This window comes from Tenrec ecaudatus, chromosome 1 (assembly GCF_050624435.1).
Source record: "Tenrec ecaudatus isolate mTenEca1 chromosome 1, mTenEca1.hap1, whole genome shotgun sequence".
In the NCBI taxonomy this organism is placed as follows: Eukaryota; Metazoa; Chordata; class Mammalia; order Afrosoricida; family Tenrecidae; genus Tenrec; species Tenrec ecaudatus.
This window is the reverse complement of record NC_134530.1, coordinates 8,447,832-8,519,920: the sequence shown is the minus strand read 5'-3', so window position 1 is coordinate 8,519,920 and position 72,089 is coordinate 8,447,832. Positions and strand designations below refer to the sequence as shown.

The 72,089-nt window shown below is 41.3% G+C and overlaps 4 protein-coding genes across 4 annotated transcripts; 2 read left to right on the top strand and 2 right to left on the bottom strand.

Annotated features, from left to right (window-relative positions):
* Positions 1-841: 841 nt before the first annotated feature.
* Positions 842-10,458, top strand: LOC142437809 (vomeronasal type-2 receptor 116-like). Its single transcript, XM_075540753.1, has 6 exons — positions 842-1,062; positions 3,453-3,744; positions 5,111-5,917; positions 7,472-7,699; positions 8,998-9,126; positions 9,553-10,458. Exons 1-6 carry the CDS (start codon positions 842-844, stop codon positions 10,456-10,458), a joined length of 2,583 nt encoding a protein of 860 aa, XP_075396868.1.
* Positions 10,459-18,602: 8,144 nt separating this feature from the next.
* On the bottom strand, positions 18,603-19,562 carry LOC142437651 (olfactory receptor 7E178-like). The gene has a single exon (XM_075540747.1). It carries the CDS (start codon positions 19,530-19,532, stop codon positions 18,603-18,605), a length of 930 nt encoding a protein of 309 aa, XP_075396862.1. The 5' UTR covers positions 19,533-19,562.
* Positions 19,563-20,676: 1,114 nt separating this feature from the next.
* Positions 20,677-46,778, top strand: LOC142437544 (vomeronasal type-2 receptor 116-like). Its single transcript, XM_075540686.1, has 8 exons — positions 20,677-20,727; positions 33,135-33,365; positions 37,090-37,271; positions 39,703-39,995; positions 41,302-42,128; positions 43,706-43,933; positions 45,306-45,429; positions 45,865-46,778. The coding sequence occupies exons 1-8, from the start codon at positions 20,677-20,679 to the stop codon at positions 46,776-46,778; spliced, it is 2,850 nt and encodes a 949-aa protein (XP_075396801.1).
* Positions 46,779-70,101: 23,323 nt separating this feature from the next.
* LOC142431064 (olfactory receptor 7E178-like) lies at positions 70,102-71,101 on the bottom strand. The gene has a single exon (XM_075536082.1). It carries the CDS (start codon positions 71,029-71,031, stop codon positions 70,102-70,104), a length of 930 nt encoding a protein of 309 aa, XP_075392197.1. The 5' UTR covers positions 71,032-71,101.
* Between the last annotated feature and the right edge of the window lie 988 nt (positions 71,102-72,089).

The window sequence follows — 72,089 nt, the reverse complement described above, 5'->3', positions numbered from 1 at the left end:
AAGGTGCACACATTTGGCTTTCTTTTGTAACATTATTTTATTTGTGCTTGTTGAGAACACACACCACAAAATACACATGTATTCTTCAGCTTTTTCACATACAAGTCAATGACTGTAATGGATGATACACCAAGAGTTAAGAGACCGTTGTAAACCATTTCCTGATATGATCCTCCCCATTCACAGGAACACACTGTCCCCCAAGTTTCCTGTTAAAAATCCCCAGAGCTGCTCTTCTGAGTTTGGTTCCACAGAGATTCTTCAAAGAGCACCAAGCTCAAGGTCACATGCTTGTCTAATTAACCTGAACTCTTACAAGCATCTTTTCCTTTCTTTCTTTCTTTCTTTTTCACTGTGCTATCCACTTCAGTGCCTGAAGCCCACGGGGGTAAACCACGCAATGGTTTGGGGTGACAATTTGCTTCCGCATGGGACACTGTGAGAGGCCCATGGGATGCGAGCTTGTTTTCAACCCTGTTTTTACATAGTGGCCGGGTCTCAGATGGGGAGCCCCAGGGCAGGATGGGGCCCAGGTGTTGTTTCCCTCAGAAGTGACCATTTGGGACTGGCCCGATGGAGTGAGAGAAAGAGCAGGACACAGCACATGGGGTCACAGTGGCACTGAGGGCAGACGACTATATATCCGGAGCGCTCTGTGTCTACCACTGCCCTCCTGCTGAGCAACTGCAGTCTTGTCTCCGTGGCTGAGGGAGAGAGCATCTCATCAGTGTCCTGCACAGCTACGGCCTTTCCCTGTGGAGGCGGATTGTCCAGTCTCCAGTTCTTCTCCCCGTTCACCGGGGACTCAGGGCTCTGCCTCAGGTGGTGAGTTGTGGCTGGGATGCTCTCTCTGCTCTTTCTGCTTCTGCTCTGCCAGCTTCCTCTTCAGGAAACCACCACGAACACTTACGATACATGCCTTGGATATATTCAGCCCAGTGTCTACAGGGATGGGGATCTGGTGCTCGGGGGCTTTTTCCCTGTCTACACGCTGACACACAACTCAGAAGCACAGTGGAAAATTTTTGTGACCAGTCGAAGACAAAATGTGACATTTGACGTGTAAGTCTCTGTGTGTCTCTGTGTGAATGGGGAACGTGAAAGCTGCATTGAGATTCTCCCCGAGTTTTGATTCGGAAGTTCTTCCCTTTCCTTGCTTGGGTGACTTTGAGTCTGCTCCGGGGCACCTGCACCACATGCTTGGTCCTGGGTAGGTTCCTGTCCTTTGCTGCAGCCACTGTCTCTCCCTTTTTTTTTATTCCCCTTCTCCTTTACTTTTCTTTCCTTTATTCCTTCAGAGTAGAAAATATGACCCCCGGTACCAAACTCAAACTTGCTCTTGTGGAAACAGGACTGACTTCTGGAAGCTCGTGTGCTGCAGAGTAGAATCCGCTCCTTGGTGGCATTTTCCACAGAAGCACCACCCCAGGCATTCCTTCCACGGCTCTGCTTGGTCGATTTGAACCTCACACTCTGCTTAGCCATCAAATGTGGACGTCTGAGTCCATCATGGAGTTAACATCCCCACAACAGTGACCCATATATCCTGTCCTATTCCTGACTTGGGATGTGGGAGGTGTGACACTTTGGGTTTAAAAAATTTAAAGTCTGGGCTGGAGTTTGGTGCTAAAGGAAAATCATTAAAATACAGGTTTCAAATTGGGGGAGGCCATCAAGGTGCCCTCTCAGGGAGATCTCTGTGCCTGTCTCATCAGCAAGGTCCTCATGTCCTCTATAGAGCTGTCAGAAAGAGTCAAAGGACAGGGGATGGAGAGCACCGGTTGGCAGGTTTCTCTGTGTGTTTCAGGCTGCTTTTCTCCGCATGGCCAGGGACAGAGTCCCCGATAAGCCAGGCAAACCTAGGCTTCCTGATTCTTGCTTCCTATTCTCTACTGAACAAATAAATGCAAATTTGCTCACATATGCAAAAGCAAGTGTCAGTGTGCACTGTAGACTAGGAAGGAAACATAAGGAAGCCTGTGTTTCCCTGCTTACTTGGCAATGTGTCCCAGTCAGGGATGGTAAATTTGAAGAGACTTTGAATCTGTAGGAGGATTCTGTGGGATTGGGAAGAAAACAGATGCCAGCTAAATGTAGAAGCAGAATCTTTGCTATGGTGAAAAACGTGAAATGCTTTCTTTCTTGTTTTGCCTAAGACGATGTTATGTCTTCTGAGGAAATTTCTCTGCTTCCAGTGATCTGTCCTATAAGATTATGAAGCAGACTGTAGCAGAAGTGTATTTATCAGAAATTCTGAAGTTGCTCTCTGGAGCCATGGAGTTGGGGTGAACCCCTCAAACTATTGCCTTGAGAAAATCTTTACCTTTAAATCTTAAACCTAACTCTGCTCTGAATCATCTTTGAATGCAAGAAAAACAAATGAAACGGTTCATCTTTATAATAAAGAAGGTCTGTTTGGAGGCATATTCTCTTGTCAAGAACTATGTGTGTGCAATCTGAGTGATAATGGCAACTCGAGCGGTTAATTTAGAAGCTTAGGGGGCACCGGGTAGAAGTCAAGAATGGTGGAACAATCTGGAGGATAAGCAGAGTGTTTGCAAAAAGGGTAGGACATCATCAGAATCAAAGCGTTGTTCATGTAGGGCTTGTTCAAATGCTGTCTGGCTGTGGACATCTTCACCAAAAACAACCTGATGATTCCATTCTATCCTGAAGCTGTTCTTCCTCCAAGCTTTCTCTACTGGCTTCCCTGTCCTGCCTGGCATCATTGTGTGAATCACAAACATTTGCCTCATCAAGTGCTTTACTGTCCATGTTCCTAACCCACTGCCTATTGGGATAACTCCAAAATCAATGTCTGACATGTAAACACAAATACAATGGAAATACTTCCTTTGTCATCCCTTCTCCCCAATGAACTCATGTGTTTTTAATATGAACTCTTTTTAGGAAATCTTTCTCTCTGCTCCCAGACTCAGTTTTTAGGTCTGAACCTGCCGGTGCTTTAGGAACAGCATGCACATAAACTGAGTTCCCAAAGCTAGAAACACAACATTTTCTGTGCACTGACATCTCTGTGCAAACCTCTCAATACCTCCTCTTGGTTTGGGACAATCATGCCTTATAGACATGGTGGATTCTGAATCAAAACACCTCAGTACAGCAGCTCACACTATTTTTTTTTCCTTTTAGCTCTCCCATGCAAAACCAATTTGTGTTGATGCTAGACTGTAGCCTACTGGAATGCGATGCCACTAGGACCAGGTTAGAATGTGGTGAGACTGACAGCAAAGTGGCATAGAGACACACAGGGAGCAAACTCTTGGTAAACCTTCTTGTTGGACCTGATCAATGGAGACTTGCTACAAACCTTCAATTTTGAAAAAAAAAATCGCAGAATATCTGTGTAGTATAATAAATAGAAGCCTGTATAGGATTTGAAGTCTATCTGTTTTACTTCTAAAGTGCATTTACTTTTTGGCATTGTCCAGGTTGAACTTAGAAAATTATGGTTACGCTCTGATATTTCTTTTTGCCATTGAGGAGATTAACCGGAGTCCGCTCCTGCTCCCCAACATTTCCCTGGGTTTCCGGCTCTACAATGCCTTTCCTAGTGTTGTCAGAACCCTGGAGAGTGTCCTCGGATGGCTGTCAGAAACGGAGCCCCCCATCCCTAATTACATCTGCCAGACGTACACAAAGAACATGGCGGTCATTTCAGGAATCCCCTCTGAGTTCTTGGAGCAAGCCGGGGCACTGCTGGAGCTCTACAGGACCCCACAGGTACGGGCGCTTGGGGAGTGGACCTTTCCTTCCTCAGTTCGGTTCTCCTGCTGCTTAAGTGGAAGAGAAGAGGGACACAGGTAGTGGCCATTGCTTCTCAATGTGTTGGAATAATATTCTGGGTTGAAAATTGGGACAGGAACAAATGTTCAGAGACTGCTGCTGCAGCACAGCCAGGCCAAAGTGACTTCTAGAAATTATGCTGCTCAGATGCTCTCGGACCTGCAAACTAGCTATGTGGAACAGGCCGAATGGCATGCACACGCAAATGGAAGGATTCATTCCATGATCTCATCATTAAGTTATTTATTTCCTCTTGCATTGAAAATAATGACATCGAACCACGTGCTGTGGTGGATGGGCATTGCCTTCGTTAGTGCTGTGTGAACAAATACCGCCAAGGAGGGATTTTATAAATAGATGTTTATTTCTCACACTAGAGGCTCGAATCTGGATAAAGGGCCCTGAACCACGAATGAGGTTCTCCCTCTGTCAACCCTGGGAGGTGATTCTCGTCTCTCTTCACTTTCAGATCCCTCATTCCTGGGATATCGTCCCATGGGATCATTTCTCCACATTTGTGTTTGGGCATCTGTGTCTGTGCTGGTCTTTACAGCACTGAGCAGTGACAGGCTTAGGACGAGGCCTGCAGATTTGGACTAATTAACATAACAGACAACCTGATTTCTAAAACGGATTGGGTCCACAGGTGTAAGTGTCAGGACACCCACACATATTATGAGAGAATACTATTTTATCCGTAGCACACTTTAAAATTATTTTCATATACTATCACACTCAGCACCAATAATAAGGAAATGACAAGGTATGATGGTTAGGTTAGCTATTAGAAATCTGCACACTGTGATGCTCAATAGTTATTGAACTTGTCTGAGGTTATTCAACTACACACAATAGAGTCAGAATCAGAACCCAGTAAATCTGATTCTGAATATTGCTTCACACCCACAGGGCTCTGTTCACAGTGTAAGGCTGGCTAAAGGAGCCCTGTTCATGCAGCTGCTAAGGGCTAAGCTGCTAACTGAAAGGTCAGCAGTTTCACCTCCCTAGCTGCTCCATGGGAGAGAGACGTTGTCTTCTGTTCCCACAGAGATCCAGCCTAGAAAACCCTGTGCAGCCGTCCTACTCTATGTTACTCCAAGTCTAAGTTCACTTCCCCACTCACACATCACCGATGGAGTCCCTGACACTCTGCTTCCGATGGTCACAGTGATGAAAAGTCAGTGGAGCACAGCTCTGCTTTGAACACATGAAATCACTATGAGTCAGCATCGTGTTTAACTACAGTTCTGCTTTAACTCTGCTTCTGAGAACTCACATGGACTGTTTCTCTCTTTTGATCCAGATATCCTACGGCACTTTTGATCCTTTGTTGAAAACTAAGGACCGGTTTTCCTCTCTCTATCAAATTTCCCTCAATCACAGTTGTCTGGCCTCGGGCCTGGTCTCCTTATTGATGCATTTTGGATGGACATGGGTTGGTATCTTTGTCCCAGATGACCTCAAAGGAGAACAGTTCACTAGGGACCTTCGTAAAGAGATGGCCATCAAAGGTATCTGTGTGGCACTCGTTGAAAAAATTCCTGTGACCAAGATAATATATAGCTCAAGAGATGTGACCTACCTCCCCAGAGTCCTGGACTCATCTGCAAATACATTCATCATTTATGGTGAGATCAGAACATTACTAACTATGGCTTTTATTGATGACTATAATTTTATGACCCAAAAGTTATGGATCATTACATCCCAGTGGAATTTTGTTTTCACACCAACTCTTTATTTATTAGATACTTTCCATGGGACTCTTTTCTTTTCACACCAGGACGCTGAGATACCTGGCTTCAAACATTTTCTCAGGACAGTGAATCCTTCCAAGTACCCAGAAGACTTTTTCCTTACCAAATACTGGCTCTTAGCTTTTAATTGCTCAATTGCGGGAACTGTTTGTGGGGAAATTTATGAGTGCCCACCCAATGCCTCCTTGAAGTCCGGGACTGAGGATAAAATAGACACGACCCTCCTGAAATCCACCAATGATCTCTATAATGCTGTCCACCTGGTGGCCCGTGCCCTGCATGACATGATTTTCATGGGTGAGGAGAGTAGGTACCAGATGGAAGCAGAACACCCTGCGTTTCTCCCCTGGCAGGTAAAATTTCCTGTGCAAGTGATTTGTATTAAGGGCTTGTTAATATCTGAGAATTAATTTATTGAGTTAAAATTTTATGATTCGACTTTGGTGGCATAGTGGTTCCCATTAGGTCATGAACCACAGGGTTAGCAGTTTGAATCCACCAGCAGGATAAAGACTGAGTTTTCTCCTCCTGTAAACCGTATAGTCATTAAGATTTAGCCGTGACATGATGGCTGTGAGTTTGATTTTCATAATCTATGTAATCTTCAAGATTAAGGGATGATTGATATTTCCTCATTTGAAATCATGCGAGAGAAGTATGCAAATTAGAGCATGGGGGGGTCAAATCCCCCAGTCCCTCCATAGAAGGAATGTGAAGGTCATGTTCTTATACAGAGTTGCCACCCCACAAACCCTATATAGGATTGCCATGGATATGAACAGGAACCCCGAGGTATAGTGGGTTATGTGTTTCCCTCCTAAGTACAAGGTCAGCAATAGAAACCACTAGGTTCTCTGATGGAGAAAGATGAGCTTTAGCCTCAAACCTTCATAGGGGCAATTCTCTGCTGATCTCCAAGGTCCTTATGAGTCAGAATTGACTTGACACCACTGAATTTTATGAGAATGCACTTGAATCACTGGCTGTCAGTGAGTTTCTTTCCTGGTGGGTGGGAGAAAGACTGCTCGTACAAAAATCCACATAGAGGTGAATGGGATGGAAGCCAACAGTTATGATAATAGATACATCTCACACTCACACCATTGAGTCAATTCTCACTCAAGTGACCCTCTGCAGTTTTATGAAACTGTAACTGTTTATGGAAGTAGAAAGCTCAGTCTTTCTCCCTCAGAGCTGCTGGTGGTTTTGAACTGCCGACCATGTGGATAGCAGCCTGATGCTTGACTATCAGAGTACCCGGGGACCAGAATAGTTATAGAGACCAATGGAATTAAAACTCCAGGAAGGAATCCATGCATCTACGGTCAACTGTTTATTGACAAGGATTCTTTGGGACTGCTTGCATTTGATGAATCTCTTCAGGAGCCCTAAGAAAACCAATGATTGGGGATGATGCTCTTGATTCCTTATAGAATCACCAGAAGTGAAATTTTCTGGAAAGGTATAGAAATTACGCCAGGTCAAAGGTTGCAAAAATTATTTTATTTTCTCTAGACTGTTAGCCTAAATGTTGGCGATTCCAACTTACTCAGCCTCATGAATAGAACAACAACAAAATAAACCAAATAGTCTGGCAAGTATGAACAAAATAAACAGATGTAGCAGTTCAAGTTACTTAACACACAGTGTTGTTGTGGGTCACAATTGCTTAATTGTTATGAGTTGAAGTTTTTATTGATCTGGGGCAGGGTATAGTGCTCTTCCTGGAACACGCAGAACAGTCAGAGAACATCTTGAAATGACACCGGTTCAGAAAGGGACATAGACACACAGATGAGGAAAACCTGTGTCACTGCTTGGCAGATACCATCACCTGTAGTTCACACCTGAGGTTTGGTCTCTAATGTCCATGTTCATTTCCTTTCTTAATGCTTTCTCTTCTTTAGCTCCACCCCTTCTTAAAAAACGCTCATCTGGAAAGCAGTGCTGGAGAGCACGTCTCCCTGAATGAGAACAGAAACTGTGTGTCACGATATGACATTATGAACTTTCTGAATTTTCCTGGTGGTCTTTGCCTTCCCGTGAAAGTCGGAGAGTTCATCCCTCAGGGTCTACGTGGGCAAGGTTTGATGATCCAGGAGGAGCTGATAGAATGGGCTTTTGGATTCACAGAGGTTTGGATGAATTCTTCATTTAGATTCCAAAGCAGAAACAAGACATGAGAATAATTCTGTGGCCACTTAACTTAATACAAAACCTGTGTTGATTAATAGTGTCTAATTTTTTTGGTCTGCTCTCTAAGGGATATGAGGGAACACTTGAATTAAGGCAACCCCAGGTGTTACAGTGTAGAATTGCTCCTTAGGATTTCTGGGCTGTGATGTGAACAGAGGCAGGTGGTCCAGCTTTCCTCTCTGCCATCAGAGGTTGTGTTTGTATTGAGTGCATGTGCCCCACTTGTCAGAATAAAATTCAGGGATATTTTTATTCTATGTAATATTTAGAATTTATAATACAAATAAGGTAGCAATGTTTTATTTATCACACTCTCACAGTGATACTAATGATTCAGCAATATGAACTGATTTAAAAATCCTATCTAACCAGACAAATTGAGACAGTTCACCAACCTCAATTATACAAACACCAAACCTCAAACCACTGCTCTCCAGTTAATTCTGAGTCATATCTATTCTTCTGAATCCCATAGAGATTTCTTAACACATGTAGATCTGCTGCTTTCTGGGAGGTTTCTAGGTGGCTTTCAGTAAGTAGTTGACTAAAAATACTCTGTGTGCCAAGGGCCTAGTTGTCATTGACAGGGACTGTTGAGTTGGTTCCACCCATAGCAACCACTTGTACAATAGAAGGAAACCCTGCTCTCTCAGTCCTGCTGCATCCTCACAATTGTTTCTATGCTTGAGCCCATTGTTGTAGGGCCTTACGTGGACCTGACTAGGACAGAATATATCCTGGTGACCTCCACTTATGATATCATGCATGCAAACATCAAATCAAACTTCCTTTTCTCTTGGAGATGTAAATTTTATGATTTTTAACTTGCATCCCAAGGATGGATTGTAATTTACCTTGCCCTCACTGTATGCACCCAGCAGGTTCAAAGTTTAACAGAATCTCAAAAAGAAGTTTTTCTACCTTATCATGCTGGTGGTGCAACAGATCACATCTTGGATGCTAGCTGAAAGGGTGGTGATAGGAACCTACATTGGCTCCAACACAGGAAGCCCTGCTGATCTGCTTCCCTAAAGAATACAGACTTGGATCTGGATGGGGCAGTTCTACTGTGTGTTATAGGAGTGGTGTCATTGTGATTCAGGATCAATTGGGCCCTTATTCATCAGGGTCATTAAATAAAATCAAAACATTGTTATGCACTATGATCACATTCTAAGGTAATATGATCAATTCATACAAGACTACTGAACTATTATCATTGATTTCCTTCTTACAGACTCCTCACTCTGTGTGTAGCAATAGCTGTGACCCGGGATTCATGAAAGTCACTCAGAAAGGGAGGCCTTTTTGCTGTTTTGATTGCATTTTATGTCCAGCTGGAGGAATATCTAATAAAACAGGTAGGAATACAGCAGTCAGCTTCTCTCACGTCTTCCTGGCCTCCTGGAGTCCCTGGGCGGCACAAAGAGGTAAGCACCAGAGGTCATTCTGACTCTTCCCAAAAGGTAGCTCAGAAGACAGAATTGCAATCTTTGTCCATGAGATCAAAGTTACAGAAAACCACCAGGAATCCAGTTTTGTTCTGCCCTCATGGGGACAACAATGAGTGGACTCCACATAAAGGCCATTAATGAGGACTATTTTAAAATATCACATAATTCTGCATCGATTATTGATATGTGGTTTATACAAAGAAATAGGGAGTTGCCAGTTAAGGTGAAGATGAAAATTTTAAAACACAATCCCTTCTACTCAGCACATCCTACGCTTTGAATCATGTCATTTCTTTCTTTCTTTAAACTCCATCTCACTTTTCTCACCAGATAGTGACACATGTATGGAGTGTCCTCACAGTCAGTATCCCAACATGGAGAGGAACCGCTGTCTGCCCAAAATGGCGATCTTCCTGGCTTATGACGATCCCTTGGGGATGGCTCTGGCCTGTACAGCTCTGGGCTTCTCTGTCATCACTGCAGTGGTCTTGTGGGTCTTTGTGAAGCATCGAGACTCCGCCATAGTCAAGGCCAACAACCGGACCCTCAGCTATGTCCTGCTCCTCTCCCTCCTCCTCTGCTTCCTCTGCTCCTTACTCTTCATTGGCCGTCCAAACACAGCCACCTGCATCCTCCGGCAAATCACCTTCGGAGTTGTGTTCACTGTGGCTGTTTCTGCTGTGTTGGCCAAAACCATCACTGTGATCCTCGCATTTAAGGCCTTAACACCCGGAAGAACCATGAGGTGGTTGCTGCTGTCTGGGGCTTCTAATGCTGTGGTTCCCATCTGCTCCATGATCCAACTGATTATCTGTGGGGTCTGGCTGGGAACCTCTCCCCCTTTTGTGGACATAGACACGCACTCAGAGCCCAGACACATCATCATTGTGTGCAACGTGAATTCAGTCACTACTTTCTACTGTGTCCTGGGAGTCCTGGGCTTCTTGGCCATGGGGACATTTTTCTTGGCTTACCAGGCCAGGAACCTGCCTGACACCTTCAATGAGGCCAAGTTCCTGACCTTCAGCATGCTGGTGTTCTGCAGTGTCTGGGTGACCTTCCTCCCTGTCTACCACAGCACCCAGGGCAAGGTCATGGTGGCTGTGGAGATCTTCTCCATCTTAGCCTCCAGTGTGGGGCTTCTAGGCTGCATCTTTGCCCCAAAGTGCTATGTCATCTTCCTACATCCAGATAGGAACACATCCAAAGGGTTAAGGAATAAAACATGTTATGAGGAAAAGTGACCAAATATTACTTGTTTGTAGTTACTTTCTGTGCAGTTGGTTCCTAGTCATAGCGACCCTTGGTTCAACAGAACAGACCACTGCTCTGTCCTACACCATCCTCACAACTGTAGCAGCCACTGATTCATCTCATTCTGGGTCTCACTCTATGTTGCAGACCTTTTGCTTTACGGAACATGTCGTCCTCCTCTAGAGACTGGTATTTCTTGTTAGCAACTCCAAAGTGTATGAGATAAAGGCTTTCCATCCTCACTTCTGAAGACCATTCTGGCCGTACTTCTTCGAAATAATTTTCTCCTCTCTATGGCTGTCCTTTGTTTATTTGCTATTCCTCACCAACACCATAGTTCACCAACACCACAAATCTCATGTCTCAGTTATTTTCTATTCTGTTTGATTCCTTCTCCAGTTGTTACATGTATATGAGTTATTGAAAACACCACGGGTCCCATGAAGCACACCTTAGTCCTCAGAATGACACTTTTTCTCTTTCACAATTTAAAGAGACCTTTTGGCAAATGTGCTCTGTGCAATAGTGTTGCTATGAGTCTATGTCTACTGGATGGCAGAGCACTTTATATTTCTATATTTTCAAATTTCCCCCATGCAATATGTCTTTTTGTTTCTTTTTCTGGAAATGAACCTGTTTGTCACTAAAGACCCCAAGATCAATTATTTTTCCTTTCCTTTTATTTTACATTTTCCCCACTCAGACTATTATTTGTTTAAAGGCTACGTATATGGTTGCTTATTCACAAATTAACTAATTATATTTTGTTTTTAAAAATAGCACATTGTGTGTATTTATTCAGCCCATGTCAAGAAATGAAATCAACAGTAATGTTCTGTTAGCCCTCTCTCTATTTGCTTCTTTCCCCCCTCCACCCCCCTCCCCGCCACCCTGCTTTCTTCATCAGTAACCCATTCCTCCCCTCTTCCTGCTCTTCCCCGGCCATCTCGTAGCCAGCCACGCCTAGTCTTTTCCTGTGGAAGTCACATTTCTTTGTTTTTCCTTAAATGGTGTTATTGGAGATTTACCTGTGTAAAATTGTCCAAGTGAGCTCAGCCTCATACTTTCTAGCTGTGTCATTTTATTGCAGCGTAGACGAGAGTTTTTCAGTTTTTTCTTTTTAAGCTTAATATTCTATTGTACATTTGTAACCTTGTTTGTTCATCCATTCATCTATAATTGAGTGTTTTGGTTGTTTTGAGACTGGCATTTTGGAAACTGCTGAAGTAAACAGAAACATAGATGTGCACATGCTTGTTCCTGTTGTATTCTTTATGTCTTGCAGGCATATATCCAGTAGAGTGATTTCGGGGTCAAAAGATAGTTGTGTTTTCATTTTTTTAAAACAGCGCCATACTGATTTCCTTAGTGGTGGTGCATTTCTACTGTCCTACCAGCAATGTGATCGCATGTTGATCTCCCCAAATCCTCTCCACCACTTATTCATTCTTTCATTGACTTTTGCTAAAAGTGTGCTTTTAATTTGTATTTATCTTATTGGTAATGAACGTGAATGTTTCTTCATGTGGTTGTTGGCCACGTGGATGTCAAATTGGGCAAATTGTCTATTTATGTCATGTGTCCATTTTTGACTGTCTTATTTATATTTTTGTTGTTAAGATGTTGTAGTTTCCTGCACATTTCAGAGATTATTCCTTTATCTGTTGTAGTATCACTGAGTATTTTTATCCAATCTAGGATTTCTCTGTTGACTGTTTTCATGAAATCTTTTGAGGTGCAAACATAAGGCATTTCAGTGGGTCCCAATTATTTTATTTTCAACTTACATGTATTATAATTTTTGGTTGATTTCTAAATTTATGGCATTGTGATCTGATATGATGGTTTGTCATATATCAACATTTTAAAATTTTACGGATGCTTCTTTTAGCTCTAAAATATGATCTGTTGTAGAAAAGGCATCATAAATGCTGGAGAAGAAAATGAAAGGGATTTTTACTGGTGGGGTGTGAGATATACACACACATATACACACATATATATATGATCAAGTTGACTATTTATTTCTGAATATTTGTTGGTTTTCTTTAGAGTTGATCAATCTTTAGTTGAAAGTGTTGTAATGAAGTCTCTCATTAATGTATAATGTTATGTATTTTTCCTCTTCATTTCAGGAAGAATTTGATTTATTTGTTTTGATGCTTTTTCATTTGGTGCATTTATGAAAATGAAAGTTATGGTTTCTTGATCAGTTAAGGGCTTCATCAATATAGAGTGACCTTCTTTGTCATTTATTATAGCATTAATCCAGATGTCTATTTTGTCTGAGATTAATATTTCTACTACATCGCTCTTGTGATTACTGAAAGCTTGGTATATTTTCCCCATCCTTTGATTTTGAGTCTGTATTTATCTATATTTCCAAGGAGTGTTTTTGCTAAGTGGCATATTAACGCCTCTTGTTTTTTTAATCCGTTATCTTTGTCTTTGCCTTTTATTGATGATATTAGTCTATTTATATTCAGAGTTGGTATTCATAAATATGAATTTGTTGGGGTCTTTTTATTTTATTTTTTATTGTATTATGGGTTTCAGCTTTCATGGTTATTTTTTGTGCTTTGTGCCTTTTGTTTCTTGGTTGTCTTGTGGATATTCTAATTTATGTTTTTTTATTGTTTGTCTTCCTTATACGGTTTTCATCTTGTTTGTTTTGTTAAAGGTTAAAAATTTTCTTCGAAAATTGTTTGTTATATGGGGTTTTCTTTTCAATTTCAAAAGTTTCTTTATTTTCCTTGAATTTTCTCAATTTTTTGCTTTTGTATTTTTTTATTTTTCTGATTCCTTTCTTACACATTCCACACTCAGTGTGTAGCACAATCTTTGACTCAGGATTCATCTGAATCTGTCCAAAAGGGAAGCACATTTGTTGCTTTGATTGTTCTTTGTTCCCAGAGAGGAAGATATTTAATCAAAGAGATATAAACTTGAAAAAGGCAAAAATGAGTTCTCTCACTTCTTAATAGAGTCCCAGGGTCCCTGCGTGGCTCAACTATGTCCTGGTGCTGCCCCTCCTCCTCTGTATCCTCTACTCATTACTCTTCATTGGCTGTCTCAACAAAGCCAACTGCATCCTCATACAAATCACCTCCATTGTTGTGTTCACTGTGGCTGTTTGCACTGTTTTGGACATAACCATGACTGTGATGTTGTTAGACAGGTTCTCCAGAGAAACAAAACTTGGAAGTATATATCAAAGGAATATAACAGCGGTAAACAAGCAGCCATGTAGCTCAGAAGCAACAAAGCACACATGGAAGAAGCATACCAGCCTGTGTGATCATGAGGTGTTGAAGGGATCAGGTATCAGGCATCAAAGAACAAAAATCATATCATTGTGAATGAGGACAAGTATGGAGTGGAGACACAAAGCCCATCTGTAGGCAACTGGACATCCCCTTGAGGAATGGTCGCAGGGAAGAGACGGACCAGTTAGGATGCAGTGTAGCATCGTTGAAACATACAACTTTCCTTTGTTGCCTAAATGCTCCCCCATTCCCACCCCCCACCCCACTACCATGATCCCAATTCTACCTTAAAAATCTGGCTAGACCAGAGGATGTAACTCATACAGATAGGACCTGGAAATAGAGGGCATCCAGAATAGATGATCCCTTCAGGACCAGTGGTGAGAGTGGCGATACCAGGAGGCTGGGATGGAAAGGGGGAACCGATTACAGGGATCTACATATAACCTCCTCCCTGGGGAATAGACAGTATAAAGATGGGTGAAGTGAGATGTCAGACAGTATAAGGCATGACATAATAATAATTTCTAAATTATCAAGGGTTCATGAGGGAGTGGTGAGTTGGGAGGGAGAAGAAACATGAGGAGCTGATGCCAGGGCCTAAAGTAGAGAGCAAATATTTTGATAATGATTATGGCAACGAATGTACAGATGTGTTTTACACAACTGATGTTTGTATGGATTGTGATAAGAGTTGTATGAGTCCCCAATAAAATGATTTTAAAAAATAAGAACTGGAAACACAGGAAATCCAGGAAGAATAAACCACTCAGGACTGATATTGGGAGAAGTGATACCAGGAGGGTAATGGGAAGGTGGGGGAGAAATGGGAAACTTATAACCCCTCCCAGGGGGATGGATAACAGAAAAGTGGGTGAAGGGAGACAATGGTCAGTGTAAGACATGAAAACATAATAATAATTTATAAATTATCAAAGTTTCATGAGAGAAGGAGGTTGGGTGAGGGAGGAAGGTAAAAATGAGAAGCTGATACCAAGGGCTCTAGTAGAATGAAAATGATTTTAGAATGAGGACAGCATCAAATGTACAAATGTGCTTGACACAATGGATGGATGTGTGGATTGTGACAAGGGTTGCATGATCCCCTAATAAAATGATTTTTAAAAAGAGAATATAACAGCTAATTAGTCCACACAGTACTATAGAGAGCTCAGTTCAAGTCACTTCCATGGGACATTTAATATACTGGAAGTCCTTCAACTCAGGAGGGCTTCTGTTTCCAAGGTCAAGGAAGCAGACAATTGTGTCTTCCGTAGAGCAATGCAGGTAGTACAGCCATAGACAGCAAACAAGAAGGCAGACAGATCAACAACAGTCAATCTCAAGTGGTGGATACACAAATAGAAAGATGAAGCATTTCTTAGAGGAACCTCAAGCTCTAGTTACACGATCTAGGGGGTGGGTGTTCCACACATAGTGTAGCTCACAAGTTGAGGCAGTGAACAGGCTAAGGCAGAATACCATAACCAGAAAGCAAGAGAGATGGAGGAGACTTGCTGAGCCATTTACATCTTTTCCCTCCATTCAAACTTTGACCTTATTAATCCCACATGTTCTTACTAGCCAGGTTGGCACAATAAACCTACCTATCATGGGATACTCACATTCAAGGCCTTGAAACCTGGAAGAACCGTGATAGCTAATGTCTGGGGCTTCTAACTCTTTGTTTCCCACCTGCCCCCTCATCCAAGTGATTATCTGTGCGTTCTGGCTGGGAACTTTGTTGCCCTTTTGTGAACATAGACATGCATTCAGAGTCCAGGAAATTCATCATTGTGTGCTAAAAAGGGTTCCATCTCTACCTTCTACAGTGTCCTGCAATTCCTGGGCTTCTTGGCCATGTGGATCTTTCCTCAGCTTACCTGGCCAAGAACCTACCTGACACCTTTATTGAGGCCAAGTCCCTGATAGTCAGCATGCTGGTTTTCTCAAATGTCTTGGCCACCTTCCTCCCAGGGAAGGTCATGGTTGTTGTGGAGATCTTCTCTATCTTGGCCACCAGTGTGGGGCATCTAGGCTGCATCTTTGCTCAAAAGGCTATATTACATTCCTAAGGCCAAATAGAAACACATCAAATGGGTCAAGGGATAAAATATGCTTGGGAAGAAAGTGTTCAACAGCTCATGTGTGCTTTTCTCATAGATTTCACACACATGCAAACATAACCATTAACCTAAATATAAACCACTACCTTCTTCAGTCAGTTTTTATGTAATGGATGCATCAGCTTACATCTCGCAGGGTTTCTTTTTCAGTTCTGGGGAGTGAGTTCCAACTCATAGGAACTTCACATACAAAAGAACAAAACCCTAGCCGGTCCTGTGCATTCTCACACTTTTTGGTATCATTGATTATTGCATCCATTTTGCCAGTCCTCTCACTGAGGCTCTTTCTCTTTCTGGTTGATTTTTGTTCTATACCCAATCTGTCATCCTTTGCCAAAAACTGGTCCCTCTCATTAACAAGTCCAAAGTAAATGACATGAATCCTCACTATGCTCTCTTCTAAAGTGCATTCTGGGCTTGCTTCTTTCAAAACAGATTCGCTTGTTCTATTGACATTGAATATACTTCATCACTGTTCTTCATTAAATGCCTTTGGATACACTCAGGGTTTCTGTTTGTTTTTTCTTTGTTCCATGTTGGTTAAGAAATAGGGAATCTCTCTATATTGCCTCACACAGCACTTATCTGTTCCCTGGAAATATCTGGGTGACAAAAATCATCAACACCCTTGGCTGGCAACTTTACGTCTTGGGTTTTTAATACACAAAGGCAGTTTCTAAGGAAGAACTGGCCATCTATTTCTGAAGTATCACACAGCCACACGAAAACCAGTGGAGCCCCAATCTGCTCCTACACACATGGAGGCACCAGGGTGGAAGTCACCTTAATGAATGCTACATTTGTGATCATTTCTTTTTCTATGTTACTCCGTAAATTTCTACAAATTTGAATTCTGTTCTTAATAAAGACGATGCCTCTTGGGAGATTCTTTTACACAGAGTGAACCACAACAGAGGAGCAAAGAGTTTCCTTGTATCCCAAAGGAAAAGGACTCCTAAGAATTGTGTAATTTCCATTGTGCAAAAATTTTCCTGTTATTTTATTGAGAGCTCTCACAGATATCATAACACTACATAGTTCAATTATAGAATTATGTAGGGTAAAATACACTGTATTGGAAAATTGTTACCACAATCAGTTTCAAAATACTTTCTTTCTTCTGGAACTCCTTGACAGTGGCTCCGCTTTGTCCCCTTCCTCTCCATTCTATGCCCCAGGAACATGATGTATTTATTGCCATATCTTATACCATCCTGTTTATCGATTCACATACAATTCTATTATTCCCTCCCCTAGAGTGGGGTTATACAATCATCAATACTATCAGCTCCTTTTCTCCCATTCCCACCCTCCTTTCCCTTACACTCAGGGAACCATTTCTCTTGTGTCTATATCTAAAGGGTTATACATGTTGGCTTTCATGTGTCTAACGATCTTAGTTATACAAAGGGACATACACAAATCAAACATGCAGGAAAACAGTCAGTCTATGAAGTCACTCATTGCTCTCAGTGTCACAATTTGTAGTGGCTTGATAAAAGGTGGTCAAGTATATTTCTGATCTTAATTTTCTGAAGCATTTGTTTTATCATCAGCATATTCAGTTGAAAAATTAAATTCTAGGAAAAGTTACAAAACAATTTCTGAGACCCGGAAACTTTTCAAGTTAAGCCGCAACTGTTGGGTAATTGCTGGTCTGCTAAGCACAACATCAGCAGTTACTCTGTACCCACAGATCTGCTCAAGCAAGATGAGACACTTTGTTCTCCTATATATTTAGTCTAGGAAATCCTTCATATTATCGTTATGAGTAAGAATTCCCTTGAAGATGGTGGATTTGTTTTTCTTGGCTTGTTAAAGGGTTCCAGTTCAAAAGCCAGATCTCTACACAGAATTTATGCCTTCAGTTTCCTACACAGGCAATGATGGGATATAATTCAGGTAAAATGCAAAAGACAGAAATATAGCTATAATAGCATGAGCAAAGAACATCCCATTATCATGCCCAAAACAGGAAGAAAAACATCTATATTTTAAATCTATTTATATAGTTTCATTCATAAAATGTGTATGAAAATGAAACCTACATTGTAGTCAGTGTTTAAAAATATTGTATTGAACAATACACATATTCAGTTGAACAAGCGATCAAAACCCTCAGATGCTAGCACACAAATGGAGATTCAAAGCCACTCAAAGCACTGTTGAATGAAAATTTACTTCCAATAAACTGGAAACTCAAATCCCTATTGAAGAGAGTTCTACTCTGACACACACAGAGTTATCTTCAATTATGTACCAATTATTACTGCTCTGTGTGTTTGTAGTAATTCCCAGTCTTGTTTGATATCAGAGCTACTATGGAGCTCTTATCATATGATTCCCTAGTCACAGGCTGGAATCAGAGCCAAAGAAGACATCGGTAATCCAAATGCACAAGTGTGAATCACTGTTTGGGAATTATAGGAAAGGGTGAAGATTCTGAGCACATAAAACAAAATTCTGCATTTCTCCAGGAAGTCACATCATAAATGAAAAGTGAGAGAAGGGTAGAAGGGTCCATAAATATGTAATTTGATCATGCAGAGAGACACTACCCAAAATACTCTTACTGCTCAGAGATGTGCCAAAGGAAGCGAAGTACAGATATTATAAATCAAGAACGAAGTCTATGAGAGTTACAAAATTTATGCAACTAAACAAGCAAATTTCTACTTATAGGTATTAGATTTTGAAATCATTTCCATCCCACATATCATAAAGGGTGTCATAATATTAAGATTATTTCCTTCCACTAAGGAACCTCCACGAGGCTCTCTTGATGTCCTTATTCCTCAAGCTATAAATGAAGGGGTTCAGCATGGGAGTGAATACAGCATAGATCATTGAAACCACTGCACCATTCTTTGTAGAAGATGAGACAGATGAACTGAGGTACACTCCAATACCTGTTCCATAAAATAAGCAAACCACTGTCAGGTGAGAGCCACAGGTGGAAAAGACTTTATACTTCCCACCTGAAGATGCGAGTCTCAGAATGGAGGAAATAATTCGAGTGTAAGAGAAAAGTATCCCTGAGGCTGGAATGCCACCAAAGATGACACTGATGAAATATACTAGTATGGTGTGTTTGGAGGTGTCAGAGCAGGCAAGGTTGAGGAGGTGCAGAGGGTCACAGAAGAAACTAGGCACTTCCACATCTGCACAAAAGGTAAGTTGTGAGACCATTAAAGTATGCATCAGGGAGTCCAGAAGACTAATGAAGAAAGATATCAAAACAAGCAAGCCACAGAGGCGGGAGTTCATGATAGCAGTGTAGTGCAGGGGGTGACAGATGGCTATGAACCTGTCATAAGCCATCACGCTGAGTAACATACTGTCCAGGCACACAAAGAGATAAAAGAAGGACACTTGTGTCAGGCAGCCCACATAGGTGATGGATTTGATCTGTGTCTGAGTGTTCACCAGCATCTTGGGGACAGTAGTGGAGATGAACCCAGTGTCAGCCAAGGACAGACTGGAGAGGAAGAAGTACATGGGTGTGTGGAGATGCGGGTCTGAGCTGATCACCAGGGTGATGAGAAGATTCCCAGCCACCGTGATCAGGTATATGCACAGGAAAAGGCCAAAGAGGAGGTTCTGAAGTTTTGGATCCTCAGAAAGGCCCAGGAGAAGGAATTCTTGGATGCCTGTTAGATTCTTCAAGTCCATGATTTCCAGAAGGCTTTTGAAAAAGAAAAGAGGATTGTTAAAGGTAATAGGTTTACAGACACACAGTGTTCACAAATAAATCATGGAAATTTGTAAGCGTTCATACTTGAGGACCTCTGACTCCAGTAACGTCAGCAGATGACTTCCTTGTAGCTCTCCAAACTGCATGTGCAAGTCAGATTTGGATAAGGAAGGCTCTAGAAGAATCCATTCATCTGAATGTGATGCAGGAGATTATTGAAAACACCACGGCATGCTAAAAGGACTAACCCACCTGTATGGGAAGAAGGAAGGCCAGAGTGCGCCTTAGGATGGCAAGACTTCATCTTACAGACTTTGGACATATTGTCAGGAGAGACCAGTCCCTAAAGAGGGACATCCTGTTTGGTAACTGATATAAAAAGATGGAAATGGGTTGGCAGTGCTTTAGAGCATTATTATGAGATCTTTTGACCAGAATGAATTCCTGTTAAAGCTTTTTCTTATTGGAATTTAATTAAAGATTTGATAGATATAAAGGAGAGTTGTCTGCAAATAATGGCAGCCATCGCCCAGATGGAAGAAATACTAAAAGTCCATTCTAAAACAGATATCAGAGAGTCTCCACCAGAGAAGGAGATTGACATTATTTGCCTAGAAAGTGATGATAGGGGGCCAATGGTCCTCCTATAATAGAGGATCTTAAAGGATAAATTAGTCAGCTTAAAGAACACATAAAACTAAAAGAGTTACATCTTTCTGATTACCGGGCTGCAGACTTTGAGATCAGGGAGTCAAAGGGTGTCAGAACCAGAATAAGGGATGGAAATGGGCCACCCAATTCAACAGCTTAGGCAACATCTCCCTACAAAGAAAATGCCTGCAGAAAGAGAGGAGGACGATTTCTCTCCTGTACATGCTTTCCCAGTTACCAAGACCGTAGATGAGCAGGGGGATCCTGTCGAAAATTATGTTGGGCTCAAATTCACCCTCATAAAGGAATTAAAAAAGGCTGTTTCTCAATATGGGGCTACCTCTCCATACAGCTTAGCCCTTTTAGATTCTTTAGCTCAACGGGTTTTTACCCTATCTCTGACCACTTTGGGACCTCTGGGTTACCCTATTACTCTTGCTCTCACTGGGACCTGTGGTGGTTAACAAGCTCATGGCATTTATCAAGCAACAGATTGAGGCCATCCAGGCAAAGCCTATACAGGTAGGTCCATTACCACCGCCTTGAGATGTGCAAACAGGGTGATCATATGAAAAGGTATGATAAGACATACCTGTCCTTGTGTGCTGAACTGACAGTCAATGATGGGAAAGATCAGCACAAGACATACCAACCTAAGACAGACATTGGTTTGCTCTTATTTTATGAAAGCATTCCATTGATCAATGACAGGTAAGGATGACTCTTGATGCCTGCCAACCCAAGACAGATGCAGTTCCCGAAGGGATCTCTCTTGGCTTTACAAAATAAAAAAGGGGGACCTGTCCGGAGCCATGAGGCCCGGCCATTGTCTTGATCTTTATTGCCTGAGCTCTGTAACGTTCCAGAGGAACTGTTTGTTCTGCAGTCATTGTTCTCAGGGAAACACCTGCTGCTTGCTTTCCTCATCTATTGTTCTCAGGGAAACACCTGCGGCTTGTTTCCCTTTCCCTGGCCTTAAAAGCTGTAGCCTTTTACTCAATAATGGAGACGTGATCAGGATACTGTCTTGTCTCCATTCTCCGTGCCTCTTGTCTCCCCAATTCCCACTCTCTCCTCCAGGATCCACTTTGAAGTTCCCGCGGGTTGGGACATTTTGTATTCACGGCCATGCTACTCAGTGGTGTCTGTCATGGGATCCTCTGTTTTCAATCACAACTTTTAACCTTTACTCCTCATGTCTTTAAAGCCTCTTTCAATTGTTTCACATAAATCTGATCCTTGCTTAATTCTTGTCCCATTTTCAGGCTCTTTTACTCACCTTCAGTCTCGGTGTGGCAGGCTTCTGCATGGCCGAAGGAATTTTCTTTCACTTTTACTCTCTGGCCTCTTTTTGTTCCTTCTTCCTCATGGCATCCCTCATATTGGGCCCCTGTTGGGCGCCAAAATGTCTCGTCCCGCGGGAACTTCAACGTGGATCCTGGAGGAGAGAGTGGGAATTGGGGAGACAAGAGGCATGGAGAATGGAGACAAAACCGTATCCTGATCAAGTCTCCATTATTAAGTAAAAGGCTACAGCTTATATAGGCCAGGGATAGGGAAACAAGCCGCAGGTGTTTCCCTGAGAACAATAAATGGGGGAAGCAAGCCACAGGTGTTTCCCTGAGATCAATGACCGTAGAACAAACAGTTCCTGTGGAACATTACAGAGCTCAGGCTATAAAGATCAAGACAATGTCTGGGTCTCATGGCTCCGGATAGGCAAGGTTATGGTCGGGCCTCATGGCTCTTGACAGGTAATGTGGAAGCATGGAGAAGAAGAGGAAGGCCCTCAGGGAGATGGATGAACACAGTGGCTGCATCAATGGACTCAGGAGGAGGAAGGACTGTGCGGAGGGTGCAGGACTACAGTGTTTGTTCTCTTGTGCACAGCGCTGTGAGGAATTGGAGCCAACTCTGATGGGACCTATAACAGCACCCCAAACAGTAATTCTAGAAGATTTTCTCATTGGTGCTTATGCTGTTCACCTATTTCTATGCCAAACCGCTTTAGAGACACAGGAAAATGCATTTTAATGAAAATATATTTAAAATCGCATGTGCATTTTAAGATAACAAATTTGCAGAGAGGTGATATAATAGTACTCTCTATGGAAAATAATATCCAAATGAAAACCTCCTTCTTTCAAAAAAGAAAAATAATTCAGTTAAAGTAGCCTAAGATGGCAATGACAAAGAAATTGAAGAATACTATCAACGTCAGCAGTGTGAAATCAATCATACATGCACACCTCGAAGATAATTATTCCTAATTGAAATGTAAACGTTGGGGACAAAAAGCAAAGAGCAGTAGTTGGAAAATGTGAACTAGGTGATAGAAATGAAGCTGGATATTTCCAGACAGACATTTGCAAGACCAGTAATGTCTTCATTGTAAATACCATTTTTCTGTCAACAATCTAATGACTTTAATTTTTTTTTTCTTTTCTTCTTTTACATTTTATTAGGGACTCATACAACTCTTACCACAATCCATACATATACATACATCAATTGTATAAAGCACATCCATACATTCCCTGCCCCAATCATTCTCAAGGCATTTGCTCTCCACTTAAGCCCCTTGCATCAGGTCCTCTTTTTTTCCCCCTCCTCCCTCCCCATTCCCCCCTCCCTCATATGCCCTTGGTAATTTATACATCGTTGTTTTGTCATATCTTGCCCTATCCGGAGTCTCCCTTCCCCCCTTCTCTGCTGTCCCTCTCCCAGGGAAGAGGTCACATGTGGATCCTTGTAATCAGTTCCCCCTTTCCAACCCACTCACCCTCCACTCTCCCAGCATCGTCCCTCACACCCTTGGTCCTGAAGGTATCATCCACCCTGGATTCCCTGTACCTCCAACCCTCATATGCACCAGTGTACAGCCTCTGTCCTATCCAGCCCTGCAAGGTAGAATTCAGATCATGGTAGTTGGGGGGAGGAAGCATCCAGGATCTGGGGGAAAGCTGTGTTCTTCATCGATACTACCTCACACCCTAATTAACCCATCTCCTCTCCTAAACCCCTCTATGAGGGGATCTCCATTGGTCGACACTTGGGCCTTGGGTCTCCACTCTGCACTTCCCCCTTCATTTAATATGATATATATACATACATATATACATATACACATATATACACATACATACACACTTATATCTTTTTTTTTTTTTGCATGATGCCTTATACCTGGTCCCTTGGGCACCTCGTGATCGCACTGGCCGGTGTGCTTCTTCCATGTGGGCTTATTTGCTTCTGAGCTAGATGGCCGCTTGTTCACCTTCAAGCCTTTAAGACCCCAGACACTATCTCTTTTGATAGCCGGGCACCATCAGCTTAAAAAAATTTCAAAAGGGCGATATTAATAAGAGAAGCTGGAGTGCATGAAGGTGATTGTATCAAGGTTGGAGAAAGGCTCATTAGCAACCTGCAGAGAGTAAAGAGGAACTGGAGCACTCACTGATGAAGATCAAAGCTTGCATCCTTCAGTAGGGATTGCAATTCCATCTAAGGAAAACAAAGTCCTCACAACCGAATCAATAGAGAGATAACATCATGATAAATAAAGGAAACATGGAAGTTGTCAGGGATTTCATATTACTCATATTCACAATCAAGGGTCCTAGAAGCAATGATCAAGAAATGAAAGGACATATTTCATTGGACATCTCTGGTGCACCGGTCTCTTTAAAGCTGTTATGTGGAGGATCCAAGTACACCTGGCCCAAACCATGGTATTTTCAATCCCTTAAGTGCATGTGCAAGCTCGGCAATGATTGAAACAGACTAGAAATTAATTAATGTATTTAAAATTTCATGTTGGCAAAAAGTATTTAAAATATCATGGAGTGTCAGAGGACAAAATATCTTCCTTGAAGGACGTACAGCCAGGATGCTCCTTAGAATCAAGGATCATAGATGTCATCTTACATACTTTGGACATATTAGCCCGAGAGATAAGTCCCTTGAAAAGAAGTTCCTGTTTGGTAAAGTTAAGTGTCATCAAAAGAAAAGAAAAAAAAAAGGAGAAGAACAAGCCTTCCAACAACAAAGCGGGCTTGACTTAGTAGATAAACAATATATAAAAACACTTAAAAATTGTTAGGATGACATAGACAAGCCAGTGTTTCACTTTGCTGTTCATATTCGCTATGGATTGAAACCACTTCTTGGGTGCCTAACAAGATAAAAACAAGAGCTGTGGTTGTACAGTGGGTTAAGAATTAGGTTGTTTAACTATCAATAGACCCACAGGGCTGTACCTGCCATCAAGATTGCAGGAACCCAAGTGAAAGACGAATTTTGAGAATGGCGAGGGCAACAAATGTATAAGGGTGTTTTACTCAATTGATGTATGTATGGACTGTGATAAGAGTTATATGAGCCGATATAAAATGATTTACTAATAAAATAAATAAATAAAATATTTTGTGCAAAAAAATGTAAAGTCTTGGAAATAGGCAAGGGCAGCTCTACTTATTCCTAGAAGTTAGTTATGAGTCAGAATCAGTGCAATATCCTGGGCACCTGCTTCCTAAAGAGCAGTCATCGAAAACCACATGGAGCAGAGTTCGACTCTGACACACCTGGTGTCTCCATGAGTCAGAATCTACTCAATCACCACTTGTTCTTTTTTTTTAGAAGCAATCAAATAGATTTTATCTTATAAAAGTATCTTTCCATAAATTTCTTTGACTTGGAATATTCATAAAACAACCAAAAAGGGATTGAGCCAACTTTTTAACAGGGTATGAAGTTAATTTGACTCACAGTGACACCATATTTTAAAGAATTGAACATTTCCATGAGGAAGAGATAGCCTGTTTTAACACATGGTGCGAACAAATTGGGATATCCATTTCCAGCTGAAGGAAACGTCTCATACCTTATACAAACCAAATTCTTGATGGATCAAAGACATAAATGGAAAACTAGAAGTATAAATATATCAATAAAATTGCAGACAAAATTAAGTGTGCTAACACGAGGCATAAACACACTGTGAAACATCATGTATACTATACCAACAACAGAAGGCAAACTAGATGACTGAGTTCCAAAAAATTGGACACAGAGTGCATCACAAGGTTTCACTGAGAGTAAAATGAGAACCCACAGACAGAGAAATAATTGTACTGATGACAACTGACAAGAGACTAATCTCTAAAATTTGTAGAAAACTCCAACAGCTCAATTAGAAAAAAGAAGATAATCCAGTGTTCAAAATGAGCAGCAGATATGAATAGATACTTCAGCAAAGAAGAATATCAGACATCCGTCAGACATATGAAGAAATGCTCATATTTATTATGTACTTAAGAGATGCAAATTAAAACAATGATGAGCTATCACCACACCCAGAATTGAAACAAGTATGGTCTCCTCTTCTACTATTCACCTAAACAAAGATATAACTTTTAAACAGTGCATTACTGTATTTGTAAAGCCATACAATCTAGAAGCTTCACGGTATAACGGTCCCTTTAAGTGATTGGGTCTATATATTTAATTCAAAGATAAACTCACCAATTTGTAAGAGGAGAAATCAGCGGTTCTATCTCCATTTGTTCACTTGCAAAGAGACTAAATCATTCCATTCTAGTTGAGGGGACAACACTGGAACAGAAATGAGAAGAACAAAATTCATATAAACCAGACCCAGTGCCTTCAATTAAATGTAGGTTCATGGTGACCTTGTGGGCAGGGTAGGGGTTCCCCATGAGTTTACAAACTATAACAGTTTACGGGAGTCAAATGCCTCATCCTTCTTCTGAGAAGCCCCTGGTATTTTCAAAGTACTGACCTTTCATATTGCTTCCCAACACATAAGTACTACACCGTGAGTACTCCCTCTATGTCACACTTACATGGAGTGCATGTAAATCTTTAAACCTCTTTTAATGGAAATGAGGAGAGAAGATAATTCCCATCACGAGAACACAGATAGCAGCTAATAAAGATTTGGTAATTAATTGACACTTAGATATTGACTTTTAATCAGAATCTGACTCAATATGAAATTGTTTTAATTATAATTGAAATAGAGTCCCAACATTACACTTAAAAATGGAAAAGGCAGAAATCTTATCATTCTCAATAAATCAAAAGATTGTATTATGGAAATCTTAAAATAAGCCTAAGCGCATACAAAACTATTTACTTTCTTGTCTTCTTTTTTGTTTTGCATTTTTATGAATAATGTATATATTTTAAAGGTGATTGTTGGGCATGTGATTAACTGAACACCATAGAAATCACTTAATGGAGACATATTAGAGTTGTGTGTTATCTGATCTCTAGTCCTGTGGGATATCATTGGATATTATAAAATCACTCAGTGTGGGTGCCACAGCCTAAATTTCAATCCTTCAAAGGAAGGAAGAGTCCATTATATATTTAACAATAATAGGGGGCATCATTATGGTTGCACTCTATCGGTATAATGAACAGAATATATTCTGGGGAATCATAAGCAATGAAAGTGACTGTTGCCTTCTAATAATTCAATACCTGTGTGTATAAGAATAAAAATATTATACTACTCTTGGCAGCCACACAAAGCATTCAGATCACAGGACATTTTAATAAGAAACATTTCCTAACTTAAATGAATAATGTGTAAATATATTAAAATAATAAGGTATAAAGTTAATGTACCTTCACTATATGTATCCACCACAGTTTATGTCATGTATGGAATGTCCCCCACATGTTCAATCATTACAGTAAAGCAGATCTCTCTACCATCTCTTGGTAAACAAAGATGGTGACACAGATGCTGAGAGAAACTAAGAAAATGCCCTGTAGCACAGAGATACTAAGTACAGCATAAGGGTTCACTATTAAATTGTATGTACCTCTACACTTAATCAGAGATCCATCTAAATTTCATCTTTTAAATGATTCTGATACCCTGATGAGGAATAAAATCCTAAACCTAGGTCTTCGTTTGAGATCCAAATGGTCTAAATTCCAAGAAGACAGCTGACACATAATCCAGAAGAAGGACAAGAGCAATCTGCTGATTTATCAACTTCCTGATCCCAACGTGCTCCCATCCTGTTTTCTTAACTGTCACCTGGTAGTGGAGGCAAGCACGGCTGTGCTCTGGGTCTAGGAGATACTCCACACAACAGAGCGCAGTGAGCAAGGGGCCACGGCCTGGGGATACCGGGAAAGTGAAATGGCATGTTGGGTGGACATAGGAGAATATGCTCACGTGTCTTGTGTCGGGATGGTTCACATTCAAAAGGGCTTCAACTTTTTCTAGTCCATGAGCTGATAGAATTTACAAAATGATTTCACTCCCTTTCGCTTCTGTGAAAAGGCAAGCATGCCTTTCACTCTTTTCTTTCCATGGTTGTTCAATGTAAATGAGACAAGTTTCATGGAAGTGTTAGTGCAGATTGTGCCCATGGGCAGCCTTCAATAAGCCTTCACAATGCTACATTTATGTCCACAGCAACACGTTTCCATCATCTCACCAGCTACAGATCACTTTGTTGTGTTTAAGGAACAAATGAAAGGGAGGAAGTACATATCATAAGACCTACTCCCAATATATATTAAATTAAAACACTAAAAGATTATGGTATTCTCACACCTAGACCAGAGCCAGGAACAAACATTTAAAAGGCTTTTAGAGTCAAATCATGCCGTTTCAGAGTTTGCCATAAGTTCATCCTGCATATGTTGGTTCTCCTGGTGAGGAGATAAGAAAGGTCCCACTCTCTAAGTGGACTGTCCCACAACACTCACTGGATTGTGCTGGTTCTCGGCTGAGATATGACCAAGCGGTGTGAGTCCTTCCCTGCTCTCCTACCTGGAGGGATAGGACGACTCTTTCCTCAGGACCGGATGAAATGCACATTCAAGAAAGAGTATGGAGCTCCATGGACTAGGTTAGAAATTCTGGAGCCCATGGTGGGTTATTTACAGTTTATGGCTTTGTAAGCGAAATGCCCAGTGCTCACAATTAGCCAGATCAGTGCATGTTATTCCACTCTCTGGAGACTTGTTAGTGTTAATAAAACAAGAGAAGCAGAAAGTGAATGTCACTGGAGACTGGACCCTCTACTGCTTCCAAAGAGGAAGCTCACTGCTTCCTTACTACAAACTTCCAAATGTAGGGGTTAGATTTTGAAGGTTATAATCTTTTTGAAAATGTATATGCAGATGTTTCTTTCAGATTAAGTCAACTATGGATACCCTAGGATAGGAAGGAGCCGGAAATGACAAAAATCAAAGGGGAAAAACATGCTCAACATATTTGAAACTGAAAGAAATCTCCAAAAGAACTCAAGCCTTATGTTGCAGTTGTGAATTCAAGCCTTATGTTGCAACTGCAGGAAAAATAACTGCGCTCTCTACCAAAAAAGTAGCATTCAACATTTCACTATTCCTGGAGCTAGCATATGAACAAGAACCAAAAGTGCTGAAGGAAGAAGTTCAAGAAGTACTAAAAGCATCAGCCAAGAACAAGGCATCAGGAATTCATGGAATACAAATTGAAGTGCTTCAACAGCTGATGAAGCACTGGATTACTCATTTCTCTATGTCAGTTAATTTGGAATGCAGCTACTTGGCCAAGTGAATGATAGAGACCCATATTTGTGCCCATTACAGAGAAAGGTGACTCAACATATGCTCAATGTATAGATCAATATCATTAATATCACAAGTACAATTTTTCTGAAGATCATCCAACAGTTTTTGCAGCAGTACATCAACAGGGAGCTTCCAGTGGGTGAGCCTGGTTTCATAAAGTCAATGGAATAAGGGATAACATTGCCGATGTTAGATGTTTATTGGTTGAAAGCAGAGCATAGCAGAAAGAGCTTTCCTTGTGTTTTATGGACTATGCCGTTACAATTGACTGTGTGGAGCATAACATATTATGGATAACTGCGAGAGTAATTGGAATTCTAGAACATTTCAATGTGCACATTTGGAACTTTTACATGGATTAAGTGTCAATTGTGTGAACAGAACAAGGGAATCATGCATGGTTTAAAATCAGGAATGATTTACGACAGGGTTGTACACTCTCCCACTATTCTTTTCAATCAATACACTCGACAAAGAATGAGAGAATCTGGCTTATATGAAGAAGAATGTAGCCTTAGGAATAAAGGAGGCTTATTAACAACTGAGATATGCAAATGACACAATCTTACTTTTTTAAAGCAAGGAGAACTTCAAGCACTTGATGGAAAAGATTAAGGATTGCAGGCTTCAACATGCATTATGACTCAAGGTAAAGAAAACCAAAATTGTCACCAGAGTAGAATTGCTCCTTATGTTTTCTGAAGCATGATTGGGAGCAGAGAAGCTGGCTGGTTGGACCTCCTGATCTTGTAGTTCACAGCCAGAATGTAACCCACCACACCACCTGGGCTCCCATAGGAAATTGTTAGGTGTCTTTGAGTTGCTTCTGTCACATAGAAACTCTATGTTCAGCAAAATGAATTATTGTCTAGTCTTGAACATCCTCACAATTGCTATGTTTGAACAACTGTTGTAGCCTTGTAGCCAATCCATCTCATTATCTTCCCATTTGACAATGAGTTTAAACGTTTTTAAGTAGGATGTCCTTTCTTAGAGATCAGTACCTCCTGAGACTATGTCCAAATTACATGAGACAAAATCTTCTCATCCATACTTCTAAAGAGTTATCCAACTGTAATTTTTTCCAAGAAAGGTGTGCTTGTTTTCTGGAAGTCCTTGGTATGTTTAATATTCCATTCTGACATCATTCAAATGTGTCATATCTTCTGCACTCTTCCGTATTCATTGTCCAGCTTCCACACACATATGAGATGATTGAAAAAGACTTGGCTTGGACCAGGCACACATTAGTCGTGAAAGTGATAACTTTGCTCCTAATAGTTAGGAGAGGATATTTGCATAAAATTTGCTCAATATAATAATATATTTTCAATATCAAGAATGCTGATTCATGGGCATTGATTGTGGCTCCAAGTAAAACGATATCTTTGCCAATTTAAATATTTTCTCTATTGATCCTGCTATTGCTTATTGATTCATTTGTGAAGATTTTTGTTTTCTTTATGTTGACATTTGATATTTACTGGATTTTGTAGTTTTTTATCTTTGTCAGTAAATTCTTCCAATTTTATTCTTCCAATCATGAGGCCGTGCCATCTGTATATTGCAGGTTGTTGATGAACCATCCTCCAATATTGATTCCTCATGCTTCATATTATTTGGCCTCTTGCATTATTTTTTCCAGATACATATATTGTGAAATGATACCACCTGACAAACATCTCTCCGGATTTTAAATCCTCATTCTTTTCCATCAAGTGCCTCTTAGCCTAACTATGGGTTCTCCATGAGCACCATGATGTGTCCTGGAATTTCCTTTCTTGGCAATGTTATCCACAGTTTGTTATAGTCCACACAGTCAAATGATTTTGCATTGTCAATAAAAACAAACAAACAAAGAAACACAAACATCCCTCTGGTATTCTCTGCATTCAACCAAGAGCTATCTGACATCAGCAAGGATATTCTTCCTTGCACATCCCTGCATGAATTCTGCTTGAAATTTCAGCAGCTTTCTACTGATATACTACTGCTATGGTTTTTGAAATATCCTCAGCAAAATTTTACTTCTGGGTGATATCTATGATAGTGTCTTATTATTCCTGAATTTCTGTTGGATCACAGTTCATTGGAAAGGGAAAAAATATGGATGCCTTCCAGTCAGTTGATCAGGTTGCTGCTGTCCTGTCAGGATAACCCAGCCCCTGACAATATCACTGGTCCATAGGAGCATGGGCTTTTGCAAGTTTGGTTAGGTAGAGTCCCCTGCTGTGTGGTTTAAAAACACTTTTGCTGGGTTAAGCTGAAACTTTGTCTTCTGTGCTCTTCCAGGTGGGGCCTGGATCAAGCGTCATTCTCAATTTCCCTCCTGGGAACAATTTGCTAATGAAAACCTCTTGCTTTTGGATTTTGAGCTACATTGACTCACCCAACGAGTTCCCTTCCTACAGGTTCTTTTAAACCTCATCTTGGTGGTCCTGGCCCATAGTCTGGTCCAGGCCACAGTTCACTTTTTGCAACCAGGATGATTGGCCTGCACTCTGTGAAATTGACCTATCTTCCCACAACTAAAGCATTTTCATTTAGGACTTGGTGTAATTTTCTAAGTCAATTGCTGTAAGGTTGGCCCTGTATTCAAGTGTTCCTACATTCCTGCATATTTTGAGATAATCTAAAAGTGAGCCCTGTTCCCTGTAGAGTCATAAGGCATTTTTACAGTCTTCATTAGAAAAATCCTAAAATAGTTAGTGAACTAGAACTTCCACTAACTGTGCATTTCTGACACGTTTAATCACCACTTCTGCTAATCTGGACACAAAGTTTATGTAGGACTCATTCTTCTGTTGCCCTATAGCAGTGTAACTCAGTCTTTTCTATCCTGATGGTATACTCCCCTCCCCCTCCCCACCAAACCCTTAGGCAAACCTCAAGTACTTGCGTGAACACCAGTTCAGTAAACTATAGTTGTGACTCAACTATGATATACTGTATATACTGGAATATAAGCTGAGTCGAGTATAAGCCGAGGTACCTAATTATTACCTGGGAAACCAGAAAATCTGATTGACTCGAGTATAAGCCTAAGGTGGAAAATTCAGAAGCTATTCGTGAGTTTTGATAATCAAAACAAATGAAAATAAAATAAATAAAACCTTAGACAGGTGGGGCAATATATTTAAATATTTATTTTAAATAAAAACATAAGTAAAAGGACAGCAAGTCATTTAACATTAGTAAATCAGCACAGTAAGTGGAAAATAGGTTCAACAAAAACAAGAAGTTATCAGTAATAATACCTTAAGAGTACTATTCCCTGAGCTCAATCAGCAACCAAGCTAAAATTAAAGAGTTAAAATCCTTCAAAACTGAATTCCTCATCATCATCTGTATCCCAATGCAGAGCTTCAGCTGGTGTGAGGTTATCATAGATGCTGTCCTCACTGAGATTGCCGTCATCACCATCACTGCTGTCATTTTCATACAAAGTGCAGTCTTCACTGCCATCCATAGCATTACTACATTTCTGGAAGGAACATCGCACCATGTCTTCTGGAATGTCTTCCCATGCATCTCGAACCCACTTTGCTATTAACTCTATGTCAGGCTTCATGATATTTCCTCCTTTTGTTAGTCGGACTTGACCAGATTACATCCATTCATGCCACATCCTTCGCACACGGTCTTTAAAAGACTTATTCAAAGATACATCCAGAGGCTGCAGTACAGATATAAGCCCACCTGGAATAATGGCTAAAGTAACTTTACTAGATTTTGCCAGTTTTTTTAAATGTCATCAGATTCGTGGATTCTGAACATATGCTTAACAAGTAATGATGGCTTTTTCCTTAAGGCTGCTCCTGATTTTCAGTTCTAAATTTCTTCCAGCCATTTTTTTGTTCCATCTTCATCCATCCAGACTTTAACATGTGCACACATAGTAATTCTTGGTGTGAAATTGATCTTTTTAGGCAAAGTCTTTCCTTTAAAAAATAATGACAGGATGCAGCTTAGTTCCATTAGCCAAACATGATAGATCAAATGTAAAGTGTTTTTTTATTTCATTTCCTGTGGTTTTCAGAAAAAATATTTTTTTCTCCACAGTTCTGTTGCTTGGAAGATCAAAAGCCATGGCAGTTTAATCCATATTCCCAATATCTACCAGGTAATAATTATAAATCCTTCTTTGTTTTATAATAAATGACCGGAATGACATATTTTTTTCTTCAAGGTCTTGTGGCAATTACTGGGAAATCTTTGTTCTTCGTCTCAAACATAGTAGGCCAAACTTATTCATGAAGTGGGTACACCATCCTGCTGATGCAAAAAATTTTCAATGCCTGGTGCTTTATGTTTTTCATCCTTAGCCATTTGTAGAGCACATATGCGGATTCCCCATGCTCATCTCCTTTCCTAATGATGTCTCTCCTTTATTGCCACCTGTTCTAACAAAAGGCTCAACTGGAGAACATTACTCTCTGAATGAGAACAGAAATGGTGTGCCAGGATTTGAGATTCTGAACTATCAGGAATATCCTGTTTTTCTTGACCTTCACATGAAAGTGGAGAGTCCATCCCCAAAGGTCTTTGTGGTCAAGGTTTGATGATCCACAAGGACCTGACAGAACGGGCTTTTGGTTTCAAAAAGTAGAAGAAATTATTCAAATAGCCCAAAGCATAAATATGATATGAGAATAATAGTGTAACCACTGAACCTATTACAGAATCTGTATTGATTAACCTATTCTAATTTTTCTTATCTACTGTCCACATGATGTTAAGATACACTTTTAATAAGGTGGTTCTGTGTGTTACACAGTAGCAAAGGTCCATAGATTTTATTGGATGCAATCTCTACAGTAGGAGGCTGTCAGGATTTCTTTTCTGGTATCAGCAACTGTGATTGGGTTGATAGGGTTGTGATAGGTAGCAACTGTGATTAGATGAGCATACGGGGTCACCATTCTTCAGAATCAACTTGAAACACTTGTATTCATGAGACTAGCCACTAACTGCATATCACACCAACAAAGTGAGAGAAAAGATTCAGTAGTGTGAACTGATTTTAAAGTTCAATTTAGTTATTGCTCATATATGTTGAGAGCATGTTCATTACATAGGCTTGAAAATTTATAATTTGATGTGCACCATATCCAATCCCAATCAAAACCACACCAAACCCAAACCCATTGCTGCCAATACATTGTGATTTATGTCAATTCTATGGGGTTCCATAGTGTTTCCTTGGCTGAAATATATATATATATGATTTATTAGTACTTAACCACACATCAAACAATTCAGTAAATCATTCATATCTAGAAAGTTTGTAAAATCATTACAACTATCAATTTTAAAACTTTTTTCTTCCTTGTATACTTTGTTAATCATATAATTCTAATATTTAATTGTGGCAAAAATACACACGTTCTCCACCCAAAAATAACATTCCCCAATTCAACAACTTCATTAAGAATAATTCAACGCCATTGATTATATTCTTTGTGTTGTAGCACCATTACTGATATCCTTTTTAAATTACTCCTTGGCCATTAACACAAGCTCAATTTCCTCCAATCAGAAACTTGCTCCTTCATCCATGGTAACACTGTACAAGTTTGGTTTATTTTCTTTTAAAAATGTAATTTCTCGATATAATATTTGTATATTATAATCTTGCATAGTTAAATTACTTTTAAAAAGAGTTATATATACATCATCAGTCAGGTCTAATGCTTGCTCATCCCTGCTGTGTTCAATACTCCTCCCCATATCCCCTCACTCTCCCCACACCACAGCCCCACCACGATAAACCATAGCTTCAGTTCTTGTCGCTGTGAAACCACATCTGTTCATCACAGATAAAAATTAAATAAAGAATAAGAAAGAAGAGACCACCAACAGTATTTAAAGATCTAGAGAAGAACTATCTATCATGGGTAGAGGTATAAATATTTGAGCTTAGAGCAAATTCAGGTTAGGTCAAAGGCAGATCAACTGACTAAGGATAGTGTTATGCACTGGTTTGATCCACCATAATGGAAGGTACATCTGTCTCTGTCTGACAGTAAAACTGTGTGAGTCCCTCAGCTGTCTGTGGGTTGCCAGAGGCTCCATCTGACTAGAAAGTCTGCTGATGGATTTGGGATTCCCATTGTCCTCCATAGCCTTCTACAAATTGGGTGTTCACAATTTCATCTCTGATACTTTTCCCTCCATCATATTTGGATTTTGTTCTTGTCAGTTTTGGATGTTACCATATGGACAGATAGAGACACACCATATGGACTTAGTCGATGCCTCACTTAGATAACTCTTTGTTTGATTACTCCCCTATTTCGTGGGCCCCAGCACTGCACACATGCACCGTGACTCCACCCGTCTTCCCCCAGCCCATCATTTCTTGCAAGTGCATATCCTTGCATCACAAATTAAAATCTGTCATTCAGAGTGAACCTATAGAACATGGTAGACTTGACACAAAGACTTCTAAGGCTTTAATCTTAATAGAAGTAGAAGCCATGTCTTTCCCTGGAGAGCAGTGTGTGGTTTTCAATTACAAAGCTTTTGGTCAGCAGCTGTGTTCTTAGACGCCAAGCCACCAGGATCCCTTCCTTCAGGACTAGGGTCGCTCTACTGCCCCAGTGTGAGGCAATCTGCAATTCCAACTCCACAGGGCCCCCTACTGGAAACAGGGTTTGTGTGGGCTGTTGACTGAGTCCTTGTCCTTCCATACCTGCAGCTCTGGAGCAAGGATCTGTGGGAGATGATAACTGAGAGGTGTAGCTGGACCTGAGAGCAACTGGGAGAGTGCAGGTGGGAAGGAGGAGGCCCTGACCCCTCATCATGCTGCCTGAATGGCTGGTTAAGGTCTAATGATCAGAGTCTGGTTAGCTTTTGGTGTCAGTTGGAAAGTGATTACTTCTGATGGTTACTCTCTGAATTTTGGCAGCTAAAGACAACTGTGTTTCTTCTTGTTCAAAGTCATCTGACACCATGGATATTAAATGTTTGTGCCCTATAGGCTTCTCAGTGGCAGATCTTTTCTAGAAAGAGTTTTCTAGGCATTCTTTGGAGGCACCTCTGAGTGTATTTGAACTGCATCCCAGCTGATTAGAGGCTGAGCACTTAAGCATTTGTACTACCTAGAGACTCCAAGAAATATGCCCTAGAAATAGATCCATTTGGATGTAGATGATTATATTTTTGACTTGCCAAGCTGATAGGAAGTAAAATACTGAATGTTCATTTCTTGTGTTGGTTACAAAGTCCTTGCTTCAAACAATGGTCAAGAGAGTGGATGGCAGATCTGAAAAACGGTGCACAGTATTCTTGAGGGCCACTGAAGGCATCACCAGCGACTTCCTTGGCTTCTGCAGGACCCTGTTCCTTGAGCACTAGGGGAAATCATGAGGGGACCATGTGACTGACTGCCATGTGGACTCTCCTGATACCACAACTCTCAGCTCCTTGCAAGAAACGCCATTATAACTAGGGTGGATGAACCCACAACCTGCATGAAGTGCTTCCCAGAAACTCGCTCTTCATCGTGCCTGATGGGATTCCTGGAGCCATTACGAACAAGGTGCCCAAATGTGCCTTACTTTTGTAACATTATTTTATTTGTGGTTGTTGAAAACACAAAGCAAAACACATGTGAATTCAGCAGCTTCTGTGCACACAAATCAGTGAGCCTGGTGGATGATACACTTTGAGTTGAGAGACTGTCCTAAACCATTTCCCAATATGATCCTCCCCTATTCACATGAACGCACGGTTCCTCAAGTTTCCTGTCAAAAAATCCCCAGAGCTGCCTTTCTGAGTTTGGTTCCACAGAGATTCTTCAAAAAATACTGCGCTGAAGGCCACATGCTTGTCTAATTAACCTGAACTGTTGTGAGCTTGTTTTTCAACCGTGTTTTTACACCGTGGCCAGGTCTCAGATGTGGAGCCCCAGGGCAGGATGGGGCCCAGGTGTTGTTTCCCTGAGAAATGACCATTTGGGACTGTCCAGAGGGAGTGAGAGAAAGAGCAGGACACAGCACCTGGGGTCACAGTGGCACTGAGGGCAGACGAGTATATATCTGGAGCTCTCTGCGTCCAGCACTGCCCTCCTGCTGAGCAACTGCCAGTCTTGTCTCCGTGGCTGAGGGAGAGAGCATCTCATCAGTGTCCTGCACAGCTACGGCCTTTCCCTGTGGAAGGCGGACTTGTCCAGTCTCCAGTTCTTCTCCCCGTTCACCGGGGACTCAGGGCTCTGCCTCAGGCTGGTGAGTTATGGCTGGGATGCTCTCCCTGCTCTTTTTGATTCTGCTCTGCCAGCTTCCTGCTCAGGAACCCACCATGAGCTTTTATGATTGCTTTGAATACATTCAGCCCAGTGTCTACAGGGATGGGGATCTGGTTCTTGGGGGCTTTTTCCCTCTCTACATGCTGACACAGAACTCAGGAGAACAGTGGAGATTTTTTGTGACCAGTCCAAGACAAAATTTGACATTTCACCAGTAAGTCTCTGTGTGTCTGTGTGTGAATGAAGATATGAAAGCTGCATAAAGATTCTCCCCGAGCTTTGATTCATAAGTTCTTGCTTTCCTTGCTTGGATGACTTTGAGTCTCCTCTGGCTTCTAGTGATTGTATGAGCAGCAGAATGAAATCGGGGGGACCTGCACCACATGCTTGGTCCTGGGTAGGTTTCTGCCCTTTTTTTTCAGCCACTGTCTCTCCCTGTCTCCTAGAGGATGGCCCTTGTTTTCATTGACGCCCCATTGCACCAATCCTGATGTTCCCTTTTTATTCTTGTACACATTTTCCAAGTTTTTCCCGCTTTTTGTTTCTGGCATATCTTTCTTCAGAGTAGAAAATATGACCTCCTGCACAAAACCCAAACTTTCTGCAGTTGAAACTATTCTGACTTCTGGAAGCCCGTGTGGTACAGTGTAGAATCCATTCCTTGGTGGCATTTTCCACAGAAGCCCATCACCAGGCATTCCTTCCATGGCTCTTCTTGGTCTATTGAACCTCACACTCAGCTTAACCCTCAAACAGAAACCTCTGTGTCCATCAATGACTTAACATCCCCACAACAGCGTCCCACATACCCTGTTCTATTTCCAACTGGATTTAAATATAATAAAATCTGGGCTGGAGTTTAGTGCTAAAGGAGACTCATTAAAATCTAGTTTTCAAATTAGGGGAAAGCCATTGAGCTGCTCTTTCAGGGTGATCACTGTGCCTGCCTCAGCAGCAAGGTCTTCATGACCTCTACAGAGCTGTCAGAAAGAGTCAAAGGACAAGGGATGAAAGGCCCTGATTAGCAGGGTTCTCTGTGTTTTCAGACTGCTTTTCTCCACACGGCCAGGGACAGAGTCCCTGTCCAGCAAGGCAAATGTAGACTTCCTCATGATTATTTACTGAGCAGTAGTGAACAAATGCATGCAAGTACCCTGGCATATGTAAAACCAAGTGTCAGTGTGCACCACCGATCAGGATGGAAGCATAAGGAAGCCTGTGTTTCACGGTTTATTTGGCAACATGTTCCTGTCAGGGATGCAAACATGGAGAGACTTTGTATCTGTAGGAGGATTCTGTGGGGCTGGGAAGGAAACAGATGCCAGCTAAATGAAGAAGCACAATCTTTGCTATGGTGAAAACACGTGAACTGCTTTCTTGCTTATTGTGTCATCAGCACTGCCCAAGACTAAAGTATGTCTTCTAGTGAAATTTCTCTGCTTGTGGTGATCTGTCCTCTAAGATTATGAAACACACTATAACAGAAGTGTGTTTTTTAAAAATTGGGAGGATACTCTTTGGAGCCGTGGAAGTGGGGTGAACCCCTCAAACTATTGCTTTGAGATAATCTTTACCTTTAAGTCTTAAACCAAACTGTCCACTGAATCATCATTGAATGCAATAAAAGACAATGAAAAGGTTCATCTTTATAATTAAAGAAAGTCTGCTTTGAGCAATGAGCTCTTGTTAAGAATTATGTATGTAAAATCATATTGAAAATGGCAACATGATCGGTTAGTTGAGAGGTGTAGGGGGCAATGAGTTTATGTTAAGAATGAGGGAACAATCTGGAGGACAAGCAGTGTTTTCACAAGGGAAGGAGATCATCAGAAGCAAGGTGTTGTTTATGTCGAGCGTGTTCAAATGCTGTCTGACTGTGCACATCTTCACCAAAGAAATTCTAATGATTCCATTGTATCCTGAAGCTATTCTTCCTCCAAGCATTCTCTGTTGGCTATCCTGTCCTGCCTGGCTTCATTGTGTGGATCACACACATCGAGTTCTTTACTCCCATGTTCCAAACCCACTATTTGTTGGGGACACTCCAATAATCAATGTCTGACATGGAAACACAAATACACCTGAAATACTTCCTTTGTAATCCTTTCTCTCCAATGAAATCATGTGATTTAATATTAACTCATTTTAGGATATGCTTCTCTCTTCTCCCAGGCTGGAATTTTAGGTCTGAACATGCCGGTGTTTAGGAACATGTACATAAACTGAGTTTCCAAAGCTATAAACACAATATTTTCTGTGCACGAATAGCTCAGTCCAAAACTCTCAATATCTCCTCTTGGTTTGGGACAATCATGCCTTGTAGATATTGCAGATTCTGGATCAAAACACTTCAATACAACGAGTCACACTCTTTTTATTTTCCTTTTTGCTTCCCAGTGCATAACCAATTTGTGTTGTCACTAGACTGTAGACTACCGAGAATGTGATGCCACTAGGAAAAGGCTAGAATGTGGAGAGAATCACAACAGTGTGGCACAGAGACATGCAGGGAGCACACACTATTGGAAAACCTTACTGTTGGACCTGATCAAATATCAGTATAGAGTAACAAATAGAGACCTTTATAGGAGTTGAAGTATATACCTTGTATTTCTAAAGAGTGTTTATTTTTTTGGCCTTCCCAGGTTGGACTTCCAAAACTATGGTTATATTCTGATATTTCTTTTTGCCATTGAGGAGATTAACAGGAGTCCCCTCGTGCTCCCCAACATATCCCTGGGCTTCCGGCTCTACAATGCCTTTCCTAGTGTTAGAACCCTGGAGAGTGTCCTTGGATGGTTATCAGAAAGAGAGCCCCCCATCCCTAATTACAAGTGCCAAACACACACAAAGAACATGGCAGTCATTGCAGGAATCCCCTCTGAATTCCGGGTGGAAGCCGGGGCACTGCTGGACCTCTACAGGATGCCACAGGTACGGGGACTGGGCAGTGGACCTTTCCTTCCTCAGTTTGATTCTCCTCCGACTTAAGGGGAAGAGAAGAGGAGCATCCGTACTGCCCATTGCTTCTAAATGGTCAAAAACTGTGACAGGAACAAATCTGCCAGAGACTGCTGTTGCTTCTGGACCAAGCCAAAGTGACTTCTAGACATTCTTTAGTCCAGATCCTCTCAGACCTGCAAACAAGCTATCTGGAATAGACTGATTGGCATCAACAGTCAGATGGAAGAATAATTTCATGATCTCTTCATTAAGTTATCTATTTCATTATCCACTTAAAATAGCTATATCTAAACAGGTGCTGTGGTATATGGGCATTGCCTGCATTACGCAGTCCTGTGGTAACATATACTGTGAATAGAGATTTATTTCTCACACTAGAGGCTCGAATCTGAATTCAGGGCCCTGAACCTAGAGTGAGGTTCTCGCTCTGTCAACTCTTGGGGGGTGAAAGTTGTCTCTTTTCAGTGTTTGTTCCTTGCTTCCTTGCCTATCATCACATAAGATCATTTCCCCACATTTGTGTTTGTGTATCAGTGTCTGTGCTGGTCTTTATAACACTGAAAAGTGACAGTCTTAGGACTAGGCCTGCAGATTTGGGCTAATCAATCTAACAAAACCTGATGTCTAAAACAGATTGGGTCCCCAGGTGAAACTGTCAGGGCACCCACACATATTGTGAGAGGATACAAATTTATCCTTAGCACACTCTAAAATTCTTTTCAAATACAAACACACCTAGTCCCAATAAAAAGGTAATGTCCCAATAACAAGGTGGGATGATTAGATTAGCTATTAGAAATGAGCAAACTATGATGCACAGATATTATTGAATTTGTCTTAGGTCATTCAGCTACACACAATAGAGTCAGAATTTGAACCCCGTAAATCTAATTCTGAATGTAGCTTCATACCCACAGGGTCTGTTCACAGTGTAAGGTTGGCTAACGGAGCCCTGTTCATGCAGCTGCTGAAGACTAGGCTGCTCCCTGAAACGTCAGCAGTTTCACCTCACACGCGGCTCCCTCGGAGAAAGACGTTGGGATCAGTTCCCACAAAGATCCAGCCTAGAAATCCCTGTGGGGCAGTCCTGCTCTGTGTTACTCCGAGTCTAAGTTCAGTCCCCGACTCACACACCACCTATGGAGTCCCTAAACACTCTGCTTCCGATGGTCACAGTGATGCACAGTCAGTGGACTGCAGCTCTGCTGTGTGCACGTGAATCAGCATCATGTTTAACTACAGTTCTGTTTTAAGTTTGCTTCTGAGAACTCACCTGGACTATTTCTCTCTTTTGATTCAGATATCCTACGGTACTTTTGATCCTTTGTTGAAAACTAAGGACCAGTTTTCCTCTCTCTATCAAATTTCCCTCAATCACAGTTGTCTGGTCTTGGGCCTGGTCTCCTTATTGATCCATTTTGGATGGACATGGGTTGGCATCTTAGTGCCAGATGACGCAAAAGGGGAACAGTTCATTTGGGAACTTCGAAAAGAGATGACCATCAAAGGTGTCTGTGTAGCACTCATAGAAAAAATTCCTGTGACCAAGATCGTATACAGCCCAAGAGATGTGACCTACCTCCCCAGAGTCCTGGACTCATCTGCAAATGCATTCATCACTAATGGTGATATCAGTACACTACTACCTATGCATTTTATAGATGAATATAATTTAATAACCCACAAGATATGGATCATTACATCCCAGTGGAATTTTTCTTTGTTGCCATCTTCAGATTTTTTAGATATTTTCCATGGGACTCTTTTCTTTTCCCACCAGAAAGCTGAGATACCTGGTTTCCAACACTTTCTCAGGACAGTGCATCCTTCCAAGTACCCAGAAGACTTTTTGCTTACCAAATACTGGCTCTACGCTTTTAATTGCTCACTTTCAGGAACAGTCTGTGGGGAAATTTATGAGTGCCCACCCAATGCCTCCTTGGAGTCAGTGACTAAGGAAAAAATAGACGTGACCACAATGACATCCATCAATGATCTCTATAATGCTGTCCACCTGGTGGCCCGTGCCCTCCATGACATGATTTTCATGGGCAAGGAAACTAGGAAACAGCTGGAAGCAGAACACCCGGTGCTTCTGCCTTGGCAGGTAAAACTTTCTTTGCAAGTGATTCATCTTAAGGGCTTGTTAGTATCTGAGATTTAATTTGCTGAGTTAAAATTTTATGATTCGAACTTCATGTGCTAGAGGTTACCATTGGGCTATGAACCACATTGTGAGCAGTTTGAAACCACCTGCAGGATAACCACTGAGCTTTCTTCTCCTGTAAACCATACAGTCATTTTGATTTAGCCGTGACACAGTGAAGCTTGATTTTGGTAATTTCATGTAGTCTTCAAGATTAAGGGATGATTAATATTTCTGAATTTCAAATCATGCTAAAGAGGTATGGAAATTAAAGCATGGGTGGTTCAAATCCACCAGTTGTTCCATAGATGGAATTCAAAGATATATGTTCTTATACAGATTTATCACCTCACAAACCCTATATAGGATTGCCATGGATATGAACAGGAACCCCGAGGCATAGTGGGTTATGGGTTTCCCTCCTAAATACAAGGTCAGCAATAGAAACCACTATGTTCTCTGATGGAGAAAGATGAGCTTTAGACTTCTGTAACTGTTATAGCTTCAAAAACTCAGAGAGGCAATTCTCCGCTGATCTCTAGGGTCATTGTGAGTCAGATTCAACTTGACAACACTGAATTTTCTGCGAATGCACTTGAATCACTGGCTGGCAGTGAGTTTCTTTTCTGGTGGTTGGGAGAAAGTCTGCTAGACCAATAATCCACATAGAGGTGAATGGGATGGAAGCCAACAAATATGATAATAGATACATCTTACACTCACTACCATGGTGTCAATGATGACTCAAGTGACCCTCTGTGGGTTTATGAAACTGAAGCTACTTATGGAAGTAGAAAGCCCAGTCTTTCTCCCTCAGAGCTGCTGGTGGTTTTGAACTACCAATCATGTGGATAGCAGCCTGATGCTGAGCCATCACAGCCCCCTGGGGACCATAATGGACATATAAATCAATGGAATTAAAACTCCAGAAAGGAATCCATACATGGACGGTCAACTGTTTATGGACAAGGAACCTTTATCTCTTCCTGCATTTGATGAGTCTCTTCAGGAGCCCTAAGAAAACCCATGACTGTGGTTGATGCTCTTGATTCCTAGTAGAGTCAATGGACGTGAAATCTTCTGGAAATGTATAGAAATTACTCCTCAGACACAGGTAGTCCCAATTATTTCATTTTCTCCAGACTCCTAGCATATATACTGGTTATTCCACCTTACTCAGCCTCACAATGGAAAAGAATAAAAAAAAAAACACTCCAAATTGTCTGGCAAGCATGAACAAGAAAACCAGATATAGCAGTGCAGTCTCTTAACACACAGTGTTGTTGTGGGTCACAATTGCTTAATTGTTATGGGTTGAAGTTTTTATTTATCTGGAGCAGGGTAGAGTGCTCTTCCTGGAACACGCAGAACAGTCAGTGAACATCCTGAAATGATACCTGTTTGGAAAGGGACATAGACACACGGATGAGGAAACCTGTGTCACTGCTTGGCAACTCCACGTCCCTTTAGTTCACACTTGAGTGTTTTGTCTCTAACGTCCATGTTCATCTCCTTTCTTAATGATTTCTCTCCTTTAGCTCCACCCGTTCCTAAAAAACGCTCAGTTGGAAAACAGGGCTGGAGAGCACGTCTCCCTGAATGAGAACAGAAACTGTGTGTCACGATATGAGATTGTGAATTTTCTGAATTTTCCTGCTGGTCTTCGCCTTCCCATGAAAGTCGGAGAGTTCATCCCCCAGGGTCTACGTGGGCCAGGTTTGATGATCCAGGAGGAGCTGATAGAATGGGCTTTTGGGTTCACAGAGGTTTGGATGAATTCTTCATTTAGATTCCAAAGCAGAAGCAATGCATGGGAATAATTCTGTGGCCACTTAACTCATTATGAAATCTCTATTTATTAATATAGTCAAATATTTTTGGTCTGGTCTCTAAGGGATATGAGGGACAGTTTGCATTAAGGCAACCCCATGTGTTAAAGTGTAGAATTGCTCACTAGGTTCTAGGCTGTAATGTGTACAGAGGCAGGTGGTCAAACTTTCTTCTTTGCTACCAGTTGTTGTATTCGTTTTGAGTGCTTGTGTCACCACTTGTCAGAATAAAATTGAGGGGATATATATTCCATATAATATAGAGACTATGTAATATATAAATGTGTTTTTATGTCACACCAACACAGCGAGGCTAATGATTCAGCAATATGAACTGATTTAAAAATCCTATTTAATTACTCCTCAGATAAGTTGAGAGAGTATTCATCTCTTTTGTTTGAGTTTATTGCTTCACAGCCATGACCTCCAACTCCAATTATAAACAAAACAAACCTCAAACCCATTGCTGCCCAGTTAATTCTGAGTCATGTCTATTCTTCTGAATCTCACAGAGTTTCTTTGGCTCTAATCATTATGGAAATATATCTTCTGCTTTGTGGGTTGATTCTAGATGTCTTCAGACAGCCAACCTTCCAGTTAGTAGTTGACTAAAAATACTCTGTGTCCACAGGGCCTAGTTGTCATTGACAGGTACCATTGAGTCACTTCCAACCCACAGCAACCACGTGTACAATAGAAGGAAACCCTGCTCTCTCAGTCCTGCTGCATCCTCACAGTTGTTTCTATGCTTGTGCCCATTGTTGTAGGGCCTTTCGTGGACCTCACTAGGACAGAATATATTATATTGACCTCAACTTATCATATCCTGCATACAAAAATCAAATCAAATGTCCTCAATTCCCTTTTTCTTGGAAATATAAGTTTTATTCTATTTAATTTGCATCCCAAGGATGGATCATGCTTTTGCCTCGCCTCACTGTATGCACCCAGCAGAGTTAAAGTTTGCAGAGTGTCTGAATAATATATTTTTATGTATTATAACACTGGTGGTGCAACAGTTAAATGTTGGATACTAGCTGAAAGGGTGGTGATAGGAACCTACGTTGGCTCCAACACAGGAAGCCCTGTTGATCTGCTTCCTTAAAGAATACAGACTTGGATGCTGAAGGGGCTGTTCTACTGTGTGTTATAGGAGCAGTGTCATTGTGGTTCAGGATCATTCAGGCCCTTATGCATCAGGATCATGAAATAAAACAAAATCTTGTTATGCACTGAGATCACATTCTAAGGTAATATGATCAATTCATACAAGACTACTGAACTATTGTCATTGATTTCCTTCTTCCAGACTCCTCACTCCATGTGTAGCAATAGCTGTGTCCCAGGATTCATGAAAATCACTCAGAAAGGAAAGCCTATTTGCTGTTTTGATTGTATTGCATGTCCAGAGGGAGAAATGTCTAATCAAACAGGTAGGAATTGCAAAATACAACATTCACCTTCTCTCACTTCTAGCCAGCCTCCTGGAGTTCTGGGTGGCACAAAGAGGGAAGCACCAAACTCCACTCTGCGCTTTCCCAACAGGTAGCTCAGAAGACAGATTTGTCCCTGAGATCAAAGTTGCAGAAAACCACCTGGAGTCTGGTTTTGTTCTGTCCTTATGGGGGCACCAGGAGTGGAGTCCACTCAAAGGGCAGTAACAAGTGATACCTAAAAATGTCACATAATGTTAGATAGGTGATATTTGGTTTATTCAAGAAGTAGGGAGTTGCCAGATAAGGTAAAAATGAAAAGTTTAAAACACAATCCCTTCTACCCAGCTCATTCCAAACTTTGAAACATGTTGTTTCTTTCTTTCTTTCTTTCTTTCTTTCTTTCTTTAAACTCCATTTCACTTTTCTCCCCAGATAGTGATACATGTATGGAGTGTTCTCAAAGTGAGTATCCCAACATGGAGAGGAACCGCTGTCTGCCCAAAATGGCGATCTTCTTGGCTTATGACGATCCCTTGGGGATGTCTCTGGCCTGTACAGCCCTGGGCTTCTCTGTCATCACTGCAGTGGTCTTGTGGGTCTTTGTGAAGCATCGAGACTCCGCCATAGTCAAGGCCAACAACCGGACCCTCAGCTATGTCCTGCTCCTCTCCCTCCTCCTCTGTTTCCTCTGCTCCTTACTCTTCATCGGCCGTCCCAACACAGCCACCTGCATCCTCCGGCAAATCACCTTCGGAGTTGTGTTCACTGTGGCTGTTTCTGCTGTGTTGGCCAAAACCATCACTGTGATCCTGGCATTCAAGGCCTTAACACCTGGAAGAACCATGAGGCGTTTGCTGCTGTCTGGGGCTTCTAATGCTGTGGTTCCCATCTGCTCCTTGATCCAACTGATTATCTGTGGGGTCTGGCTGGGAACCTCTCCCCCTTTTGTGGACAGAGACACACACTCAGAGCCCAGACACATCATCATCGTGTGTAACAAGGGGTCAGTCCCTGCTTTCTACTGTGTCCTGGGAGTCCTGGGCTTCTTGGCCATGGGGACATTTTTCTTGGCTTACCAGGCCAGGAACCTGCCTGACACCTTCAATGAGGCCAAGTTCCTGACCTTCAGCATGCTGGTGTTCTGCAGTGTCTGGGTGACCTTCCTCCCTGTCTACCACAGCACCCAGGGCAAGGTCATGGTGACTGTGGAGATCTTCTCCATCTTAGCCTCCAGTGTGGGGCTTCTAGGCTGCATCTTTGCCCCAAAGTGCTATGCCATCTTCCTACATCCAGATAGGAACACATCCAAAGGGTTAAGGAATAAAACATGTTATGAGGAAAAGTGACCAAATATTACTTGTTTGTAGTTACTTTCTGTGCAGTTGGTTCCTAGTCATAGCGACCCTTGGTTCAACAGAACAGACCACTGCTCTGTCCTGCACCATCCTCACAACTGTAGCAGCCACTGATTCATCTCATTCTGGGTCTCCCTCTAGGTTGCAGACCTTTTGCTTTACGGAACATGTCGTCCTCCTCTAGAGACTGGTACTTCTTGTTAGCAAGTCTAAAGTAAATGCAATAAAGGGTTTCCCTCCTCTCTTCTGAAGAGCATTCTGGTTGTACTTCTTCAAAATAATTTCCTCTTTTCTATGGCTGTCCTTTGTTTATTTGCCATTCTTCACCAACACCATAGTTCACATGTATCAATTATTTTCTATCCTGTTTGATTCCTTCTCCAATTATTACATACATATGAAGTGATTGAAAATGCCACGACTCCCATCACGTGCACCTTAGTCCTCAGGATGAAACATTTCCTCTTTCCCATTTTATAGAGACCTTTTGGCAAATTTACTCTTTCCCATCGTGTTGTTATGGGTCTTTATCCACTGGCAGAGCACTATATTTACTTCTATATTTCGCAACATGTCTATTGGTTTCTTTCTCTGGAAATGAACCTGTTTGTTGCTAAAGACTCCAAGTCCCTTTCAGTTTCCCTTTCCCTTTGATTTTTCTCACACTCAGACTATTATTGCTGTTTAAGCGATCAGGAATCTGGTTTGATTTTTACAAATTATTTAATTATGTTTTGTTCTTCAAGCAGCACACGGTATGTATTTACACAGCCCATCTCAGGAAATGAAACCAACAGTAATACTCTGTTAGCCCTCTATATGTTTCCTTCTTTCCCCTCTCCGGTCACCCCCTTCCCTTCCTCTTCAGTACCCTGTTGCTTCCCTCTTCCATCTCTTTCTAGCCCCTTGTCCCTGGCCGTCTCATAGCCATCAAAGCCTTGTCTTTTCTTGTGTAATTCACATTTCTTTGTTATTCTCTTACAAAATGGTGTTATTAGAGATTTACCTGTGTAAGATTGGCCAAGTTAGTTCAACATAATTTTCTCTAGCTTTGTCCTTGTCTTGCAGCATATAGAGAATTTTTGGTTTGTTTGGTTAAGCTTAATATTCCGTTGTACCTATGTAACCCACTTTGTGCATTCATTCCTGTATAATAGGGGCTTTTGGTGGTTTTGAGACTTGGACATTGCTGCAATAAACATAGGTGTGCACACGCCTGTTCATGTTGTATTCTTTATTTCTTTAAGGCATATATCCAGTAGAGAGATGGCTGGGTCACAAGATATTTGTCCTTGCATTTGTTTGAAGAAGTGCCATACTGATTTCCTTAGTGGTGGTACAGTTCTACAATCCCGCCAGTAATGTGATCACATTTTGATCTCTCCACGTCCTCTGCAGCATTTATTATTCCTTCCTTCATTGACTTTTGCTAAAGTGTGCTTTTCATTTGTATTTCTCTTATTGTTAGGAATGTGAATGTTTCATCATAGGGTCGTTGGCCACCTGGATGTCACATTTGGTAAAGTGTCTATTCATGTCATGTGTGCATTTTTAACTGTCTTATTTATATTTTTGTTGTTAAGATGTTGTAGTTTTCTGTAGATTTTGGAGATTATCCCTTTATCTGATTAATTATCACTGAGTATTTTTTCCCAATCTAGAGGTTCTCTGTTGCTTGTTTCCTTGAAATCTTTTGAGGTGCATACATAATGCATGCTCAGTAGGTCCAAGTTTTTATTTTCCATTCCATCTATTATAATTTTGGGGTTATAAGCTATGGATGATTTCTAATTTTATGGCATTGTGATCTGCCATGATGGTTTTTGTACAGCAGTGCTTTTTAATTCACAGATGCTTCTTTCATGATCTAAAATATGACCTGTTGTAGAATAGCTACCATAAATGCTAGAAAAGAAAGGGAAAAGAATTGTGTGTATATATATATATATATATATATATATATATATATATATATATATATATATATATATATATATATACATATATATGTATGATCAAATTTACTATTTTTTTCTGTATCTCTGCTGGTTTTCTTTAGAGTTGATCAATCTTTATTTGAAAGCGATATATTGAAGTTTCCCAATATTGTATAATTGGTCTATTTTTCTCTTCATTTCGGTAAGAATTTGATTGATATGCTTTGATGCTTTTGCATTTGGTGCATTCATATTAATGAAAGTTATGGTTTCTTGATCAGTTAAGGCTTCCATAATTATATAGTGCCTTCTTTGTCATTGATTATATCATTAATCTAGTTTTATATTTTGTCTGAGATTAATATTTCTACTCCATCTCTCTTGTGATTACTGAATCCATGGTATATTTTCCCCATCTTTTGATTTTTAGTCTATGTTTAAACTTATTTCTAAGGCATGTCTCTGTTAAGCAGCATATTAAAGTCTCTTGTTTTTTAATTCATTTTATTAGTCTTTTCTTTTTAACAATATTAGTCCATTTATATTCAGAGATATTGATAAGTATGATTTAGTTAGTGTCATTTTATTATATGTTTTTTATTGTGTTATGGGGTTCAGCTTTCTTGGCTATATTTTGCGCTTTGTTTCTTGGTTGTCTTGTGGATACCTTACTTTTTTTGTTTTTATTTTCTTATGTTTCCCTTGCTTATATGTTTTTTATCTTGTTTATTTTGTTGGAGGTTTAAATTTTTCTTTGAAAAAGTTTTGGTATATGTGGTTTTCTTTTTAATTCCAAAACAGTTTCTTGATTTTGTGAATCATTCAAATGTTCTCTGTTTGACTATTTATTGCCTATTCTATTCCCTCTGCTTCTGTTTGTTTACTTGCCTATTTATATTTTTATAGCAGAATGTTGCTTCTGATTACTTGTTTCAATTTTATTTCCACTTCACCTTTAGTATTGCGTCTACAGAATGCTTTTCTGTAACACTCTTTTGCTCATGTTTTTATAGGTTGCTCTCTATTGTTTTTACAGATTTATCTGCCTATCTAATTTCTTTTAATATATTTTGTAAAAGTGATGCTATTTCCATAAAGTCCTTTAGTTTTTCCGTATCTGTGAATACTTTTGGCTGTCATAATTTTGCTAAATATAGCATTCTTGGTTGATTAATTTTTTTCTTCCAAGATTTTGAAAATATCATTCCATTGCCATCTTGCCTGAATGACCTAAGTGGAAAAATCTGCCCTTATCTGATAGCATGGCCTTTCTATGTCATTGTTCTTATTTAATTGGGTTGCTCTCAGGATTGTTTCCTTTTCTTTAACGTTGGAAAGTTTGATTATTATATTTCAACATGATTTCCTTCAGGACCAATCCTGTTTGGAGTTCTATGGACTTTCTGCTTAGTTATTTTATGATGTTAGGGAAGTGCTGGTTTCTTAGTAGCTCAGTATTTATTATTTCTTCTTTCTTTTCTGGGACATTTATCAGGAGTATATTTTTCCTTTTGATAGTGTCTCATAGTGTTTGTGGTAGATATATAATTGTCAAATTGAAGATTAAGAGTGCAGAGGTGGGGTCTAGCTTGTCAAGCAGATCACAGCCAATGAAGCCCCTGTGTTGGCATGGCCTTCTCCTAAGAATTCTGGGTAATCCAGTACTTCCTTTTTGGAGGTGGGAGACTCTCTGCTTACGCCGTGGGAGATATAGCAGCTGACACGACACATGGACCCACCCTGATACAAAGACCCCTGCCAGCGCTAGGATGTTTCCAATGACACTGGATCCAAAGACCTTCTACCCACCGGCCTGTGATCTTCTACATTCAGCGCCATTGCATTGTGTTTCATGAGTCTGACGAAGAGTTTATAGATTGGTATAGGACGTATGGGCTAATATTAGACTTATGGACTTGATCTGGACTGTGCTGGGATGTCTTCCCAATGTTCAATTGCTATTGTATGTTAATCTCTTTCTTATACACATATGTATGTGTATGGATTTGTTTCTCTAGTCTACTCAGACTAACACAGTGTTCTTAAGTTATATATAGTTGTCATTTTTATAATTTGGGTTTTAATTTTGATCTAGAGTGCTTTATCTTCCAGATCACTAATTCTTCTTTCCAATGTTTCTATCCTACCGTTTTGTGCTTCACAATATTGTTGAGTTACACTATTTTAGCATTTGCCTATTGTATTGTATTTCTGTTAGAAGGTACAATATGATTTCTAAATTTTCATTCATTTTATCAGAATGTTCCTTTAAGGCATTCCTGAGTTGCTGAATTATGGCTTTTGTTTCTTTCTTCTTTCTCTCTATTCACTTAAAGTAACTGGAGATCAAACCTGTCATCTCCCTTGTGGGTAGCTCTGGAGTCCCTTTCTCCTTCAGGAGCCCTTCCAGGCCCACATCTCTGCGTGCTGTAGATATTTCTCTGTGTGTTGTAGATATTTCTCCTTTTTCTCCAGTGTGCAGAGATGGACTGCTGCTTCCAAGACACGGTACTATTGTTTGCTCATTTGATTTATATGTTTGTCTCTTAATACAGAGATATCACACACACCAGTTTTAGACCCTTTGCAATCAAGGATGGCAGGAAATTCTGTGCTAGCCCAACCACAGCAGGGGCCAAACTCAGTCAACAATTCAACATGGGTTCCAACAGAGGCATGGTTTTGATGCTGACTCCCAAGTCTCCAGTGGGTCTCTGATAATGATCGATCAAATCAGCATTTTGAGGGAGATAAGCAAACTAACTAGAATTGGGTTCACCAAAGCAATTTCCTGCAGGGCCTGGGTGCTGGCGTTGGGCCAAGTTCCTGTTTGGGCATAGGCTTATGAGCAGGCAAGTGTTATCACTTGAATTCTGGGCCCATGGAGAAATGCTCACCCACTACTGAGTCACCATCTCCCCTAATAGGTGTCCTCTTGATGCTGCACGTGCTTGGAGACTGTCAGTCCCCCCGGTGCTCTGGTGAAACTGCCACAATCCAAACACCAAGAGGTCCAGCCAGACATCAGGAGCCCATCTACTGCAGACTTGAGTTTCCCAAATCTGGCTGGCTTGCAGTGAGCTGGTTGTTAGGACTCTTCTGGTCTTGGAACTCATAAGCCCATGTATCCTCCTGGCCATGCTCCCATTCAACCTCTTGCAGTCATGCTGGGGTTGTGGAGGTGACCAGTGGTGGGAGAGGAGGAGGGGGCTATCCACTTCCCCCTTTGGTCTGGAGCAGCTGGTTTCTCAGAGGCATCCTGCCCACCCAGATCGTGATTCACTGCCTTTTCTGTCCTTTGTTGAGGATTCTGATTGTCAGTTTCTCCTCTTCTCACTTTCTGGCAATTACTTGTTTTCTTCAGAGGGCAGTCTGGAAGTCAGCCTTCTACATTGTTTTCCCACAATTTTTTCGTCAGAGAGGGCTCTGTCCGCTCTGTCATGTTTTGTTCAGTAAGTCTGTGTTGTTTTATCTCGGGACTGTTGTTTCCAAGAAACAGCAAGATTGATTGTGGATCCAAGCAAGATAAAATCCTGGGCAACTTCAATATTTCCCCCATAGGCCTGTTGAAACCAGCGTAACTCTGCTTCTCCACTTTGCAGGGCACACTCACCCATCAGCTTCCTACAAGTTTCCCAAAAGGAAAACTTATCCACCAGCTTCCTACATTGTCACAGCCTGGATTATGCTCTCGGTCACATAGGATGGTCCCCTGCAGCCTCTCAGGATACCGAGCTTTAAGAGGATGTGGAATGCCACCCAGAGTGGAACACTGAGAGGAGGAGGAGCAGAGATCTCTCTCATGAACCAAACGTGAGCCAGTCACCTCAAGTCAACTGAGACCTAGGACAACCCCTGATGTGTCAAAGCAGGACTGTGTTACACAGGGTGTTCAGTGGACGCTTTTAAATATAGATTGCCATGCCTTCCTTCCCTCATAGCTGAGTGGAACTGAACCTCCTAAACCATGGCTAGGACCTGAGTGCTTGACCACATGCACCTCACAGAGTCTCCTGGACACCATAGTGGTCAGCAGGGATGTCGGCTCAATGACATCATCAGGGCTGGCTCTAGGTGGTCTGCATCCGAAGCCACAGGATGGGCAGAGGTAAAAACTACACTAGTTTGGTGAGTTTTTTCCAAATCTCCAGCTGGTCTGCCTCCTCACCACTTCTGCTTAATCCCACCTTCCACTTAGACCCATTCAAACCCTTTGTCTCCCCAGTACAGGTAGTTCCCGTTCCCCTCTGCATCACAATGCAGACAGCTCACATCTTGAAAGGAGATCCAATTACTGCTGAAATTGAAGCTTACAGTATGAACACTGTTTCCCACCTTCAAACAAACAAACAACTAAATATGCTGCCACCTAGTCAATATGAACTCAACACTGACTGTGTTTTACAGATGAAAACTGATGTCTGTAGAGTTTTCTTGGCTGTCATCTTGGGGAAAGCAGAATTTGTTGTTGCTGGGTTCACAAGTGTTGGTTCTGAATGATAGTTACGCAGCACATCACAAAATCAATAGATCAAGATCATATGTCATTTTCACAATTGTTATATTTGAGTGAATGGTTGGAGCCATTATGCCAGTACATCTTGTGTGGGTTTCCCTCTTCTCCACTGTCCCTGTGCTTTACCAAGCATGATGATTTCTTTGTCCCCTCCCCCCACCCAACCAGGAACTGGTCTCCGCTGATGACATATCCAGAGTAGGTGAGACAACATTTTACCAATGTTTCATTGCTTCTTAGAAAGATTCTAGCTGCACTTCTTCCAAGACAGGTATGTTCATTATTTTGGCAGGTGTGTTAGGTTGGGCTGTCTATGGAAACAAACCAGTGACCTCCATCAATGTAAAGAAAGAACGTATATCAATAAGCAACTTTATATCTAAAAGGTACCTCCTGCTTGTTCAATTCTAGTCCATGGGTCCAATGCTAGCCAAGGCCATTTTCACACTCAGGAAGCTGTAGGACGGTGGTGCTAAATGTGAAGCAGGAAGCACAGAGCTCCCAGGCCAGTGTGTTCAGAGCCAGAGGATCCAAAGTGTGTGGAAGCTCACCAGGATGCGGACAGATCTGAGTCAGGTGGGCCACATGGGCCTGCCCTTGGAGGCAACACAGAGTCTCAGTGAGGAGGAAGATGGAGTGCAGAAAGGAATCATCTCTGTTAGAACTTATTCTCATAAAAAGAATAGAAGTCAAAGAGGGTCATCAAGCCATCACTCAATTGAAAGGTTGAACTCAATATATCCAAGAGTGTCTGGTTGATATCGTGCACAGTAGTCCATGATACTTTCCATATTCTTCCTCAGAATAATACTTCAAATACATAAATTCTTTTTTGGTCTTCTTTATTCGGTTTCAAACTTTCACATGCATGTAAGACAATCAAAAACACATATGGCTTGGATCAAGTGCCACTTAGTCCACAACATAGACTCCTTGGTTTGCAACTTTAATTAGGTCTTGTATGTCAGATATACTTATGCAATGCAATTTGATCTCTTGACTGCTGCTTCCATGAGCCTTGGCTGTGGATCCAAGCAAAAGAAATCCTTGACAACTCTAACCTTTTCCTTATTTATCAGGATGCTGCCTATTGGTTCAGTTGTGAGGATTTTGGTCTACTTTAAATTGATCCACAGTGAAGGCTGCAATCCTTGTTCTTCTTCAGTTCTTCCAGTGTCAGGGAGTAAGGTAGTGTCATCTGTATATCCTAGGTTGTTAATAAGCCTTTTCTAAACCTGATGCCACATTCTTCTTAATATTGTCCAGGATGTCTGATTATTTTTTGTGTCGGGTACAGATCACATTAATATAGTGAAATGATATAACCCTGGTGGGGACATCTTCCCTACTTTTAAATCAGGCAGTATATCCTTGCTCTCCTCCAACACCTGACTCTTAATCCATGGACAGGTTCTGCATGTGTACCGGTGAAGTGTTCTCAAATTCCTTTTATTCTCAATGCTGTTCATAATGGTCTGTATCTGCTTTAATCTGGGTTGACTAGAGAAACAAATGCAGTGACACTCATGTATGTATAAGAAAGAACTTTATATCGAGAAGTAATTATATATCAAGAAAGCTACCCAGCCTGGACTAACTCAAATTCATAAGTCTAATACACAGCCACATGCAATGATGCAGAATACAGGCAGATCACAGGTCCATTCCATGGGTGCACAGTCCTGTAGATTTGAGGTTGGTGGAAACATGGCAAGGCACTGAGAGTTCTCAGGTTCAGTGTCCCAGTTCCAGCAGGCAGGAATGTGGAGACAGAGAAAAGGAGGAGGTTCTCTGGGCCCTCCTTATGAGAAAGCCACACCTCCAAGGAGCTGCCATCAGGCTGTGACCTGACTGACAGGTTAGATGCCACCCCTACACTTTGATACATCTTCAAGTACCCACGCACAGTATCCACACACGTGAATGCCTTTTCACAATAGCAACAAATGCAAGTAAACATACTTCTGGTATTCTCTGCTCTCAGCTAATTTTCATAGAAAGACAGCAATGTTATCCATTGCTCCATATCCTCTTCTGGATCTGAACTAACTTTCTGGTAGCACCCTATTGATGCACTGCTGCAACCATTGTCGAGTAGTCTTCAGCAAACCTTATTTGTATGTGATATTAATGACCCTGTTTCATAATTGATGCTTTTGTGGAATCCCCTTTCTTTGGAATAGGTGCAAAAGCGGATTTCTACAAGTCTCTTATCCACATGGCTTTCAACCACAGTTCTTGTCATAGACTAGTCTGGACTGTCAGTTTGTTGTACTCTTGTGGCTTTCACGTGGTTACGGTGATAGAAGTTATATAACTGGTCTTTCAAATACCAGCACAATCACTCAAGGGGACAAGGTTCCAGCAGTGCTTCCGGAATGAGAACAGACTACAAAGAAGGAATTGCCTGTCCTCTTCTGAGGAATTAACTACTGAAAATCTAAAGAATAGCAGCAAGAAAGCAGTCATGCCCCACACCTTTCCCCGTGCCCAACCCCCTCTTTTCAAAGTCTCTAGATAGGCTTTAGGCTCCAGTAAATGTAAACTTCTTGCGCCACAGAGGGTGCTCCCTGAAGTCTTCCTCATTTAGGAATATGAGGGTGGCATGCACCTCCCCAAGCAGAAGCCTGCACCTCAACCAAAGGTCCCCACCCCCAAAGAGCACTCCCTGGAATGAAAATGTGCAAACTCTCTAATAATCTGAAACCACAAGAGAGTATGGGTCAGGTGGGGATTTTTACCATGGTTTCAGATGAAAATAAATATAAAATAAGGTCTTCCAGTCCCTCCAAAACCAATAAAAATAAGATCTTTTAATCTTTAAAAAACAAACCCAAAGTGTATTCTGTATTCTTTTTTAACATGACAATAGTTGTGGTAGTAACAGGATCTTCTGTCAACTGGAGGTTAGTAAGAGTCAAGGGGTGGAGTTTAGCCTGTCTACCAGCCACAGCTTCATGCCCTCATTTGGAGACGCATCAGATATAAATGGATCACTGGAGGTCAGACCCATTTTCTCTGTGCTACACATTCCTGTTGATGAGCCACACTGATGGCAATCAGAGCCCTTGAGATGCATCCACCACCATTGGATCTACAGGATTTCCCACCCACCAGTGTTTGGTCTTCATGTATTCCGCATTCTTGCCTGTGCCACATAAGGCTGAGGAGGGGTTTATGTACTAGCATCAGACATATGGGCTAATGGCAGACTTATAGATTTGATCTGGACTGGGCTAGGAAGTTTTCTTAATATACAATTACTTATTGATATAAAAGTTATTTTTGCCTTTAAAGATGGACTAAAATGTGTACTCAGACTGCAGAGAATCACTTTTAGATTCTAATAGTCCACTTATAACCTCATAGAAACTCTTGTATATTATTGAGACATAGTGGCTATCATTTATTTGTACATATGTTGCCATCAACATTCTCAAAACATTTGCTTTCTACTAGAACCCTTTGTATAAGCTCCTCATTTTCCCCTCCCATGTCCCCCCATAATTGTTATCCCATTGTTCTGTCTTCCAGTTTGTTTATCCCACCTATCCCTCCCAGTTAGACATGCTATATACCATCTCAAGACTGAGTACAATGAAGCAACAGTAGAAAGTAAAACAATAGATACCACAACAACACACAAAAGACTATAAATAGTTCACGGTTTATTTGTCCTTCAGGAGTACTTTCCAGTTGAGTCTGATGAGGTGCCATGCCCTGGCTCCACATCTATCCCTGGGGACTTCATTGCTCTGTTCCCCCAATTGCTCTGCTGCATGTCCCCAGAGGCTGGCTTCAGTGTAGTGAGCTCAGGGTAGGCACAATTCCTGACGTATGTCTCCGGTCTCTTCCCCAAAGGTGCTATGGATCAATGAGGAATGCTGTGTCCCATGGTGAGGATGGCCCTGTTGTCATCTCTGTTGCTCTGAGCTGAAACATTGTCCTCAGGCCTTAGTAAGCCAGGATGTGCTTCACCCCCCCGCCCCTCTTTTCCCCCACATTGACTCCTATGTGCTCTGATCAGACAAGTATCAGTCATAAGCCTCTACTCCTTCTTTATGTGTGCATGTAATGCTATGAGACTTGCTCTGATGACTACCTTTGCTGGTCCCATAAATTTTGGTATATCATGTTTTCATTCTCGTTGGTTTCTAGTAATTTCCTAATTTCATCTCTGATCCAAGCCAGTATGCACTCCTTTTGCAAAAGAGAGTTATTCATTCTCTAATTGTTTGCCCTTGATTTCTTTTTCTTCCTTTTGTTGATTTCCAATCGTATTCCACAGTGAACAGAGAGAGAGGTCTGTATGATATCAATGTGCCTGAATTTATGTAGGTTCGACTTATGCCCTGGCATGTGGCCTATTTTTGTATATATGTCATGTGATAAGAATGTGAATTGTTTGTATTTGGGTGGAGAGCTCTGTAGAGATCTATCAGGTCAAATTGTCTTATTGTAGTGTTTAGATCTTCAGCCTCCTTGTTGAGTTTCTTTCCAAGCGTTCTGTCTTTCTCAGAGAGTGATGAATTGAAGTCACCTACTATAATTTTTGAGGCTGTGGTTTCTTTTTTCGTATTTTGGAGTGTTTGATTGACATATTCCATTGGACACTTGTTCAGTGAGTAAATGTTTAGAATGCTTAGTGGTTCTTTATGTACTGCTCCCCTGAGCATTATATAGTGTCCATCCTTATCTCTTTTTATGGTTTTCACTTTGAGGTTAATTTTATCTGAGATTACGATGGCAACCCCTGCTTTTTTTGAATTGCTATTTGCTTGGTATGTTTTTCTCCAGACTTTGATTCTCAGCCTATTTTTGTCTGTAATGTTCAGATGTGTCTCCTGTAGGCAGTAGATCAAGGAGTTATGTGTTCCAGGCCAGTCTGTTAGTCTCTCTCTTAAGACTTGAGTTTAGTCCGTTGATATTCAGGGTAATTATAACTATCTGAGTACTCTGTGATGTCATTTTATCCTCTTGTGTTGGGTTTTTCCTACCTCTATTCTTTTTTGTAAGTTTTGCATATCTGTGTTTGTGGTTCATTCTTGCCTTATTTCTATTGTTGAGCCAGTGTTATCTTGGGAGCTGTTTTGCCTCTGAGGTCTCTGGATGGAGCTGTTGTGTGTGGTGATCTTTATATGTGCTTGGTGAGTGTTGTTCTTCTGTCCATACCTGGTCAGCAAGGATCTTTTGTAGTGCTGGGTTCCTTTTAGTATATTATTTGACACTTTCTTTGTCCAGGAAGTCTCACTTCTCCATCAATTTTGATAGATAATTTGGCTGGATAGAGTATTTGGGGTTTGCGTTATTTTTCTGCAGTTTCACGAATATGCTGCTCCACTCTCTCCTCTTATTCATAGTATCTGCTGATATGTCTGAGCATATACTTATCTACTGACCTTTATATGTGGTTGATAGTTTTCCCCTAGCTGCTCTCATAATTTTCTCTATTTCCTCATAGTTGGATAACTCAACAACTGGATGTGTTGGTGATTTCTTCTTGGGATACAATCTAGCTGGCATACTTTCGACCTCCTAGATAGTTGCCTGGTTTTCGTTCATTAAGCTAGGGAAGTTTTCCTCCAAGCATTCCATCACTATTTTGGATGTAGGTTTCCTTGATGTGCATTCTTTCGGCAAGTCGATAATTCTGATGTTCCTTATCATAGTGTCAGACACACTCTGAGGTTTTCCTGAGCTTCTCTGAAGAACTTGTTAGACCTTTTCTCATGTTTATTAGTTTCTGCTTGTGAATCCTCTATGTCACTGGTGCAGCTCTCTGCCCCCTCCATTCTCTGGGAGAATTCTGGGAATCTCCTATCAGTTTTTGTTATCTCGCCCCTTAACTCCTGTGTTTCCTTTTGGTGCATGACTTTTAGTTCCTCTATCATTTCATCCTTCTTCTGTAATGCTTTCCTCATGTCCTGTATGGCTCCAAGCAGCATTCTGACGATTTTTTTCTGTGTGAGCTCAACCTCTGCTTTTTCTATGACTGCCATTAGGTCTAGGTGTTCCTCTGGCATTGAATTTTGTTTCTCTTTTCTTGTTGAACCCATGGAAGCAGCTTGCTGTTTTCTAGTCGATTTATTGAAACTAGGTGCCATTTTCCCGGTGTCTCAGAGCCCTGGGGACTCTTGTTGGGAGGTTGATGTTGGTGTTTCAGCAAGCTGCCTTAGCCAACTGCCTTGAGGGATTTTGTTTCACCTCTGTCTGGCTGGAGTTGTCCTCTCACCTTGGCCTATAACTTGTGCTCCAGACACCTTCAGGCCTCCTTAGGGGCTGTTTGCAGCTGTCCATGCTGCAGTCTGATAGAAAGTGTAGACACAGTGCTGGGGAGTGTATTTAGGGGATGGGTTGGGGATTGGGTGATCTGTTTCTGGCTAGGGTCACTTCCCACAGGTAGGCAGGTGGGAGGGGGCCTGAATTGGCATGCCAATCCACCTCTTGGAGCAGAAAGGGTGGGACGGAGTGATCATGGAGAAGGGAGAATTCAGTAGGCAAGTCCCAAAGGCTTGGGTCCTTATGCCACAGCTGCGGAAACTTTTACCAGGCTTGTGTCCACTGCCTGGCATGCATGAAGCAGTGTAGCAAGATGGGGAACTATGCATGTATGTGTGTGTCTGCGTGTGTATGGGGGTTTATGGAGGGATCTGGCTGGAAACCTGTGAGGAGCTCAGAGATGGGGCAGGCACCTCTGGGTTAAGACCTCTGATGGTGGGGGCAAGTCTGGTTGGCGTTTGTGGGAGCACAAAGGGCCGTAGCTTCTGCCATTCTCCTGGTTGCGTTGTGTTGCAGAGGTGCATTCCTCACCATAGGAGGCAGGGAGGGTCTGGCTGCCTGCTCTGTGAGGGGTGCAGAGATGGGGTACAAATCTCTGCAGGGTGTTATGCTGGCTTGAGGACCCACACGGGACCCCAGGCTCCCTCAGGCAGGGTGTCCTGGCTGGTGATGCTGAGCAGAGAGCCAAGGCATGGTGTAGTCTCCACCGTGTACCTGGCTTCCTTGTGGTGCGACTTCCGGCAGAGCAGGCGCCCTTAGCACTGTACAAGAGACCATGGGCATCCACAGGGAGTGCTGGCATAGGGTTGGAGTCTGCTTCTGGTTCAGAGAAGTGCTTTGAGTGGTCTTGACAATCGATAGACAGACTTAATACCCCTACTAAGACCCCAAATATCCCCACTCACCAATCTCCTCAGAGCTCTGTGTGCGAGCTACCTGTCTGTAGGCCATCTTCCCTCAAATCTTAATTTCTGATTTTTATCACTATAAATTGAACAAAATTTTGTAGCATCTTGATACTTTAAAATTTAACTAATTCTAGTTTTATGATATAAAATGCAATGTACTCTGGAGTAGGTTCAATGTGCATTATAAAAAAATTAAAATAGCGTACAACCTCTGCCCTATGCAGTCCTGCAAGATAGGGCAGAGGTTGTACACTGGTACATATGGGAGCTGGAGGCACAGGGAATCCAGGGTGGATGATACCTTCAGGACCAGGGGGGTGAGGGGCGATGCTGGGAGAGTGGAGAGTGAGTGGGTTGGAAAGGGGGAACTGATTACAAGGATCCACATGTGACCTCCTCCCTGGGAGATGGATGGCAGAGAAGGGGGGAAAGGAAGACTCCGGATAGGGCAAGATATGGCAAAATAACAATCTATAAATTATCAAGGGCTCGTGAAGGAGGGGGAGCGGGGAGGGAGGGGAAAAAAAGAGGACCTGATGAGGGGTGCTTAAGTGGAAAGCAAATGCTTTGAAAATGATTAGGGAAAGGAATGTACGGATATGTTTTATACAATTGATGTATGTATATGTATATGTATGGATTTTGATAAGAGTTGTATGAGCCCCTAATAAAATGTTTTTAAAAAATGAAAAAAATATAAAACTCTCTCTTATAAAAATTAAAATAAAAAATGTAAAATGGATTTTGTTGGATGAAGTAGTCCTCGTACGTCTTAAGAGACCAAATTGTTTGTATTGCTTACTTCTTCAGAATGATCCTTGGTTTTCTAGCTAATTTTGTCATTTGCAAAAGTGATGGGAAATTGGATAATGTATTCCTATTTCCTGTGTTGATAACCAGATCAATTCTACAGACCATGGCTTGTACATTGAGGGTAAGCATGGAGTCAGTGATCTTTAGTGCTTTTTGGACCATCTAAGGCATGCTCAGTAACTTGTTGGACTCTCACAAGACCCTCTTCTTTAGGAACTACAAGAAATCCCAAAGGGACCTTTCTTACCGACTTCTATACTGGATTTTCTGGTTCCACCATGCTTAGCTCATGAGAAGACGTGCTATCTTCCTCAGGATGGATGGATTCAGACCAGCATGAGGTCGTTCCAGGCCTTGCTCTCCCTCATCCCTGATGAAATTGCTGCAGGTAATAGTGGAAGAAGTTGCCTAAATATATCTTCCTTGCCTTTGTAAAAACTGTTTCTTCCATGTTGAGAACATTCACATCACAACACTTGTGTATCTAGTAACTGCTTCATGTACAAGTCAGTGTCCCCGATGCAGGATATTCCTCAAGTTGTGTGACCATTCTCACTTTCCTTTCCCCAGAAATCCTCCTCCAATCACATGCATTCATTATATTTAAGCATTCTGTTGAATACTTGGAGTTTCTAGTGCTATTTTGTGTAGTAAACTGAAGGACTGAATGAGAATGTAATGCATCTAAGTACTCTATGCTCATAACTACGGGTTTGGAAAGCCAAATCCAGTGAGGAAAGACACTCACGTTATGATATATAAATAAATCTTAATGCACCCTCAAGAATGAACACAGCCCCTCCAATAACCCCTCCATAAAATAATTGTCATATGGGGTTACCATGAAAGATGAATCATTCTTGTGTCTGGCTGTTTACCATACCTGAAGGTTATCTGCAGATAAGAGCAATCTGGTTCTACAGCCTGACCCACAGTAAAGTGTAGCAAACTCTATTCTGACTCTCACTGATAGTGATCATAGTTTGCTCCCCTGGGTTGGACTCAGGGATTTTCAGGTCAACTAACACTAGGTCAAGATGATGTCATTTTATTGTTTGTTCATTATATCACCCACTTATGATATTACAGACATGCATGATCCCCCAACATGATCATTCCCTCTCCCCTCTTCTACACTGCCCCTCCCATCAATAAGCCTCATCACTCTGATATGGCTGCCACCCTCTGAGGGGGATCTCGGCACACATGGATACCACTCAGCACACGGGATCCTCCCCATCTCCCCTATCATTTGATCACTCCTGTCATGAAGTACCCTCAAGTCAAGTGACCTGCACTGTACTTACCTGGAGAGGATGATAGGTGGCATTGGCTTTGGTCCGGCTCTTTACCAGTCAGTCTGGTCCCAACCAAAAGGATGAATGCAAGGTTGAGCTTCTGCCTGTTCTGCTGCTTGTTCCTACCACAGTGGACTCATGCAGTATCAGTCCTTTTGTGCTGGCCTAACTTCACTCAGCACAATGTCTTCCAGATCCCTCTAGGGGTTGAGGTGTTTCATTATTTCATCACTGTTGTTAGGGATGCGTAGTATTCCATTGTGTGTTTGTATCAGAGTTTTTTTATCTGCTCTCCTGCTGATGGGAATTTAGGTTATTTCCAGCTTTTCCTCTTGTGAACTGTGCTGCGATGAACATGGGAGAAAACACTGGTTTGGGATCTGCTTCTAATTTAGTTTGTGTATATAACCAGCAATGGTATCATTAGGTGGAATCTCTGTCATGTTTACTTGCATTTCCCAGATGGCTAATGACTGGGAAAATTTGCTCATGCATTTACTAGTCATTTCAGTGTCTTGTGTTGTGAATTCTCTGTTCCGGTCTTTTGCCCACCTTTTCAGAGAGTATTATATTTTTTCTTCTTTAAGCTTGTAAAATTCTGTAGATTTTAGGAATTAGGCCATTTAGTGTTATGTCATTACTAAATATGTTTTCCAATTCTGTGGGCTCTCTTTTTACTCTTTTAATAAAGTCTTTAAAAGTACACATGTGTACTTTTAATATGTCCCATTCATTCATTTTATCTTCCACAGAGTGTGTTTCTTTTGTTACTTCTGATAGCCTGTGCATGCACTACACAAGGGCAGCTTGCTGTGTCCCAATTTTCTCACGATGATCCTGATATCTTTGGGTTTTACATTTAGATCTTTGATCCACCTTCAGTTTGTTTTGTGCATAGAGTGAGATATGAGTCTTGTTTAGATTTTCTGCAAGGGGATATCTAGCTTTTCCACCACCATTTACTGAAGAGAGCATCTACTTCCCATTTAATATTTTTTTGGGCCTTTGTAAAAAAAAATCAATTGTCTCCAAGAGGATGTTTCTATTTCTGGGCTTTCTGTCCTGATTCATTGGTCTGAATATCTGTCATTATACCAGTACCAGGCTGTTTTGACAACTGTGACTCTAGAGTAGTTTTGGAGGTCAGGTATAGCAGGACCATCCAACGTTGCTCTTATTTTTGAGATCCTGGGTTTCTTTATTGTGGAGAAGAGAAAAAGGTATTAAAAATAAAAATACAAAAAAGGATGCTGAGTAAGAAGCTGAAGAGTCATTATTGTATGTCCATTTGTGTTCTAAGTTGTGCATAGGATCTTTGACTCTGATGTGGGCACTAACTTATGGATTGATGATATGTTGTAAGACTAGAACAAAGAAAGTAAATTGAAAGCAAAAAGAAAACATGATCATATTTTCCCCTCATCTTTACATATTCCACATTTTGGTAAGTCTTTATTAAAGATTAATTATAAGAATAGTGCACACCATAAAGAGGGGGAGGTATAAGGATCTTAGAACAAATAGCAACACTAATGCCAACCAAAGATATCTGGGGTCTAGATCTTGTCTTTGGGGAAAGTCAAAACTCTGCGGAGTAGAGAACTTTTGAACAGTGGGGACAGTGTCTTTTAGTATGGTTTTTGCTACCTTGTGGACTTTTACGATATCAGGTTAGGATTGATATTAAGGTTAGGAGAGTTATTTGGGTGTCTGATATGACTGAGAGTCCTGTAGTCTTATGATTTAGGTTAATGATCATAATGGACCAGACTTCTGGTAGACTAGGTCACAGGGAATGGGGTTCCTGCTTCATGGATGATGGAGGTGACCAAGTGGTGGTGAGGGAGTGTAGTCTATACCTGCCATCTACCTAGATGATGGAGAAGGCTTGAATGAAGCTATAACGTGCTCAGAGGGAGGATGCTTATCAAAGTGATTTTGTGTGCTGATCAGGTGCTAGTGACAAGGGACAGCTGGTGAATAGTTATGACCATCTATTATGTCAGCCAGGAGAGGGTTCTGGGACCTGAGGTTTTCAGTCTTGTCTGACATCCAAACTCCCTGCCTTTGCTCTGTAAAGCCAATGTTGTAATTTCTACTTGCATTGTTATGCTAATACCTCGCTAATGGGTGAGGGGTGTTTTATCTACTACCCAAAGAAGTTAAAAAAATAGTAAGATAAAAGCCTGTGAATAGCTGTCCTTTTGGTGTTCTTGGTTGCTTTTAGAAGTGAGCTGTTCAGAGCAGTACCTCAGGAAGGGTGATGACTTTGCCCTAAGGGGGCTGGAGCTCATTTTGCCTATATTCAAAGCTGATCTAATCACTCTGTGCGCACTGCGGGCTGTCCTATATACTTATGCCCATGTGGCCCATTGGCTGTGCTAACCCTGCTATTGGGACATTAGGGCTGCCAGGATATCAGACTGGAGCACCTTTGGCTCTGGCTGAGAACCAAGCTTATTTTTGCCTATATCCACCGCAGGCTGGTCCTGTAACATTGTGTCCTTGCAGCTGCTTGCCTTGTCATCCATCCTAGCTAGGTATTGAACTAAGAAAAATTGATCCAGATAGATGATTAGCTCCACTCTGCTGGCTAATTGCGAGGGTGGATAACAATGGGGAATCTATCAGTAGGCTTTGTTGCTTTATATTTTAATAAATTGGTGTCTATTTACCTGTAGACGAAACATCTTGAGGTCTGGAAGTGTAAGATCTCTCTCTCTCTCTCTCTCTCTCTCTCTCTCTTTGGCTCTGTGAACTGGTCTCTGCATGTTCCCTCCTACATTTGCTATGGGTAGCCATCTTTCTCCTCCTCTGCTTTGCCTCTCATCTTTATGGAAAGAGCTCTCTAGCTTCTTATGGCACTTCTTGGTGGGTTTAGACACTCCATTTTTCTGTTCATAATTCAGTTAAAACATCTTGTGCCATCCTGGGGTTTATGTGGACAAAAGAAGTGTAGAATATATTCTGGTGATTGCCATCGAATTATGATGACATGCATGCAGCAGCATTCAAATCATGTTTTCTCATTTGTGTGTATGCCAGCAAAGACATTTTATTCTATTTAACTTTCATCTAAAGGATACATTCTCATTTTTTTATACTTAACTATATATCAATCATGGTCCAATTTTTCAGGGGATGTGAAATCGTTTTTTTTTTCTACATGATAACTGGTGATGCAGCAGTTAAGCTTTGCCTACTACTCAAATGGTTCATGGCAGTAACCTACACTGGTTCCAACAGAAGACGTTTTCTTGATCTTCTTCCTCTGGTTTTGTTCTCCTTTGCTGTAGAGGGTCATGATGAGTTAGGATCACTTGGGCCCTTATCATACAGGATCTCTCAACAAAATCAAATGTGTGTTATCCAATATTACTATTATCTAAGATAATATGATCCATTCATACAACACAGCTGAATTGTTAGCAATGATTCCCTTCTTACAGATTCTACACTCAGTGTGTAGCATGAGCAGTGACCCAGGATTCATGAAAATCTGTCAGAAAGGGAAGCACATTTGCTGTTTTGATTGTATTATGTTCCCAGAGAGGAAAATGTCTAATCAAACAGATATAAACTGAAAAAGTGAGCTACTCTCACTTCACATGAGGTGGCAGGAGCCCCTGGGTGGCTCAGCTATGTTCTGCTCCTCTCCCTCCTCCTCTGCATCCTCTATCCTTTATTCTTCATTGGCCAGGCCAAGAAAGCCACCTGTATTCTCAGACAAATCACCTTTATTGTTGTGGTCACTGTGGCTGTTTCCACTGTTTTGGCCAAAACCAAGACTCTGATTGTTTTAGGCGGGGTTCTCTAGAGAAACAAAACATGGACATATATGATTACATATAACACAGATCAAAGGAATACACCAGCTAATTAGTCCACACAGAAGTACAGAAGGCTCAGTTCAACTCACTTCTGTGGAATAATTAATATGCTGCAAGTCCTTCAACTCATGAAGGCTGCTGGGTCTAAGGTCAAGAAAGGAAACAGCTGAGTCTTTTATAGAGAAATAGAGTCCAGCACAGACAGTAAACAGGAGAGCAGGTCAACAACACTCGTCCAGACAGGATCCGATAGTCCCAAGCTCAAGCAATGTATACACCAGCAGTGTAGCAAACCAGACCTTGCAGGAACATGAAGTTCTAACAACACGATTCAAGAGTCGGGTGTCCCACAGGTAGTGCGGTTCACAAGTTGAGGCAGGGAACCATCTAAGGCAGCTGCAAGCTGGTCTGATCACCAGAGAGCAAAAGAGACAGAGGCAGGGCTTACAGAGCCACTTATCTCCGTGCCTTCCAATTAAAGTCTGATCCTATTAATCCTACATATTCTTATTGGCCAGGTTGGCACAATAAACCTACCTATCATATTCAAATTCTTGAAACCTGGAAGAACCATGGTAGCTAATGTCTGGGGCTTCTAGCTCTGTGCTTCCCATCTGCCCCCTTATCCAAGTGATTATCTGTGGGTTCTGGCTGGGAACTTTATTGCCCTTTTGTGAATATAGACACACATCCAGAGCCCAGGAAATTCATCATTGTGTGCAAAAAAGGTATTCAGTTCCTACATTCTACAGTGTACTGAAAGACCTGGGCTCCTTGGCCATGTGGATTTTTTTCTTCAGTTTACCTGGCTAAGAACCTGCCTGGAACCTTCAATGAGGCCAAGTCCCTGATAGTCAGCATGCGGGTTTCCTCAAGTGTCTGTGTCACCTTCCTCCCAGGGGAGGTCATCATGGTTGTTGTGGTTCTCTGTCTTGGCCATCAGTGTGGGGCTTCTGGGCTGCATCTTTGCACAAAAGACCTATGTTATCTTCCTAAGGCCAAATAGAAACACATCAAATGGATTAAGGAAAAAAATATGCTTGGGAAGAAAGTGACCAACATCACATGTGTGCTAGTCTCATAGATTTTACAAAAAATAATAAGCATGAGCCTAAATATAAAGGACTCCTTTCTTCAGACAGCTTTGATGTAATGGATGCATCAGCTTACATCTCCCAGTGCTTGTTGGTTTACATGAGTTCCAACACATGGTAACCTCATATACAAAAGAACAAAACCCTAGCCGGTCCTGTGTACTTTGATTGTTAAATCCATTTTTCCAGTCCTCTCACAGACGGTCTTTCCTTTTCTTGTTGATTTTTTTTCTATACCCAACATGTCACCCGTTTCCAGGAACTGGTCCTTCTTGTTAACAATTCCAAAGTAAATGACGTGAAACCTCGCCATCCTCCCTTGTAAAGCTCATTCCGGGTATGCTTCTTTCAAAACAGATTTGCTTGTTCCAATGACATTGAATATACTTAATCACTGTTCTTCATTAAATGCCTTTGGATACACTCAGAGTTTCTGTTTGTTTTTTCTTTGTCCCAGGCTGGTTAAGAAAGAGGGAATGTCGCTATAGTGCCTCACACAGCACTTATCTACCCCCAGAATCTCTGGGTGACAGAAATCATCAACACACTTGGCTGGCAACTTTAAGTCTGGGGATTTTAATCCACACAGAGGAAATTTCTAAGAAACTACTGGCAATCTATATCTGAAGTATCACACAGCCATATGACCCCAGTGGAGCACCAATTGACTCTGACACACATGGAGCTACCTCGGTTGGAAGTCACCTTAAGGTATGGTACATTTGTGTTTCATTTCTTTCTCTATGTTACTCCGTGGGTTTCTACAAATTTGAATTCTGTTCTTAATAAAGACAATGCCTCTGGGGAGATTCTTTTACACCGAAAGAACTACAGCAGAGGAGAAAAGAGTTTCCTTGCATCCTGAAAGAAAAGAACTCCTAAGAATTGTGTAATTTCCATTGTGGAAATATTTCCCCCGTTATTTTATTGGGAGCTCTCACAGATATCATAATATTACATAGCTCAATCACATAATTGTGTAGAGTACAATGCACTGTATTGGAAAATTATCACCACAATCAGTTTCAAAACCTTTTCTTTCTTCTTGAACTGCTTGACAGTGCTTCTCCTTTGCCCCCCCCCCCTCCACGCTATGCCGCAGGAACATTATATTTATTGCCACATCTTACACCATCCAGTGTATCCATTCACATACATTCTATTGTTCCCTCCCCTAGAGTGGGGTTATAAAATCATCAATACTATCAGCTCCCTTTTCCCCCTCCCCACCCTCCTTTCCCTTACACTCAGGGAACCATTTCTCCTGTGTCTATATCTGAAGGGTTATACATGTTGGCTTTCATGTGTCTAACGATCTTAGTTCTATAAAGGAACGTACACAAATCGAACATGCAGGAAAACAGTCAGTCTATGAAGTTGCTCATTGCTATCAGTGTCACAATTTGTAGAGGCTTTATAAAAGGTGCCAACTAATTTTCTGAAGCATTTGTTTTATCATCAGCATATTAAGTTGAAAAATTGAATTCTAGGAAAGGTTACAAAGCAATTTCTGAGACTCGGAAAATTTTCAAGTTAAATCGAAGCTGTTGGCTAATTGCTGGTCTGCTAAGCACAAGGTCAGGAGTTCCACCACACCCACAGATCTGCTCGAGGAAAATGAGATACTCTGCTCTCGTATGTATTTAGTCTAGGAAATGCTGCATGTTGTCGTTATGAGTAAGAATTCACTTGAAGATGGTGGGTTAGGTTTTTTCTGGAGAGGGGGTTGTTAAAGGGTTCCAATTAAAAAGTCAGACCTCTAAAAGGAATTTATGCCTTCAGTGTCCTACACAGGCAATGATGGGATATAATTCAGGTAAAATGCAAAAGACAGAAATATAGCTATAATAGCATGAGCAAAGAACATCCCATTATCATGCCCAAAATATGAAATAAAACATCTATATTTTAAATCGATTTAGATATTTTTCTTTCATAATATGTGTATGAAAATGAAACCTACATTGTAGTTAGTGTTTAAAAATATTGTATTGAACAATACACATATTCAGTTGACCAAGTGATCAAAACCCTCAGATGCTAGCACACGGATGGAGATTCAAAGCCACTCAGAAGCACTGTTGAATGAAAATTTACTTCTAATAAACTGGCAACTAAAATCCCTACTGAAGAGAGTTCTACTCTGACAAGCACAGAGTTCAATTCAGTTGTGTACCAACTATTACTGCTCTCTCTGTGTGTAGTAATTCTCTGTCCTGTTTGATCCTCAGAGCTACCATGGAGCTCTTATCACATGATTCCCTGGTCACAGGCTGGAATCAGAGCCAAAGAAGACCTTGGTAATCCAAATGCACAAGTGTGAATCACTGCTTGGGAATTATAGGAATGGGTGAAGATTCTAAGTACATAAAAAAAGAATTCTGCATTTCTCCAGGAAGTCAGATCATAAATGAAAAGTTAGAGAAGGGTAGAAGGGTCCATAGATATGTAATTTGATCATGCAGATGGACGATACCCCAAATATTCTTACTGCTCAAAGATGTGCCAAAAGAAGCAATGTACAGATATTACAAGTCAAGAAAGAAGTCTGTGAGAATTACAGAATTTATGCAACTAAACAAGCAATTTTGAAATCATTTCCATCCCACATATCACAAAGCATACCATAAGTATTAAGATTATGTCCTTCCACTAAGGAACCTCCACGAGGCTCTCTTGATGTCCTTATTCCTCAAGCTATAGATGAAGGGGTTCAGCATGGGAGTAAATACAGCACACATCATTGAGGCCACTGAACCATATTTTGTACAAGATGAGACAGATGAACTAATGTACACACCAATACCTGTTCCATAAAATAAGCAAACCACTGTCAGGTGAGAGCCACAGGTGGAAAAGGCTTTATACTTCCCATCTGAAGATGCAAGTCTCAGAATGGAGGAACTAATTCGAGTGTAAGAGAAAAGTATCCCTGAGGCTGGAACACCACCAAAGACGACAGTGATAAAATATACTAATATGGTGTTTTTGGAGGTATCAGAACAAGCAAGGTTGAGGAGGTATAAAGGGTCACAGAAGAAACTAGGGATTTTCACATCTGCACAAAAAGTAAGTTGTGTGACCATTAAAGTATGCATCAGGGAGTCCAGAAGACCAATGCAAATAGATATCAAAACAAGCAAGCCACAGAGGCGGGAGTTCATGATAGCAGTGTAGTGCAGGGGGTGACAGATGGCTACGAACCTGTCATAAGCCATCACGCTGAGGAACATACAGTCCAGACCTCCAAAGAGATAAAAGAAGGATACTTGTGTCAGGCAGCCCGCATAGGTGATGGATTTGATCTGTGTCTGGGTGTTCACCAGCATCTTGGGGACAGTAGTGGAGATGAATCCAGTGTCAGCCAAGGAGAGATTGGAGAGGAAGAAGTACATGGGTGTGTGGAGATGCGGATCTGAGTTGATCACGAGGGTGATGAGAAGATTCCCAGCCACAGTAATCAGGTAAATGCACAGGAAAAGGCCAAAGAGGAGGTTCTGCAGTTTTGGATCCTCAGAAAGGCCCAGGAGGAGGAATTCTGAGATGCCTGTTAGATTCTTCAGCTCCATGATTTCCAGAAGGCTTTTGAAAAAGAAAAGAGGATTGTTAAAGGAAATCAGTGAAAAGGCACCCAATATTCACAATTAAATCATGCAAATGTACATATATACACTTGAGGACTGAAGACTCCACTATCTTCAGGAGCTGACTTAATGGCAGCACCCCGAACTGCATGTGTAAGTCAGACATTGAATAAGAAAGACCACAGACCAATCCATGCGTCTGAATTGTGGTGCTGGATAAGAACATTGAGAACAGCACAGATTGCTAAAGGGACAATCAGATCTGTATTGGAAGAAGGAAGGCCAGAGTGCGCCTTAGAGTTAAGGATGGCAAGACTTCATCTTACAGACTTTGGACATATTGTCAGGAGAAACCAGTCCCTGGAGAAGGACATCCTGTTTGGGAAGGTGGAAGGGTGGAGAAGAAGAGGAAGGCCCTCAGGGAGATGGATGGACACAGTGGCTGCGTCAATGGGCTCAGGCGGAGGAAGGACTGTGCGGAGGGTGCAGGACTGCAGTGTTTTGCTCTCTTGTGCACAGCACTGCGAGGAATTGGAGCCAACTCTGATGGCACCTAACAACATCAACCCAAACAGTACTTCTCAGAAGATTTTCTCATTGGTGCTTATGCGGTTCACCTATTTCTATGCCAAACTGCTTTAGAGACACAGAGAAATGCATTTTAATGAAAATGTATTTAAAATCACATGTGCATTTTAAGATAACAAATTTGCAGAAAAGTGATGTAATAGCACCCTCTATGGAAAATAATATCCAAATGAAAACCTCCTCCTTTCCAAAAAGAAAAATAATTCAGTTAAAGTTCCCTAAGATGCCAATGACAAAGAAATTGAAGAATTCTATCAACTTAAGCTGTATGAAGTCAATCATATATGCAACCATCAAAGATAATTATTGGTAATTGAAATGTAAATGTTAGGAATAAAAAGGAAAGAGCAGTAGTTGGAAATATGGACTTGGTGATAGAAATGAAGCTGGAGATTCCAGACAGACTTATGCAAGAGCAGCCACTTCTTCATTGTAAACACCTTTTTTCTTTCAAC

What these genes read in the sequence shown, in the direction of transcription:
- LOC142437651 (XM_075540747.1), bottom strand. Translation starts at nt 19,532, where the DNA reads ATGGACTTGAAGAATCTAACAGGCATCCAAGAATTCCTTCTCCTGGGC.
- LOC142437544 (XM_075540686.1), top strand. Translation starts at nt 20,677, where the DNA reads ATGGCATTTATCAAGCAACAGATTGAGGCCATCCAGGCAAAGCCTATA. An exon ending in CTACAGGATGCCACAGGTAC is followed by an intron (nt 39,996 to 41,301) that starts GGGGACTGGGCA and finishes CTCACCTGGACT; the next exon opens with ATTTCTCTCTTTTGATTCAG. An exon ending in AGAAATGTCTAATCAAACAG is followed by an intron (nt 45,430 to 45,864) that starts GTAGGAATTGCA and finishes TTTTCTCCCCAG; the next exon opens with ATAGTGATACATGTATGGAG.
- LOC142431064 (XM_075536082.1), bottom strand. Translation starts at nt 71,031, where the DNA reads ATGGAGCTGAAGAATCTAACAGGCATCTCAGAATTCCTCCTCCTGGGC.
- LOC142437809 (XM_075540753.1), top strand. Translation starts at nt 842, where the DNA reads ATGCTCTCTCTGCTCTTTCTGCTTCTGCTCTGCCAGCTTCCTCTTCAG. An exon ending in AGCTCTACAGGACCCCACAG is followed by an intron (nt 3,745 to 5,110) that starts GTACGGGCGCTT and finishes CTTTTGATCCAG; the next exon opens with ATATCCTACGGCACTTTTGA. An exon ending in TATCTAATAAAACAGGTAGG is followed by an intron (nt 9,127 to 9,552) that starts AATACAGCAGTC and finishes CCAGATAGTGAC; the next exon opens with ACATGTATGGAGTGTCCTCA.